Source organism: Chiloscyllium plagiosum, unplaced genomic scaffold, assembly GCF_037043375.1.
Source record: "Chiloscyllium plagiosum isolate Xiang-an unplaced genomic scaffold, Cpla_swu_hap1 HiC_scaffold_13, whole genome shotgun sequence".
Taxonomy (NCBI): domain Eukaryota; kingdom Metazoa; phylum Chordata; class Chondrichthyes; order Orectolobiformes; family Hemiscylliidae; genus Chiloscyllium; species Chiloscyllium plagiosum.
In genome coordinates, this window is record NW_028270151.1 from 63,586,146 (window position 1) to 63,658,234 (window position 72,089).

At 40.5% G+C, this 72,089-nt stretch overlaps 2 protein-coding genes and 1 non-coding gene across 4 annotated transcripts; 2 read left to right on the plus strand and 1 right to left on the minus strand.

Moving 5' to 3' along the window:
- Positions 1 to 4,922: 4,922 nt before the first annotated feature.
- Positions 4,923 to 53,410, minus strand: sgpp2 (sphingosine-1-phosphate phosphatase 2). Of its 2 annotated transcripts, none has more exons than XM_043702051.2 (5): positions 50,164 to 53,410; positions 37,052 to 37,207; positions 18,294 to 18,473; positions 11,084 to 11,173; positions 4,923 to 8,670 (listed from the first exon to the last, which is right to left on the minus strand). In XM_043702051.2, exons 1-5 carry the CDS (start codon positions 50,443 to 50,445, stop codon positions 8,125 to 8,127), a joined length of 1,254 nt encoding a protein of 417 aa, XP_043557986.2. In that variant the 5' UTR covers positions 50,446 to 53,410; the 3' UTR covers positions 4,923 to 8,124. The 2 variants fall into 2 exon arrangements, with proteins under 2 accessions (XP_043557986.2, XP_087849808.1); XM_087993682.1 differs by lacking the exon at positions 50,164 to 53,410 and adding an exon at positions 45,718 to 46,723.
- Positions 53,411 to 62,313: 8,903 nt separating this feature from the next.
- LOC122556353 (uncharacterized) lies at positions 62,314 to 67,749 on the plus strand. Its single transcript, XR_015759206.1, has 3 exons — positions 62,314 to 62,448; positions 62,794 to 63,001; positions 66,719 to 67,749. It is a non-coding gene; the product is annotated as an uncharacterized LOC122556353 (transcript).
- Positions 63,087 to 65,771, plus strand: rnf228 (ring finger protein 228). Its single transcript, XM_087993683.1, has one exon. The coding sequence runs from the start codon at positions 63,102 to 63,104 to the stop codon at positions 63,885 to 63,887; it is 786 nt and encodes a 261-aa protein (XP_087849809.1). The 5' UTR covers positions 63,087 to 63,101; the 3' UTR covers positions 63,888 to 65,771.
- Positions 67,750 to 72,089: the final 4,340 nt, after the last annotated feature.

The following is a 72,089-nucleotide window of genomic DNA, read 5'->3' on the forward strand; positions in this document are numbered from 1 at the left end:
CTGTCCAAGCCATTCACCATCCAGACTTGGAAACATATCACCGTTCCTTCAGTGTCATTGGGTCAAATTCCTGGAACTCCTTCCCTAATGGCACTGTAGGTCGACTTACACAGAATGGACTGCAGCATTTCAAGAGGCAGCTCATCATCATCTTCTCAAGGGCAGTTAAAGATGGGCACTAAATGCAAGCCCAGCCAGTAATGCCCACATCCCATGAATGAATAAAAACAATGTTATACAGGGCTTAGTGAGACAACATCTTGAATACTGTATGCCATTTTGGTTGTCTTAATTACAATGAGTGTAATGCATTGAAGGCAATTCAGAGGAGGTTTTCTAGATTGCTACCCGAAATGAGTGGGTTACCTTAAGAGGGTAGGTTGGAGACACTGGTTTTGTGCAATTGTTAACTTTGTTTCCACTGTATTTTCAAAGAATGAGGGGTGACTTGATTGAAGTTTATAAGGTCCTGAATGGTCTAGACAAGGTAGATGTGGAAAGGATGTTGTCTTTACGGGTGAGTGCAGAACTAGAATGACAAGTGCAGAAGTTGGTGCACATAAGGTTTTATAAGTGAGAGGTGGGAATCACAAACAATGTGAAGATTAACCTATTAGTGTGTAATTCACTCAATGAGACCACCTTTACTATAATTGCCTCTCCTTCGTCTCTTCCAAGGTGTGCATAGTTCAATGGTGAGGATTCAATAAATGAAGCTGTCCAGAGGGGTGCATGTGGGTGCAAATTTCCTGGGAACATTTAATCAATCCGAAGCCAAACGAGAACATCATATGCACAACACACTGATAAAGCAAACACAAACAGCAATAAGAAAAACAAAACAGTAACTCAACAAAAAATTGAAACCAACAATTTTCAGAACTAACCAAATGGCATCAACACCTTTGAAGAATTGTGTGCGATTAATGCAGTGCTGTGTTACAGCTCCCCTCTCACCATCAGCTGTCCTGCTGACACATGCACCTCACAAATTTTGATGGCTTACCGGGACTGTGAGAGACCCAGAATAATGGGGGTGTCCTGTAGATTGGCAGGAGTCTGATCTGTCACTGCAGGACTCAATAGCAGAGCTGCAGAGGTAAGACAGTGTCTATCAGGAGCAGCTAAAGAAGCGCATCCTGACAGCAACAGTTGCTGGCTGTCTGCCCATTTGAGTTTCACTTGGTCCTACTTGATTCCTGTTGGGGAACAAGCACCTAGCTTCCAATCCAGGCTCCTTATCTGCCTCCTGCCTCTGGCCCAGGTGCTCAGAGCTCAGACAATGGTGTACAGGTCGGCCTGAAAACCAAGTACTCCAACAGTGAGCTTGGGGTTTGCTCTTCTATAGCAGTTGTCAGTCTGTCAATGGAGGCAGGCATGCTTTCTGATGAGCATGTCATCACAACATTTGTGGCATTAATAATTCCACTATCTGTGACAATAAGTGCAATCCTTCTGGAATCACTGTCATACCTCTGTATGCCTCACATAGCTTGCATCATACATCCAGCATCTGTTGTCAGGTGGAAGATTCCAGAGGCTTGTCATCAGCCTGAGGCTGTGAATCTAGAACACCTCCTGCAATCCTCTAAGTGCACTAACTCAGTCTCTGGCAACTAGTTTTGTGACTGTGATGTGCTTGCATCAGTGGCTAGGTCCAGTTCAGCTGAACTACAAGCATCCATCAAGAGATTATATTCTTTCAGGAACTGATTGCTGTTCACGGTTGTGACAGTGGCCCTCTGAGGCTGACTCAACCTCAGAAGTTAACTGTGGACCTCAGAGCTGGTGGAAGAAACTTCAGCGATTTTACCTATGGGGAAAGCAAGCAAGGGTTATGAAGGTCACCATTTTAATTTGAGCTGATTAAAGTTACACATTTCCCACATAAGAACTAGAAGCAGGAATAGGTCACTCTGGCCCTCAAGTCTTCTCCTCCATTCTGTATGCTCCTGGCTGATCTGCCCCAGGCCTCAACATTTCTTTTGAGCCCGCCCCTCATAGCCTCCAACTCCTCAGGATTTCAAAAATCGATCTGCCACCTCTTCAAAATGCTTTCAGTAATCTTGCCTGCACAATTCTCAGGGATAGAGAATCCTACACACCCACTTGGAATAAAATATTCCCTTGTATCTCAGTTAGAAATAAGTGTCCCCTATTCTGCAACTATGTGCCCTAGTTTGAGATTCAATCCCAGTGGAAACATCTTCTCAACATCCAATCGCAAGACCGCCCCCATAATTTGTATGTTTCAATAAGATCAACCTCTCTTTCTCTTAACTTTGTAATGCAAAAAGGCTTGTTTAGCAATTGTTGATAAATTAATCTCTTCTTCATGAGTTAGCCTAGTTAATACCAACGACACATACACACATACTTTCTTCATTTCGCTATGACAGGTTTATAATTAATTTTTAAGGACTTGAATTTGAAGGGTTGTGGGAAAATGTATTGATTCCAAGTTCTGTGTTTAGCTGGATTTTTTTTTACAGGTCATTTTGGCCCTTGGAACTTTTCTTTTAACAAGACCTACCTTGGAAAACAAATGATTTCTGCTAATTGCTAGCCTTGAGGATCATCTCCCTCAGTTTTCATGAGTGTCAAAGAGCTAGTTTCTGTTTGAACACTGTTTTGATGTGTGGAGGTTGGTGTCCTGCCTGTTGAAGGGAAGAGGTTTCCCAGCACAGTTCTTTTTCTGAAAAATTCCTTGAACTGCATTGAGAGTGGTACCTGGAACGGTGATTGAACTATTCTCATGAGAAGCCTTTGTTGGAGTTTGCCTCAATATTTCCTGAACAACTGCATCTGAAAAGATTCAAGGGACAACAATACATGTATAGTTACCTGTCTACATATACCAGAACACCAAATTAAACCAAATCAAAAACTTACAATTATTGGCAGAGTGTGGTATTTTGCCATAGTGATTCTCAGCAGAGAAATCCACTTTCTTGCTTTCTTTTGCTTGGTATGTATGTGTCTGTGGTTAGTTAGGGAGGTAAATATACTTTCATATTTGGAGCATGTATCTTAATCAGTTGGTATCTACATTGAATAAGTTTTATTTTCTGAAAACTCAACAATTCTGTTTATTAAAGAAACCTGGTGGATGTTACTGTTTATTATAAATCAATATGGTCAAAGTATATAATTGGCCATATCAGTAACTAGGTAAAACATTCAAATTTATGTTGTGACCAGTGAAGCAGTGGACCTAGAGAGGTGGAGGCAGTGCATTCCTCTGATCTTGGTCTGAACAACTGAGAAATGGTAGCCAGGGTTGAAACTTTAATACCTTCAAAATTGAGATATACATTCCTCTACAAATGCTGCAAGCCTCCAAAGTCATCCCCACCAATGCTTTATCCCTGTCATCTGCCTCAGGTCCTTCTGATCCCTTGCCCCACCCCCTGTCAGTACTCTCAGTGAAGGCTCGGCAGGACAGAGCTGTGGGCAATTGGAATCTGATGCCCCATCACTGGCCTCCTCAGACATCCTCTACAATATATAGGGCAACTTCCTTGGTTTGGTGCCAGCTCCAGCAACTCCTCTAGTACAAGGTTAGGCACTCCCATTACATCCTGGACCTTTTATTGGCATTATGTGCCCACTTCTGCAAAGAAAAACAAACATTGTAGTGAAACTTCTATGAAAACATGGTGCTTTCATTTGTATGCTCAACACGCCCACTGTCAGCAATTAACAATCTGTAAAGACGCTTGTCAACTAACAAGAATGCACCCCCAATCAGACTTCCTCAGTCCCCATGCAGAGTGCCATGTATGCTTTATGTACATGGTCAAGACACTAGGCAATCCCACAACTGACATACATCTCACTCTTCCATGTAGATGCATCTGCATAATGGTTCGCCACTTACCCCGGCAGAACATCAGAAATCATACAATTTGTTACAGCACTGTAACCATGTCTGTCAAATGACTTTATGGCTGCTGACCTCCCATGTGACTTGAATCGAGGCTTATTTGGTCTGGCTGGTGGGGGTCTCCTCTTTCCAATAGCTGGCATGAGGAAACCCTACCCCAATTACTGAAGGAGGAATGACAAGAAGTCGTGGTCAACCTATAGATCTGCACTTGATCTGGGACCATCTACCTGCTCTTCCTTCACTCTTTGTTGCAAATTAAATGTGGAGAAAATGGAGATTCCTCTTTAGCAGAGAGTCAAAGCTTAAGGATAAAAAAAATTCTTTGAACACTTCTTATTCAGAAGCAAACAAGACATTATTGATACACAGTCACCAAAATCTTGCTTCTCCAATACTTCAATGGTTTCTGAACAGTTCTTTGCTATGCACTTATTCCTGCATGTGCAGATTACTCCTATAGCTGCCACTAACTTGTTCCAAGATGCCTTGAAATAGGTAGCCATGACTGACTTCCAGTTCACAACTGGAACCCTATCCCACTCGATATCTCTACCCAGAGACCCAATGGGCATCATTCTCTCACCTCGTTTGCCAGCTGGGTGACCAAAAATTGGCCGCAAAATTCTTCATTCTGTCCATATAAAAGATTAGGGAGATGGGGAAATGACAGACTATTCACTTCTTGGTTGGCCTCCTGTAACCCACCATAAAATATCACATACAGCCCCATGAGGTCAGCACTCCAACTAATCAAATAGCAAAGTAGTCTTATTTTTAATAAAGATCCCATTACTTACAGGCAGTTATGTAAACAACTACAGGTATTCTAATCAGAATGATAACCAAGAGTGTTTGGGGATAGACAACTGCCATTTGACCCATGTAATGATAAATTTTAGATTGACAAACAGGCAGCATGATGGTAAATTACTCCTTTATAGTTTCTCCCCAATTTTGAGTCTGTCTCAAGTTATGAGAAGTTGAAGTTATCCAGCAGACCCACTTCAAATTGTTAAAATTAATATCAATGAACACCATTAAAATGGTTTAATTGGTTCAATGTGGTTTCTACAATACAAACCTAATTTATGAAAAGATATGATCAAGTTTTAACATGCAGAAGTCGACATGGATATTCGCTATATAGCATTATAAATACACTTCAATTTAAATACATTTAATTTTCACATTACCTGTATATTCAGATTAATTGTCTAAGAAAATCACAAGCATTTCACTGATCTGTTGCGCGTAAAGATACACATGTCAGCAGTTTTCTAATATAGAATTCATAAGGTAATTCTAAATAGATTGAGAAACATTCACTATAAAATTGTTGTGGATTTCTTTCATATGTTCAGTATCTACCATTTTAAGATTTTTATGTCATGCATTTCAGCAACATGTGCAGCAAAAGTCTTTGCTGATAATTTTACACTGCAATACTTGCCATTTAAATAGGGTCTGCAATAATAACAATAATTATATGTATTATGTAGCAATTTTAATGACTAGACACTTCACAGAGACAGTATAAACCAAAATACAACTCTAAGTCACATCATTTTTTTTTGAGCAGATATTCAAAAGCTTAGTGAAAGAGGTAGCTTTTAAGGATTATCTTAAAAGAGGAAAGTGAGGTGGAGAGGCAGAGAAATGAAGCAAGGAAACCCAGACCGTAGGGCTAAGGTGGCTGAAGATAAGGCCCTACAGTGGAGCTATTAAAATTAGGAATGCTCAAGAGCCAAAATCAGAGGGGTTCAGAGACCTCAAAAGCTGTGAGGCTGGAAGGGTCAGGTCAAGCAGGGATTGGAAACCAAGGATGAGAATTTTAATATTGCGACGTTGCTTAACCAGGAACCAATGCAGGCAATGAGCACTGGGGCAATGGGTGAACAGGATTTATTTTACTTGTTAGCACACAGGCAGCAATTTTGCATTAAATCATGCTTCTAGAAGGTGGAAGATCAGCCAAGATGTATTTCAACAGTCAAATTTAGAGGTAACAAATGCATGGAGCCATCTGCAACAGAAGAGGTGAAGAGGGGGCAGGGCCTGGCACTGTTGCAGTGGTGGAAATATGCAAGCTTAGCGAAAGTACAGATATTTGGTTGAATGCTCTTCTTGATATTAAATATGATGCTGAGGTTCTGAGCGGTCTGGTTTCACTTCAGGTCGAACCAAACAAAAGAGATGGAATCATTGGCTAGGGGAGAAAAGTTTGTGACAGGAATCAAAGATAATGGCCTCTCATTTCTCAATAATTAATTGGAGGAAACCTCTGCTTGTCCAGTACTCGAGACAGTGCAGGTATAGAGAGGTAACGGAGAGGTAGCACTGAGTGGCATTAATGTACCATGTTTTCTGATAAAGTGGCTGAGGATCAGCATATAAATAAGAGAAGGGACCAAAGATACATGTGGTGTCTTGGTCAATGGAGGAATGAAGAAGAGAAGTCATTGCATGTGATTTTCTGGTTTATGATCAGATAGATAAGAATAGAGCCAGTTGAATGCAGTCCAACCCAGTTGGATGGAAATGGAAAGGATGATGTGGTTAAGCATGTTAAAAAGTTAAAGACGGACTGATACAAATGATTTGTGGTAATAGTCTTGGTTACTGTTAAGTGTGATGTAATTTGTGATCTGACCTGACCTGACCGGACTCAACAAAGTAAACATGAGTTCTGGGAAAAATGGGCATGAATATTTGAGAAGTAACATCACTTTAAAGAGGAAAGGAAACATGGAAACAATTTTACAGATTTGTTTAAATAGGTTTTTCCAGACCAAAATGTATTCATTATTGCTTCGCCTTTGTTTAGATAAGACTGACTAAAGGGATCATAAAGGGATGATTATTTCACTGACCAAAAATATTCATTTTTTCCTTATGACTAAAACACTATGGGACATTGTTTTTAATGTTGAAGGTGCTACTTTTCTGTTATAGCTAAATTATTAGTACAATCCACATCCAGAACATATTAAAAACTCAAAATAAATTATTTGTGTAAGGAAAGACCTTACTTTTATTTTTCCCATGGAATATTGGTATAACTGGGATGACCAACATTTACTGTCTACTCCAAATGTGTTTGAGAAGGTAAATCCATTTCTGGAATTTCTGGACTCTGAGTAAGTTTACTCAAAGGGCTGCAGAATAAGGAGTTCTTCGATTGGAATCCACAACAATGAAGAAACCAAAGTATGTTTCCAAGTCAGGATGTACAACTTTAATGGGAATGTCCTTTTTTTTTCTTCTAGGTTCTGGAGGTTGTGGATTTGGAAGGTTGGTACTTGCTAAAGAAACAATAGTGAGTAACAACAGTGCATCTTGTAGGTGGTGCCCACTGCAGCCACTATGTGTCATTGGTGGATACTGTGAACATTTAATGTCACTGATAATTTATCAATATTTCACATTTGGGAACAATTACCATAATCTATCTATAGCTACTGGTATGTTAAAGAACTGCAATAAAGGTGCCAATGGTACAATATCATGTGTGCATGAGTTAATCATATTGAACTTTATGTTCCAGAGGAAAGATTAACTTATTCAAATTTGAATCCAACAACTGAATAAAGCTCTATTTAAAAAGATCAAATGCTTTTCAATAAAGTTAATTACTTAGCAAAAATAAATGCCATTGGCTTTTAATTTGAAATTGAAGTAAAAAGTTTAAAAGTTGGTTTAAAAGTGTTTTTTTCTATTGCAAAGACATTGTTGACCCAATGACCTCCAAAAATGGCTCATATTCATTAACATTCTTGACTGCAGTATCTTTAAAGAGGAAATCTGTCATAAGGTTTTCCTCACTGTCCTGAAGTGCATTGGAGCAGCAGTATGTAGCACTGAATAGTGATGGAGTGTGGGCTCATTCCTGTGGTCTTGCAACTCAAACATACAACAGTTGGGAAACTAAAAGGCCAGAGAAAGGAATGCTAGAGCAATGATTTCTGGCCTCCTTTGCACATTTAAATAATTGTTTCATCACACTGTTGCTTTGAGGATAGATCACCCACACATCCTCTTGGCTAGCAATGGGGGAATTACCAGGAGACTAGAAAAGCAACTAAACTATGAAATGATTTCACATACACACAAATATTTAAATGAGAACTTGTGTCATGACTGTTCAAGAAATTTCTTTCAAGTAGGTCTTCATCAATGCATAAATGCATCTCAAACTACACAAGAAATTACACTAAAACTCCATTCATTAGTTGTTCTCAGAGTAGTTCAAGGAATTGATGCAGCAAAGGCACTACAGCTGTTGCATTGAAGCCAATGGATGAATACGTTACAAATTTATATGGTACTTCAATTTCCAGTCTTTTCCTCGCTTCCACATCATGTTTTCCAACATTAAACCATGCATATAATGCTTTGAGGGTGAGTGTTTTGACAACTTGGCGTGTAGCAACAAGAACAATAATTCCGACAAGAAAGCGTGCAATGGCTAGTGACACAATTTCCAGTGTTACAGAGGGTAGTTCAAATGGGAGAGATCCTGTAGGCTCATATGTCCGACCATACTGGTAGTTCATCCAAAAGCCAATTGTACATCCCGATGCAACACCCAGGATAATCGTGGTGTCCCCTCTAGTTGGGCTGTAATGATCTAGTGCTGGATATGTATAACTCATGAAAAAGGGTATAACTATTGCAATGACGGGCGTTAAAGGACTGGTTAACTGGAAATTGTCTATAGTGTTCCAGAAAGGATATGTAAGAACCATAAACACTGCAGTAACAAGGATTCCGCAGATCACATCCTGAAAATTGATATGAACAGAATTAGAATATACTGATATTGTTGACAGTACATTTTTATTAAAGTTACTTCAGTGGTATATTCTTGAAAAACCCAATAATAAAGTTCACAATCTTTCTTCCGAGTTGTTTGATACAGACTGCAATTAAATCTTGGCACTGAAGATTACAAACATATATTTTTCCTGAATTTTAGTCCTCCTTGTCTGTTAAAGATGCTAACATTTTTTGGGTCACAACTTCATGATTGCAATCCTGCTAAACTGCCCAATCTTCATGTGTGATCGCGGATGTCACATGTATTGTGCACTATTTGACAAGAGATGGTGTCAGAAAGTCCTGATAATGTATGGAATTTAATACCTTCCTTGAGGTAAGTTTGGAAATGGGAGTATTTATTTAGTTGGGGGATATTGGGTGGGGACAGAGCCAGCTTCCTGCCTTGATTTAGTCAGCGGCAGGAAACCTTGGACATGGTCTTCCTGCACTGATGCTAACTGAATATTTAAATAAGCAATTAATGCCCATTTAAGAGTCTCGTGTTGTTGCTGGTGATATTCAATTAGTGGCAGACAAAGCAGTCACCATGTGGAAAGCCAGAAAAGCAAACCCTGCTGAATTTGCTTTCAGAATTCCATGGTGTTCCCCATTCAAACACATTATGCCTGATCAAGCGATTCAGCATAAGGAAGTGGGTGTGGGATAGTGGGACCCACCTCTTCCCCTTTTGTCCCATTGCACTTGCCTAGCCCATAATCTCCAACCGTGATCCCTGTCCTGTCCTCATTCATCTACGGCATGGGTCCCTCATTGATACTGGACCTCTGGTGAGTGCATTTCTAGTAGCTGCCACTATTCCACTGATGGCGCTGATGCCAATGCATTGCATTTGACCTTCGACTGGTCAGCAACCCTCAGTTATCAAATTTCCACCCTAGAACGTTTGATCCAGGGAAGCCCTGAATGTCATTTAATATGACAGGTCCTGCCCAAAAAGAAGTGACATAGTGTTCTGCAACTGGCAGTCAGGCACCCGTCACCTGGATTAAATTCTACCCAATTGTGCATTTTCCAGTAATGTCAATGGATAAGTAATCGGGAGTGATAACTCAAGAAACATTTTCCCTACCTAGACTAGGGACATAGAGGTCAATTGTTATCCCATCTGAAATCAGCTAACTGAATACAGATTGGGATCCAAATTCCTTTGCTTTAGTCTCTATGACTTAGTGCTATGCCAAACACTAATTTTAGCCCAATAGGTTGCTGCATACTTAAATACATCTATTTCAGACAGTGCAATGAGATAGCTGACTCAGAATGTCTTTTTGTAGGGAATAGGATAAAAGCACATTAAAGTTACTCATGTTACACAGGATATTGAGCACAGAAACAGACTACTCGGCCCAACTAATCCATACCAGTGTCAGGGTGTTCAATTTCTGCATTTTAAAGGTTTGCCCCTCATTTTAACTGTGTTCCTCAGGTTTAACATGGGTTACCTTTTGTCTTGTATTTCTAGGATAATCTGTGAGAGACTGAGCCTAGGAATTTCAGTTTAATGATTTGAGTGGGACTGCAAGTCTGTGACTTTTGTCAGCATAGGGATGATAATGTAAGGAGTCCGCAACTTTGGTTGCTTTAATCCAACAACCTAATCCAGCTCTTATAGTCACAGCAACACCCCACAATCTAATTTACACCCACCAGTCGCCCTCTCATTGTCAGATTAACCAGAAATACCCTTCGCTCTTATGGTCAACAGCACCCATCCCTCACATGCCACCACATGCCTCCCACTGTTGAATTGTGCCTTATTTTATTTCATCAGCATTGGCCATGCTGCCTAGTGTTTATGCTTCACTTGAACTTACTCCCACCTTTCCTCATTTAAGTCTGTCATAATAAACCTCCACTTACTTCTCCTTCACAAATGTCTAGTTTCCCTTAACTTCATCAATTCAAGTTGCTTCAACCACTTCTTGTGGTAGGCTGTTCCACATTCTTTCCAATTTAACTTACCACTTGGTAATTTCTTCTGGATTGGTATTGAATTTCTTGGTGACTATCTTACATTTATGATCACTTGTTGTTCCTTCTTCCACAAGAGGAAATATTCTCTCTGTTCCCACTCTATCAAAACGTTCCATAATTTAAAGGCCTCAGCTTTCTTTCTTCAAGAGGAAAGAGACCCTGCCTGCCAATCCTTTCATGATATTGATAACAGAATGTGCCCAGACTTGAAAAGGTTCTGTTTCAAGTTTAATTACTGCATCAGTTGAGAAAAGAATTAAGTTATTTTCAATTTTTTTAGTCCTTTGACATATAATATCATCTTTTCGTCCTCTGTGATTTTGTTAGTTATTTTTCATAATACAAGAGCTACCATGGTAATAAAGGGAATTTATGTCTTACCAGCACAGTGTGCATTCCTGTGTAGAGCCTGCTGAGTGAGACGAGCGCAGATAGCACCGTAGACGCCATTAGTCCTAATGCAACTGAATACTGTAAATCAGGCAAATCAAATCTCTGTTAATGGATAGATTAATTATTCAGAACAGCATATTTTACAGAGAGGAATAATTAAAATTTAGGTGTGCTCTTCTCGTTTTACAGAAGTATTGTATTGTTAATAACTGTACGCCAGGATCAATGTATTAATAAGAAAGTCTCCAATGTTATTAAATTGCTGCAAAATAAAAATTTAAGTGTAAAAACAAATTAATAGAGGTCTTGACAATGTCTGATGAGTAAATTAATATATATGATTTCTGCTTTTAACTGTCTGGAAAGGAAATAAGAACATAGTTGTTGCAATTACATTGGGCAGACAATTGTTGATTTAAAATAAACTAAAATGTCATTTAGATAAATTGAAGTTTTTGAATACCGTCACTAGGATAAGGGTCATCAGATGGAAGAAAGCGTTGTGAAATAGGTTAATAAGAATCAGGCATACAACTGAATGGACGACACTGCAAAAATATTGCTCAATAAGTGAGTTAAGCTATATGAGTGACCCTTGCAGATTTCCTGGTAGCCAGTCCAAGAATCTCCAAGGGAACAGCTTGGGAACTTCATCTGACGAGAATGTACATGGAATAAAAATATTCATACAATTCATGTGGTCTCTGAAGTGGCTCACAGATACTATTTTTGTGCTGAGTCCCAGTATGAGATAACCAAATCAATTCCCCCCCATGACACTGCTTCTTCTGAGAAACTGTTGTCTCTTTTATTGTTATTTCCATGGACAAAGAGATCTTAAATTTTGCACAAGTATATCCGGCACAGACAATAAATAACTTATGGTGAGCATTTAATACAGATTAACCTATAACTGTGCAAACTTGGCACTTAGCTGCCATCAGGTACTGTGTAAGAAAGCAACCATTTGCAGCATTCATGTGAGTAAACAAAGTAAGTTGATTAAATTAACTGCTTATCTGTTTCTTAACTACTGATAGATATTAGATACAGATTTATTGGGCCAGGCTCAAGAAGGTTGACTTGAGTTTTAAAGTGAACTATAACAATGTTACAGTACATGGTTTCTTCATAAATTTTCAGTATTATTTCATGTGACTGGGGAGGGAGGGAAACATTATGATTGCTATATTTTGCTGCAGGCTTTATTCAGTAGGTACCATTAATAAGAATAATCAAGAGGGCTTTGACATCCATTTTAGCTCCTTATATATATTCATTAAATTAGTGCAATAAAATTAAAAAGTAACACAACTAAAGTGGCATTTCTGTTGTTAAATGCATATACTTTCTGCCTGCAAGTTGCAGTAAAGCAATATTTTAACTTCTAATGTACACACAGTGAATCGTCATTCTTTAATAAGAACTGTTTTCAAGTTATCTTTCCAAATAGAGTCATAGAGTCTCACAGCACTGAAACAGACCTTTGGTCCAACTCATCCACGCCAACCAGATATCCTAATCTGAACTAGTTCAATTTGCCAGCATTTGGCTTGGATCCCTGTAAACCCTTGCTATTCATATGCATCCAGATGCCTTTTAAATGTTGTAATTGTGCTCACCTCTACCACTTCCTCTCGCAGCTCCATACATGCACCACCCTCTATGTGAAAAAGTTAACTCTCAGGTCCTTTTTGAGTTTTTCCCCTCTAACCATAAACGTATGACTTCTAACTTTGAACTCCCCCACCGTAGGAGAAAAAACCTTGGCTATTCACCCTATACACCCCCCTGGTGACTTTATAAATCTCTATTAGGTCAAACCGCAGTCTCCGATGCTCCAGGAAAAAAGACCCGGCCTGTTCAGCCTCCCTATAGTTCAAACTATCCAATCCCGGCAACATCCTTGTAAATCTTTTCTGAATTCTTTCAAGTTCAACAATATTTTTACAATAGAAGGATGACCAGAATTGTATGCAGTATTCCAATAGTGGCCTCTCCAATGTCCTGTATAATCATAATATGACATCCCATCTCTTATACTCAATTTTCTGACCAATGAAGGCAAGCGTGCTAAACAATTTCTTCACTATCCTGGCTCCCTGCGACTCCACTTTCAAGGAACTATGCACTTGCAACCCTAGGTCTCTTTGTTCGGCAACGTTCCCCAGAGCCTTACCATTAACTGTGTAAATCCTACCCAGGCTTGCCTTACCAAATTGCAACACGTCACATTTATTGAAATTAAACTCCATCTGCCACTCTTCGGCCCATCTGACCAAGGCCCCATTGTAATCTGACATAATAATCTTCACTGTCCACTACACCTCCAATGTTGGTGTCATCTGAAAAGTTATTAACCATAACTCCTTTATTCACAAATAAGTTGTTTACATAAATGATGAAAAGCAGTGGACCCAGCACTGATCCTTCATGTTCATTACATTTTACGACCATAAAGTAAACATTGCTACAAAGCATCTTATTGCAGATACGGATGTAAACAAATTAATGAATGACCTTAGAATGTGCACGTCATTGTTTGAGCCCCATGCCAATTTTCACTAATTTCTATTTGTTGCAACTAAGACTCAAAAGACAAATGCAATCAATTCTATTTTACTTAGAAAATCTATTCACAATTGCTGCTTTTCATTTAAACACAATTTGATAATTAAGTTTGGGATATGTGTTATATATAATACAACTCAGAAATATTGTAGTTTTGAAACAATCTGGACAACATTGACGAATTCAGCTTACAATGACTGCGCTGGCTTTTCATTAAATGTAAAAGATTCGCATTTGTATATTGCTATTCATGACCAGCAGACATCTCATTTTTACCACCGAAAAAGTACTTCCAAAATGTAATCGCTATTTGTTGGAAACATTGCAGCCAACTTGCACAAAGCGAAATCCCACAAAAAAGCAATGCAAAGATGGTTTGTTTTTTTCTGAGTTAATGATGAATTTTAAAACAATGGGGAGAATTCCCCTGATCTTCTTTGAATTAGTGTTATGAGATTGGACAGTCCAGCTTAGAAAAGAGATGAGGTTTAGTTTAATATCTTGTCTCAAGACAGTACCTCTGACAGTGCAGAATACTATCAGCACTGCAATAGACTGAAGGTAAGTTTTGATTCTATGCTCAAATTCAGAAGTGAGATTTAAACCTGGAAGCTTGTGACTCAGAGGAAACAGAGCTACCCGACTAAGCAAACGCTGACAATGTTACATGATATACAAAGAATCTAATCTAAGATTCATATTTTGCCCAAAATCTAATTAGATTTAGCCTAATAGGTAATAGTCTATGGGCTGAATCTTATTTCAGTTTGGCTAAATTCAAGCAGTGTTGAAAGCTTTGTTGTCACGCCGCCTGTAACAAGTTTTCTCGCTCCACCTTACAAAACTTGCATTACTCATGCCCCTATGGTGCCTGCCACATCCAATTTCTGTTCCTTCTCACAAGAGCTCCCCACTCAACGGATACCTGCGAAAAGGAAGTCATCACCCGCATCAGCATCAAAACTCGGTATTGCTTCTGGATACGCATTGGCATTCTGAAGCTGCCCTGCCCCGTGACAGATGTGGCCAGGAGATGTTAGACAAGGGGAAGATGGCACCATAAATCTCCAGAAGCATCTGGAGGTCCTGGTAGTGCAGAAGAGGTGGTCGCACCACCAGACCCTGCCAGCAGGGTACAAAGTCACTGCCTGGGACAGTGCTGTCTCCAGCTAGTAGTCCGCAAAAATCTTTCTGCTCTTCCAGGAAAAGTGCCACATTCTTTCTCTGCTACTTCACATTCACTCTACCAATGCGTTTGCACATAGCTCCCAGCAACACTCATGTTCTAGCACTCTCATTATAGCCTGTAACAACTTCTCTCACATGGTCTCCCCTCTCAGTTTCCCACACTATAATCCTGTATGCCCTCGGCCATGTCTCTTCAATACTTCAGGACATCTCGTCACCTTTCCTCTACGTGCACCAGCACTGATAGCCATATGATCCACTGTCATCTCAGTCATCCCGGCCTTTTCTCATTGGAAAAGAAGACAACCCATAACAGGGCAGACAGACTCAGGGTGGGTAGAGGTATGCTGGACATCAGGCTCCTCACCTACTTCAAGGAGATAATTTAGGTCCTCACAGGAGAAGATTAAGATCGCTTCAGTACAGGTACTGAAACATATATGCCCTGCCAAATGTGCAAGTGCTGTTCTGAATGCCATTGTCACTCTCCCTGTCACAGTCAATCTCTGGGAGCTCTTTTAACCACTGGCTATAACACTTTCTCTTAACTTTGTAGGTTCTGAAAGCCTGACCTTAACCTCAGCATCAAATTCTCCGGCTCTGTCAGAAGGTCCACCCTCAATTTCTGAAGACAAGATTACAAAGGCTGCAAAGCAAGTGTCGGCGAAGTTGCTCCCTGCTAAGATATTGAAACTATGGTGAGCCGGCATGACAGAGCGTGAGGGGCACAATCTGGTGAAGACCCCACTGTGACAGCTCCACAGTTTCCTGAGGCAGAAACACCCCAGGCCACTGCAGTCTAGTGGTTATGTTGGCGACAAAAATAGTTTTAATCAATGTTATTTGGACATTGTTTGTGACACTTAATAGTAAACTCCAGGTGTGTTGCCAAACAAAGAGACCTTGGAGTGCAGGTTCATAGTTCCTTGAAAGTGGAGTCACAAGTCTACAGGGTGGTGTAGAAGGCATTTGGTACACTTGCCTTTGTTGGTCAGTGCATTGATTATAGGAGTTGGGAGATCATGTTGCAGCTGTACAGGACATTGATTAGGCCACTGTTGAAATACTGCATTCAATTCTGGTCTCACTGCTAGGTTGTTAAATTTGAAAGAGTTCAGAAAAGATTTACAATGATGTTGCCAGGGTTTGAGCTATGGGGAGAGGCTGAAGAGGCTGGGGCTGTTTCCTCTGGAGCGTTGGAGGCTGAGGGGTGACCTTATAGAGATTTATAAAATCATGATGGCTATGCATAGGGTGAATAGTCAAGGTCTTTTCTCCAGGGTAGCAGAGTCCAAAACTATAGGGTAGAGGTTTAAGGTGAGAGGAGAAAGATTTAAAAGGGACCTAAGGGGAAATGTTTTCACACTAAGTGTGGTAGGTGTGTGGAATGAGCAGCCAGAGGAAGTGATGGAGGTTGGTACAATTACAGCATTTAAAAGGCATCTGGATGGGTACATGAATAGGAAGGGTTTAGAGGGACATGGGCCAAGTGCTGGAAAATGACTAGATTAATTTAGGATATCTGGTCACCATGGGCAAGTTGGACGGAAGAGTCTGTTTCTGTGCTCTCCATCTCTTTGACTCTGTAATTGACTGGATTAAACAACCCATTTAGTTTTAAAACCATTACTGTCACAAACAATGTCCAAATAACATTGAGTAAAACTATTTTTGTAGCCAACATAACCACTAAACTGCAGAAATGTATCCCCAATTTAACTTTTAAAATGAGTGAAGATCCCTAGTTAAGCTTATGCTATACTTTGTCCCTTAGTGAACACTTGTTCTCCTCAAAACGTCCAAAAGAAGTTTTTGCTCCTGATGACTTGATTTATTTTTCTTTTCTAGCTGGAAAGCTTCTAAAGCCCAAAGTGATTTTCATGGTAAGGGTTATCGTGGTGATTCCTCTCTCTAGCAAAAGCTAACTTAATTCTTCTAGTTTTCATTACATTCTCACAAACCTAATATTTTCAAATTCAGATGCTCTTCCATTAGCATTTTACGTGGTAGATAATAGACTGCCCATCTTTATCTCTATGTTGTCTCTCAGAACTTTGCAGGCTGGCCTGTCTGTGAAGTGCAGGGATGTCGACAGATGAAACTCTAAGTTGATACAACAATGACTTTCCATTGCATACTCTCCCTTCAAAGGTCACCCCCATGACAATGTGAATCCAAAGGGCATTCTATCCAGGTAGAAATGCTAATTAACTATCTTCTGGACTTGCAAATTTAATTCTATCTTGAAATTAAACAGTTTAAAATATAACAGTTTGCAAAACCTTACACTCCTAACATCTTCCTGTGAAACTTGGGAGTCTAATGGTTTATCGACCAGTTATCAGCTCATGTGGTTTGGTCATTGTATCCCTTTTCTAACTTCTTCCCAGTAAGGCAACCTGCCCACCATCCCCCTGTACTCCCCCCATCCTCACCCACCCTCTTGACACTTCCAAAGCCAAGCTCCCCAAATTTAATCTTGAGCAGAATTCAGAACAGGTCATATGGCCCTGAGATGAAAGCAAAATATCTGGACATCTGAAATAAAAACAGAAAGTGCTGCAGAAACTAAATATGAGTGGCAGCATTTGAGAAGAAAGAATGAGAGCTCATGGTGTGAGTCCAGTATGATTCCTCTGCTGAACTGCTGTTGTGTTTGTAACAAAAGGGTGAAAAATTGTGTGGTGTTGAACATGGAATATGAATGCAATCCCATAAGGAGGATAAAAGAAGAATCTGTTGCAATATTAATAAGGGAAGAAAGACAACATGATAAAAGGAAGTGGATACCAGAAATACATACTTAAGTGGTTGAGTCCAAGGAAAAGGATATTGTAGGAACAGAAACAGAGGACATGAGCATACACTTAACTTTCTACTTTCCGTTTCTCAGTGAAACTTTCCTCCCACAGGGTATCAGAGGGAGATGAGAAGAGAAAATCAAGAAGATTATGTTAGTGTGACATCATCTAATACTTTTTGAAAAAATGTTCTGTCAAGCAAGTTTAGTTGGAAGCGGGATTACTACACCGATAGAAATGATTAATAAAAAACTGTGTGCAGTAGAACAATTTCTGAGCTGATCCAGATTATTTTGTCACTTATTAAAAATTCTTGAGTGCCATTTTAACTGCTCTGGAACCTGCTATTCCTGTTTTGAAATCACCTCAAACACTGTGATGTCACTTCTTTTGAGGGATCTCACCATGTCTACTCAATAATAAATCACTTGCTGTGAATTGAATGCTGCTAACTTTTGTGAAATTCAGAATATATTTCTGCAGTCTATCCATATTTCATGAGTAAATTATTAAAGTAGATAGGTATTAACAACATGGGCAGGAATCCTTTTTAATGATGAATGAAACCTGTATGAAAACTGCACATTGTGGTTTTACATTTGCGAGCTCCTGTCAAGAATAGAATGTAAAATTCCTACCTTGTATCTGTACATTGTAGCGATTAGGAATGTAAAGGAGATAGCCGTTGCTGCCATGGCATGCGTTGAGGGCATACCATACTCTGCATCAACTCTTGTTTCCAACTTTACAACTGGTGGGGATAATGGACGAGACCACTTAATGATGTCTTTGGAGGCTTGCCCCAAGTACATAACGATCTGTCAAAACAGTTACAAAATGGTTGGAGACAGTTATTCACATAGATACATTGCACAATTCCATTATTTTCTGCATGTTTCTTCCTGCCTTATTTCATTTTAGAACTCATTAATTTTTTAAGTTTGCAAAATTATTTATTAAAAGACATCTGACAGGAAGAACTTGAATTTATGTAATGCCTTTCCCAATCTTTGGACATTAGAAAATAGGAAGTGGTGTAAGACATAGAGCTCCTTGAGTTTACTCTGCCATTTAATAAGATCATGGCTAATATCTGGCCTCAAGTCTAATTTCCTAACTAATTCCCAAATCCCTTAAATCCTTTGGTGTTCAAAGCCTGTCACCCCCAGACATGAATGCACTCAATGATTAAGTATCCACAGTATTCTGGGCTGTAGAATTCAAAAGATTCACAACTATCTGAGTGAGGAAATTGCTTTTCATCTCCTTCTTAAATGACCAATCTTTTATCCTAAAACTATACTTCTTAGTTCCAAACTCACCAGCCAAAGGAAATATCCTCACAACATCTACTCTGTCAAACTGTCTCAGAGTCATGTAGAATCATAGGTGTCTATAGCACTAGAAGCTATTGGGCCCACAGTGATGGTGCTAGCCCTCTAAAGAAGCAATTCATCAAAGCTCACTGTTTTGCCTTTGCCGTGTAGCCCCCTTTTCAGATAATGGCCCAATTTTCTTTGACAAGCCTCCATAAAACCTACCGCTACCACACTTTTAGACAGTACACTCCAGATCTTAACAACTCATTACATGAAATATCTTTTCTTCTTATCATCATTGTTCCTTCTACTGATTACCTTATGCTTGTGCCCTCAGATTTTTGATCCTTTCACCAACGGGAACAGTTTCTCCTTGTCTATTCTATCAAGACTCGCCATGATCTTGAACACCTCTATTAAATTTCTCTCAACTTTCTCTCCTACAAGTAGAATAGTCCCAACTTCTCCAGTCTTTCTATATTACTGAAGTTCCTTGTTCCTTGAAACAGTTTTGTGAATTTTGTCTTCATTCTCTCTCTAATGCCTTAACATTCATCCTAAACTGTAATGTCCAGAACTGTACACAATACTCCCATTAAGGCTGGACCAGTGTTCTATTTAATCATTGTTGTCTACGTACTTAATCTTCTATTGATAAGTCCCAGTATACCATTTATTAATTGCCCTCTCAACCTCTACTAGCATCTTCAATGAAGTATGCATATGTACATTCAATCATAGTCATAGAGTCACGATCCTTCTGATTCTGCACACTTTTCAAATTATAGCCCTTATTTTGTGATATCTTTCTATGTTCTTCCGACCAAAATGAACAACGTCACAGTTTTCTTCATTTAATTTATCCTGGCACTGGTTTGCTCATTCCACCAATCTGTCTATGCCCTTGTAAAATTCAACACTGTTGTCCCCATGCTTCACCATACTTCCAAGCTTTGTATGATTCATAAGTTTTGAAATTGTGCTTTGCCTAGCAAATTCTAGATGATTGATATATATCAGGAAGATCAGGAGTCCTAATGCTGATTGCTGTGAAGAATACTGCTATAAAACATCCTCTACTCTGAAAAACAACTGTTAACAATTATTGTTTGTTTTCTGTGACCCAACCAGCTTCGTACCTGTTACAACTTGACTTTCATTCCACTAACTTTGCTGTGTGGCATTTTGTAAAATTTGTTTTGAAAGTTCACATACTCCACATCAACTGGCATATTTCAATGAGACCATTGCAGGAAGGTTTGCCTTATTCAACTCTATCTCTCCTCATATGCAACCCTCTACTCCTCAGGCATCCCAAAGCTCTTGGCATTCAGTAAAGTACTTTGAAAGTGTTGATAGAATTGTAATGTAGAAAATGTAACAGGCAGTTTGAAGAGAACATTACTCCACAGGTGATATTATAAATGTAAATGTTTTAGTTATGTTGATTGAGAGATAAATATTGGTCAGGAAACTTTATTATTTGAGTTATCTTGGTGACTCACTAGTAGAATAAGGTCCAATATCATACTGAGGTTTAAAGACTAGAAAGATTTCATATTTAATCATGCACTTAAGTTGAAATAGGTGAGGGATACTAGAATTATCCTCATTGGCTCAGGCTAGAAAGCGAAATAAAATACCATCATTGAGAAATTAAGGAACTGAAATCTAACAGTCCCCAGGGCTTAAAATTTACATCCTGGGGTTCTAAAAGAGAAAGCTGCAGAGATAGTGAATGCACTGGTTCCAATTTTCCAAAATCCCTAGTTTCTGGCCTGGTCCCAGCAGATTGGTAGTTAGCAAATGAACCACTGCTACTCAAGATAAAAAGGAGTGAGTAAACAGGGAACTAAAGGAGTTAGTGGAATATCAGTCATTAGGAAAATGCTGAAATCTATTATTAAGAAGTGTTAATAAGTAACATTTTCCCATATTATACTCCATCTGTCAGATTTTTGCCCACTCACTCCATCTATTTATGTCAGTCTACAACTTCCTTAGTCTTCTTCACCAAATACCTTTCCCATCTACCTTGATGTCATCAGCAAATTTAGCCACCTTGCCTTTGCTGCCCTAAGTCATTGATCTAAACTGCATATGTTAAGACCCAGCAGATCCCTATGGGACTCTATTTGTGACATCCTGCCAATCAAAGGCCCATTTATGAATGTTGTGTTTTCTGCCAGCCAGTCAGCCATCTAATCTTATATCCATGCTTATATGTTACTCCCTACACCATGAACTTTACTTTTCTTCAATAGCATTTGATGTGGCTTCTTATCAAATGTATCCCAGAATCAAAGTGCAGTACATCTATAGGCTCCCCTAAGCACAGCACATATTAATCTTTCAAATAACTTGAATAATATGGTTCAACCTGTGGCAGACGAAGTTAATGTGGATAATTGTGAAATTATCCAATCTGGTAGCAAAACCAGAAAGCAGATTATTATCAGAATGGTAATAGATTGGGAAAGAGGGATTTGCAATGAGACCTGGGTATTTTTGTACACCATCATTCATTGTAAGCATGTATGAACAGCAGATGGTGAAGAAGGCAGATGGTATGTTCACCATCATAACAGAAGATTGGAGTACAGGCACAGGACCGTCTCGCTGCATTTGTACAGGGCCTTGGTGAAGCCACACCAAGAGTACTGTGTACCATTTTGGTCTCCTTACCTAAGGAAGGATGTTCTGACTGTGCTTGGAATGCAATGAAAGTTTACTGGGCTGATGCTTGGCATCGTGGTACTGATATTTGAAGACAAACTGGATCAGTTAGAACCATACTCAATGGAATTCAGAAGAACAAGGGGGGATCTGATAGAAATCTACTAAATGCCAATAGGACGAGACAGGGTGAATGCAGGAAGGATATTCCTGATGACTGCAGAGTCCAGAGTCCGGGGATCACAGTCTAAGGATTTGGTGTAGGCCATTTAAGACTGAGATGAGGAGAAATTTCTTCATCCCCCAAAGAGTGGTGAGCTTATAGAATTCTCTGCCATAGAAAGCAGTTGAGGCCAAAACAGTGAATGTTTTTGAGTTAAATAAAGTTCTTGGGACTAAAAGTTTCAAAGAATATGGGAAGAAAGTCAGAATAGGGTACTGAGTTGGTTGATCAACAAAGATCATAATGGTGGAACAATCTTGAAGGGCATGATTTTGTTGCCATTTTCTAAGTTTCTACGAGCAAGCTTCCCCTTAATCATGGTGCAGAAAATACAGTAATTGTATTGATAGCGGACATGTACATGAGAAAACAAATTACTTGACTCCCCAAAGACTATCCACTATATACAAGTTACAAGTCAGGGGTGTGATGGAATAATCCCCACTTTTCTGGATGGATGCAGCTCCATCAATACTCAAGCAGCTTGACATCATCTAGGACAAAATAGCCCACAGACATCCAATCCCTCCACCATTGACACACAATAGCAGCAGTGTGTACTGTCTACAAGATGCATTGCAGAAATTCACCAAAGGTCCTGAGACAGAACCTTCCAAATCCATGACCACTTCCATCTAAAGGACATGGGTAGCAGATACATGGGAGAACCACAACCTGCAAGTCCCCCTTCAAATCACTCACCATCTTGACTTGGAAATATATTGCTATTCCTTCCATGTTGCTGGGTGAAAATCTTGGAATTCCCTCACTAAGGGCATTGTGGATCTACTTACAGCACAGGGACTGCAACGGTTCATGGTGGAAGCTCACCACCACCTTCTCAAGGGCAACTAGGTATGGGCAATGTATGCTGGCCCAGCCAGCAATGCCCAAGTCTCACAAGTGAGTACATTTTTTAAAAATTTGAATTTAGAAAAAGTTCAAATTCAACATAAAATGGATTAAATAATTTTGCATGCAAAGGCAATTCTGCCTTTCAGATTATCAACACAAATGCATTTCTCCCTTACTTCATATGTTGGATAAAGAGAAATCTAATCACAGTGATAACTACTTTTCAAATCAACATTGTAGTGTCTCTCTTTGCCACTTATCGGTACATTTAGTTTCACCCAAAGGGACATGCATTGGATAGGTTCTCTCTGCCCATTATTCCACAGGTTTTGACCTCCCCATTTGCACCTTCAGCTCTTAATTATTTGTGCAATATTTATTTGCAGGTATTGAAGTCTGCAATGCTAAATAATTGACATAATAATGGTTCTCCTAATGTACAAGTAGAAGCTCAAATGACAATCTAGTTTACAGGAAATAATCTTAGGAAAGTGCAGTTTGTAAACTCAGGTCATTGATCTCTGTCTTCCACACCTGAGCTCCCATTACTCAGAATGTCACTTAAAAAAACAGAACTGAGAGATGAACTCAGGTCAACAGCACATTGACCTCCTCCATGAATATTATTACAATAGACAATAACATACTGAAAATATTTTTTTCTGGTGGACCTCCAAATCAGTTATATTTCATGTGCAAAGGTTATTAAATCAGCATCAAGTGAATTCTTATGCACGCGAAAATGAAAAAAGTCACAGACATGATGTTTCCTTGTTCAACTCCTCTAAAGATTTTTGTTCAAGGTTTCCAATCTTTGGATTGTAGGATGAATTAAAGCACTCACAAATCAATAATAATGTACATTTGTAAAGCACCTTAATGCAACAAATCATCCTAAGGTGCTTCATGTTTTAAAAAGGTCAGTCTGAAAGTGTTAAAATTGAGGACTGTCCTAAACTCCTGTCACTAAGATGATGTGATTCGGACCTGATGGGAAACAGCTTAGGATTGCAAAGGGGTTAGTCCACCTACCAGACCCTCCCCAGTCTCTGAACAAAAATGTCTATCACATTAGCCTAACTTGTACTAAATTGCTCATGTTCAATAAACTATATCTTGTTTAAGACAAGAGCTGGTTCTCATCTGAGTAGCATGTGGTTTTCCTCTACCACACCAGACCAAGCAGACCCTTTGGATTCATGCCTGAAAAAAAGAGGGTGTTGGCAGCAAAGGGACCCTATGTTGAACAATTGTGTGCATAGCCTGGTGTCTACAGCAGACAAACAAAGTATCACTCTGAGACACAAAAGGAATATATTAAGTCCTTGACCAAAACCTTCATCAACGAAGCAGGTTTTAAGCAGTCTCTTAACAGAGGCAAGCAAGGAAAATAAACCAAAAAGTGCAGAATGTGAATTCTAGAACATGAGGGATCGAAGCAACTGAAGGCATGACTGCCAAAGTCGGAGCAACTATAATTGGAAATATGCAAGAGATCAGAATTAGAGGTGCACAGATACCACAGAGAGTTTATGATTTAAAGCAGATTACAGCAACATGGAAAAGCACAGCCACAGAGGGAATGAAAAATAAGGAGGAGTTTAAAAGTCAAGTTATTAGTTGACTGGGAGCCAAGTTAGTCAGTAAGGACAAGGGAGATCAGGGATCAGATCACGTTGTGAGCTAAGATGCAGGCAACTTAGAATTTAAATGGTCTCAAATTTACGGGTCTAGAGTGGGAGAAATGAGGCAATGAGTAGCGTGGTCAAGTGTAGAAGTAACAGAGTTGTGAACAGAACACAGTGAGAAAAAGCTAGGTCAGCAAATGACAAGAAAGATTCATGGAAGAAGGAAAATAATAATATCAAATTGCTTCCAGTTATGTAATACAAGCTTAAGTAAGTAAAGGCTATTAAAATTATGCAGAAAACGTTCAGGGATAACATTTAATTATTGTGAATGAAAACCCAAAGTTTCTCCATTTTGCTGATTTAATATTAACTTTTTGAGAGATGTTGATCTACCACTATAAAAGTCAAAGCAAAAGATTTGTGGATATTCTGAGCAAAATTATTGAAAGCAAATTGTCTGTCTAGTTGTAATGCTTGAATTGAAAGATAAGAAACAGTATTGTGCTTGAAATAGTTGAGGAGCAAAAATGATGTTATTCAAAGGGTTAAGTCCTTAATGCCTGTGTGACTTTGAGCAAATACTGTCTAGAGCTTAGGACTTGGCTAGAAAAACCAGATGGAACCAGCAAATATGCAGCTAAGGGAGTATTGACTTTTGCCTTCTAACTAAATATCATGTGACTGGCCATGGCAACAATACTGCTAATTCCATAAAAATATCGAGTAAATAGTACCCAGCCTTCTGTACATTGGCAGGCTGCAGTTTGTGATTTTCTTCACTGCTCCTATTGAAAAATATACGTCTACTTAAATAGATTTTGTGCTGCCATTTTAAAAATTTTCCACAACAGAAAATCAGCTGCATCATCAAGTTTAATAGCCCACTGGCTTTAAACAAAATGTTTCATTTTAGTCATTAAATTTCATCTATAATTTATGTTGCTGCTTTAAAATATTTGTATTAAATGTTTATTAAATTGCATCCACAATATTAGTGATTGTACTAAAAGAAGTGGGAGTGTAGACTTTGACATAAGATCTTGTTTTTCTGATTATCTTTTATTTATTGCTTTGGGTGAATAAAAGTGTTCAGCTGCCCTTAGGGGCTGTAATGGTTCCTGTTATGTACTTAGATCATTATAGTACCTTTTTTAGGGGACAGTGACCTGTGTAAGACTTTTGTATGGTTTTATGTATTGTTGTTGCTTTCAAGAGATTTGGGGCACCTTGTGTTTGCATCCCTACTTCTCTGGTGTAATTGTTGATGTGTATTGAATTTTGTGTAACCTTGAATAAAAGGAATAAAAGTGTTTAGCTTTGAATGGAAGTGGAACCCCAGTGGCTACAAAAACAAATTACATCATAACTAGGACATGCATTTGTAACTTATTAAAAAAACTCCTTGGAAAATCAACTTCATTCTCTATTGATGAAACATTGCCAGAGAGTCTCTCCGAGTAAACTAACAACCAACACAGACACACTACCGCAAGGATAAATGCTTAAAACAAAATAATGATGGAATATACAAATACAAAATTGTTATAGCATTTACAGTATGAAATTAGCGTTGAGCCCATGCTGGTGCTGGTTAAATGGAGCTTCCTTAATCTAATTTAGTTGCATAATATTTTATATATCCTCTCTTTCAAATATATATCACATGTTCTCTTCAAAATAACTTTGCATCTCTATATAAGTTAAACAGTTGACTTGCAATCAAAAGAACACATTCTAATTTATCCCACAGTATTCCTCATGATCAAACATATGAGTAACCAACACTAGCATGATCCCATCCTATCTACTTCTGACAATCAACTGGTTTCAAAATGGATGCACATTCTCTGGATATATTACAAGATGCCAACGTACCGACTTCAGGCATCTGCAAGTACTACTCTATTGCCAGTAACCAGAAGTTGGATTGGATGAGTCAGTCTCAAAAGTCATCCCTACTTTCAGTGAAGTAGATTAGTTTAGAGATCTTAATTCCATAGAAATACTGGGCTAACATCATGTATCCATATGTGCATTATCTTTTTCTCTAACTCCATCAAGTGACGTGGAATCAAAGGAGTTATGAGCTGGAAGCAATGTTCATATTTGCTCCTGAGATCACTGTTGTTTGTGTAAAATGCAGAGCTAATTCATGTAAACTCAAGTTCTCACTAGCCTCTGCTACTGGAATATCTACTGATTAAACATGGTTCAGTTAACCTTTGAAGTTTAGGTTTAACTTGCAACAAGGGATCTAACAAGCAAAGTTTCCAGATGTTAAATAGTACTCACTGTCACAAAGTTTGCATTATAACTGAGTATAAATGCCAATGCATTTTTGTATTTTTGACTAGATATTTTCTCATGTTCAGATGCACCAACTCTGTCACGAATGGCCCTCATTCTCTGCAATCTACAGTGCACCTGAACCTGTCCAATATCTAGCCAAATGCTAGTCAGAGCCAGTGTCATATATCTCTGAGCATCAGCAACAGAAATGTTTTGTTCCCTCTAGAATGCAGACTGAACATTCACTTCTAATAGGCCCTCGGGCTTTGAAATAACAAATGGTTTTCTTTACTGAAAACTGGTGAATGAACAGTACATTCTCTTTAAAAATATACCATATACTTCACTACCTTCCTCAATATGTAAAATAACAAATAGCAAATAACACTTTTGACTGAGATTTTCCATGTCTTTGACTCAGTGTCAATGTTTGGGGAGTTTCATGGGACTTGTTTTGCAAACCCTGGTCACCTTTCTCACACAATTCTCTGCTGGTCACCTCAATTATTGTGCACTCTGCCTTTATTCCATAATATTGTGCTCATGTAGTCTTGTGGTCAGCAGTGACAGAAGTGTTTACTAATACTTGGATCTTTCAGTGTTCAAGCCACAGGAGCCTTATTTAAACCCCAGCTGTGCATCATTTACAACACACACAGTTTGTTACGAAGTAGTTATCTATGTCAGGGCTGTGCCCAGGGTCCACAGCAATGCATAACAATGCCACAAGAATGCTAATGACCTTCTGTGTTTCACAAGGATGAGTCCTTCCATCTTCTCTCTTGTATCTCATACTTTGACTCTGCTGCTGCACCCACATCTCACCAAGCCCCATAGTCTCGCTATTGCATGCAGAATGTTTCTCAACGCTATCACCCATACTATCCCCCAAACAACTAACCATTCCTGCTCTGTGTGCTTCCTATTTATTCTGTTGGGTGTCCTCACCATGGATCCTGACAGGATGGACCAGCCTTCCAGCTACCAATGTCCTTCTTGACTAGACTAAAGTTTAGATTTTTAGAAACTGCTGGAAAAACTCAGCGGGTTTGGCAGCATCTGTGGGGAGAAATCGGAGTTAACCTTTGCAGCGATCCTTCTTCAGAATTGATGATAGCTCGGAAAAGGTTGGCATTTATGCAAAAGATGATCAAGGGGGAGAGGAGAGAGAGGAGTAAATGATAGGTGGTGATAGAGCCCAAAGAGAGATAAAAACAGTTGGTCAGAAAATTGAGTGGGTAACGGTCAACTGTGGAGAATCAAAAGCTGCTAATGGGACTATTAGTAGCTGACAAAGGATTGTGTGTGGTAGCAGTCCATTTATAGCAAGGCCTGATATGTGGGTATTGAGTAATGGCATGGACAGGGTTCTCAGGCCCCTAAAATTGTTGAGCTCAAAATTTATAACAGAAGGTTGTAGGGTTACCAAGCATAAAATGAGCTGCTGTTCTTCCAATTGGTGCTGAGCTTCACTGGAGTACTCTAGCAAGCTTGAGACAAAGATGTTGGTCAGGGAACAGGGTGGGGTGTTAAAGTGGCAGGCAGCTGGAAGCTCAGGGTCATTTTTGTGGGTGGAACATAGGTGTTCCTGTATATGCTTCATTTCCCCAGTGTAGAGGAGACCACATTATGAGAGCAAATACAGTGAACTAAATTGAGTGAAGTGTAGGGGGAAGTTGTGTTAGGGCTCTTGAATACTGAGGGGGGAGGAAGTAAACAGGCAGATTTCATCCCTTCTGTGATTGTGAAGGATGAGTCTATGGGGTGTTTGGAGTGAAAGAGTAGTGGACCAGGAAGTCCCAAAGAGAACAGTCCTTATGGAAGGCTGACAAGGGAGGAGAGAGGAGTATATGTCCGGTGGTGGTGCCTCACTGAAGATGGCGGAAATGGCAGCTAATGATCCTATGGATATTGATGCTGGCAGGACGGTAAGTGAGGACAAGGGAGACCCTATCACTGTTGTGGGAGAGAAGAGAGGGGTGAGGTGTGGGAGATAGATCAGAACTGGCTGGGGGCCCTGTCAACCATGATGCTGGGGAATCTTATTGAGAAAGAAGGTGGACATTTCGGAGACCCCCTTGTCAAAGACATCATCAAAACAGATATAATGGAGACAGAAGAACTACCAGCCATGTCTCTCTAATGAGTCGGCAGCCTATATTCATTAGAACAATGGACAACCTTTCGTGGACAATGACAAGGCAATCTGTAATTGACTGTGATATCTCCAACTAAATAATTCATACCTGAGATATCCCATTGAGATTCCCTGAGCAACTTGCTTTATCAATACACTGCTGTCAATGTTTTTGGTCTCTGAGTTGAAGTTTTTTGTGAAATATCCTCTGTCACCCTAATTCCCTACAGGTTATTTCTTGTAACACAACACAAGGCTTAAAATTCAACACAGACATAATCAAATTTTCATCATAGCTGTTTTATTCTAACTAATTTACTTGAGTATTTTCACTAATTGCCTTTTAATTTAATTTAAATAACATTCTAATCGAAGGTAGCTTTAGCTTCGGTATAGCATTTACAATGATATGCAGCTTTTTTATTGTCAGGTTTTTTTTCTTTTTTTGTCTCTTCAACAGTTAATGCATAATCTAAAACAAAAAAAATGCATATCTTGGCAGTTTCATGATTCTTTTTACAAAGTGTTAACAATATTTTTACAAGGAACTTCGCAGTGTGTGTGAAAAAAAAATGACTCTAAGCCTTAAAACATGATGATCCAGCCAGCTCAGCAGCTTCTTACAGCCAAGGGAATCAGCCAGATATGGTAGGTTGTACAAGAAATTCTAGGATGTTCATGTTCTGTGTCTGAATGACCTTATTAATTGTCCAGTCATTGGCCCAAGTTGTATGAGTTCACTTCTGATATTAGAGGAGAAAGTGAGGACTGCAGATGCTGGAGATCAGAGCTAAAAATGTGTTGCTGGAAAAGCACAGCAGGTCAGGCAGCATCCAAGGAGCAGGAGAATCAACGTTTCGGGCATGAAGAAAGTGTATCCAGCAGGCTAAGATAAAAGGTAGGGAGGAGGGACTTGGGGGAGGGGCGTTGGAATTGCGATAGGTGGAGGGAGGTCAAGGTGAGGGTGATAGGCCGGAGTGGGGTGGGGGCGGAGAGGTCAGGAAGAAGATTGCAGGTTAGGAAGGCGGTGCTGAGTTCGAGAGATTTGACTGAGACAAGGTGGGGGGAGGGGAAATGAGGAAACTGGAGAAATCTGAGTTCATCCCTTGTGGCTGGAGGGTTCCCAGGCAGAAGATGAGGCGCTCTTCCTCCAACCGTCGTGTTGCCATGGTCTGGCGATGGAGGAGTCCAAGGACCTGCAATGTCCTTGGTGGAGTGGGAGGGGGAGTTAAAGTGTTGGACTACGGGGTAGTTGGGTTGGTTGGTCCAGGTGTCCCAGAGGTGTTCTCTCAAATGTTCTGCAAGTAGGTGGCCTGTCTCCCCAATATAGAGGAGGCCACATCGGGTGCAGCGGATGCAATAGACGATGTGTGTGGAGGTGCAGGTGAATTTGTGGTGGATATGGAAGTGTCCCTTGGGGCCTTGGAGGGAAGTAAGGGGGGAGGTGTGGGCGCAAGTTTTGCATTTCTTGCGGTTGCAGGGGAAGGTGCCGGGAGTGGAGGTTGGGTTGGTGGGGGGTGTGGACCTGACGAGGGAGTCACAGAGGGAGTGGTCTTTTCGGAACGCTGATAGGGGAGGGGAGGGAAATATATCCCTGGTGGTGGGGTCCGTTTGGAGGTGGCGGAAATGACGGCGGATGATACGTTGTGCATGGAGGTTGGTGGGGTGGTAGGTGAGGACCAGTGGGGTTCTGTCCTGGTGGCAGTTGGAGGGGCGGGGCTCAAGTGCGGAGGAGCGGGAAGTGGAAGAGATGTGGTGGAGGGCATCGTCGACTACGTCTGGCGGGAAATTGCGGTCCTTGAAGAAGGAGGCCATCTGGGTTGTACGGTTTTGGAACTGGTCCTCCTGGGACCAGATGCGGCAGAGACGAAGGAATTGGGAATATGGGATGGCGTTTTTACAGGGGGCAGGGTGGTAGGAGGTGTAGTCTAGGTAGCTGTGGGAGTCGGTCGGTTTATAGTAAATGTCCGTGTCGATTCGGTCACCCGAGATAGAAATGGAAAGGTCTAGGAAGGGGAGGGAGGAGTCTGAGATGGTCCAGGTGAATTTGAGTTTGGGGTGGAAGGTGTTGGTAAAGTGGATGAACTGTTCAACCTCCTCGTGGGAGCACGAGGCAGCGCCGATACAGTCATCGATGTAGCGGAGGAAAAGGTGGGGGTGGTGCCAGTGTAGCTGCGGAAGATGGACTGTTCCACATATCCTACAAAGAGGCAGGCATAGCTGGGGCCCATGCGGGTGCCCATGGCTACTCCTTTGGTTTGGAGGAAGAGCACCTCATCTTCTGCCTGGGAACCCTCCAACCACAAGGGATGAACTCAGATTTCTCCAGTTTCCTCATTTCCCCTCCCCCCAACTTGTCTCAGTCAAATCCCTCGAACTCAGCACCGCCTTCCTAACCTGCAATCTTCTTCCTGACCTCTCCGCCCCACCCCACTCCGGCCTATCACCCTCACCTTGATCTCCCTCCACCTATTGCAATTCCAAAACCCCTCCCCCAAGTCCCTCCTCCCTACCTTTTATCTTAGCCTGCTGGACACACTTTCCTCATTCCTGAAGAAGGGCTTATGCCCGAAACGTCGATTCTCCTGTTCCTTGGATGCTGCCTGACTTGCTGCGCTTTTCCAGCAACACATTTTCAGCACTTCTGATATTAATCGACTTTGTGGCACCTTGTACAGATTATAAGTGTTAAGATGTAACAAACCATTAGTAAAAGCCACAAGTATTTTACTCGGACATAGTTTTGCGCTTAATATTACATGAAAGATATTGAGGGAAAACTGAAAGTAAAGTGCAAATTCATGAGGAATAGGTCTGGTAAGAGGAATTACAAGAAAACAATTGAAAACTTGGTGCAGTAGTGCATTGGAGCTTTTTAGATCTTTTGTTCACTGGGAGGATGCCCTCATCTCCTCGAATTTTACACAAGGTGTAACAACTTTTCACATTTACCCTGTCAAGTCCCCTAAGATTCTTACGTATTCCAATAAGGTTGCTTCTTATTCTTCTATATTCCAATGAGTACAAGACTCAATCTACTCAAACTTTCCTTATTAAACCTGGTATCAACCTCATCTGGACAGCCTTCAATGCCAGTAGATAAGAGCCCAAAACTATTGACAGTATGTGAGCTGTGGTCTGATTAGTGCCTTGTATAGTTTTACCAAAACCTCCCTAGTTTTATACTCCACTGCCTTTGAAATAAAGGCCAACATTCTATTTATCTTTACTCTTATCCGCTGAACTTGAATGCTAGCTTTTGCGATTCCTTGACAAGAATGCCAAAATCTCTCTGTTCCATAGCTTTCTGCAGTTTAAATAAGATTGAACTCCTCTAATCTTCCTTCCAAATGCAGATAGAAACACCTTGTAAAAATTAGATTGCATCATTTTCAGATGTTTTGTGAAAACCAAGATAGTTTTATGCAGCACTAAGTTACTTCGTAAATGTCATTTAAAATATGACATTATGGTCATCATAAGGCTGAGTCACTAATTTTTAGGATGTGTGTCCAGAATTGAGTGTTCTGAACAAATGTGAAGCCAGAGTGAAGCATTCCTGTGGTGACTTTTACTGTGAAACATAAAGAACCACGTTTATTATAGGTGATTCTAATTGCTAGGAAATTATATGCAAGCATTTCTGTGCAATGGGAGTAACACAATGGATTTCTGTGATTGGTTTGGAATTACACTGATATCAGATATTAGCTTACAGAAGCTCCAAACTTACATTTAATTGAATCCAACCCCATAACATTTGAAAAATATTAAACAAAGATAGTAACATAAAAGATCTAAAGAGTAAACCATCCTCAGTACTAGAGTACATATCCTATATCTTTCTTACACCATTTCATCTGGTTCTGAGAACAGAGGGAAAAGTAAACACTGTAAATGTTCACAGGTGAGGTCTTGCATTTGACTTGAAACTGTGGCAAGTTCAAGGGCTCAGCACAGTTAAAATGCCAAAGGAGAGTGCATACTCTGATTTGACAGACATTAAAAATCAGAAAATGTGAAAAAAGTCTCTTTTTCCATTTTTGTTTATTCCCTACAGTATGGGAATGGTTAATAAATCATTAGTGTGCTTCCACTGTGGAATCAAAGGTAAACAAATGGGTCAAATAGCAAGCTCCTTTGGCTAACAGCCTGCAGTTCCATGGTAAAGAAGCTAATTAATAATACTTTATGACAATTTGAAGGAAGAATAGTGATCTTTCTATTCTCAAAGTACTAAGGCAGGTTTCAGTAAAACTACTTGAGTAGGCTTTTTTTTTAGAATTCAGCTGTGTACTTCCCTGCTGCAGCTATTGTTTTACTTGTGGAGATCAAAGGCTGGTGTCAGCACATCTGTCCAATTTTTTTTCACAATGGAAGGTAAAAGATTTTATTAGCCTCAAGGCAGTCTCCTAATGCACTACAGAGCGCTGTAAGGTAATTTGGGCAGGTTCCTCCAGTCACATTCATTTAGAGTCAAGATGCACTCCATTTGGTTTGGAAGTGCTACTTCTTTTGATAAATTTTGCATTTAAACATAAACTCAGTTCCAGATGTTTAAATGGGGTTAAGCCTTACCTTGCTCATATTTTATCTTTTATATTCCATTTTCCACATATTGACAGCTGTATACTTGGATCTGTGATCTCTAAACATTGAATACCTGGCAGGGACAATGTTATCATTAGTCCATCAATAGCAGGTGCCAAGTGAAGGAGGTAATGTGTTTCCCCATTTAAAAATGAATTTTAAAAATAGCAGGAGAATCGCACTGAGCTGGTCATCCAAACCAGTGGCCCAATTGCAACAGCTTTGAGATCTTTTGCAAAACGGCCTTACGTCTGGAGAAGATTTTCAACTGACAGAGTTTGAATTGAGTATTACATGGTGGGCCTGGGAAAGGAGCAGGGGCTGCTGTGGGAGGGGTGAAGGAAGGGGGGAGGCAGAAGAGTGAGAGAGACATAGAAGTATTAAAAATAATTTAACCTGTTCATCATGTACTCACAGTGAATAGCCTTCTATTCAAAATGACAAAAGCATCTGCCTAGTCATTTCAGACAGCATGATTTGTTAAAAGTTTTGATTTTTTTTCGAGTAGTCAACACTGGAAAACCAAAACTATTTGATGAAAGTATATTTTAAGAACTGATCCCCTTGATGTAAGTAGTAATGTAGAGGTATCGTGAGCTCAATTAAATGAGTCATCCATGTCGTGACTTCATCTCCAAACTGCACCAATAGTTTCATTCACTGCTAAATTCATTAAAAATCATCACTCGCCTACCAACATCTTTATCAATTTGCACTGTTACAAGCATCACGCCCACAACTCACAACTCTCTCTTTCTCTCTCTACACACACACATTTTTTTAATAATTCATTCATGGGCATTGTTAACTCTGCCAGTATATATCACCCATCCCTAATTGTTATGGAGAAGGGGATGGCAAGAGGCCATCTTAAATTGCTGCAGTACTTGGGGTGTAAATCCCCCAACAGTACTGTTAGGAAGGGAGTTCCACAGTTTTGACTCCTTGACAATGACAGTGCATTATGTAACTGATACACACTGTTGCCACGATGTGTTGTGGTGATGACATTGAATGTTTAAAGGTGGTGGATGGGATGCCAATCAATGGATTGCTTTATCCTGGGTAGTGTTGAGCTTCTCGAATATTGTTGAAGCTGGAATCATTTTGGCGAATGGAGATTAGTCCGATGCAGTCCTCACTTGTTTGATGAAGAGTCATCGGTTTCAAAACGTTAACTCTGCTTTCTGTTTTAGTTGAAACTTTATTGCTGGAACAGCACAGCAGGTCAGGCAGCATCCAGGGAACAGGAGATTCGACGTTTCGGGCACAGGCCCTAGTTGCACTCCTTACTTGTGCCTTGTATATGCTGGACAGGATCTGGAAAGATAGTAGGTGAGTTACTTACCTTAAATTCCCTCGGCTCTGACTTTCTCTTGTCACCACATTATTTATGATAATTGGTCCAATTCAGTTTTAGTCAACTGTAATTCCTAAGGTGTGGATAGTGAATGTTTCAGTGATGGTAATGAGATTGAATGTCATGGTACAATGGTTGGATTCTCTCTTGTGGACATTGGTCATTACCTGGCACTTGTATGTCATGAATGTTACTTGCCACTTATCAGCTCAGGCCTACATATTGTCCAGGTGTTGATGCATTTGGATATGGACTGCCTCACTATCTGAAGAGAGGCACATGACGTTGAACGTTGTGCAACTATCAGCGGAAATCTCTATTTCTAACGTTATGATGGAGGGAATGTTATTGATGAAGCAGATAAAGATAGTTGAGTCCAGGACATTTCCTGAAGTACTCCGGGACTGAAATCATTGACCTCGAACAACCACAGCAATATTCCTTTGTGCTTGGTATGACTCCAATCAGCAGAGAGCTTTTTGTTTCCTCCTGACTCCAGCCTTGCTAGGGCCTGTTGATTCACAGTTAGTCAAATGATGCCTTGGTATGAAGGGCAGTCACTCTCATGTTACTTCTGGAGTTCAGCTCTTTTGTACAAGTTTAGATCAAAGCTGTAATGAGGTCAAAGTTTCAGTGGCCCTGCTGGGAACCAAACAAAGCATCAGCGAACAAGTCATCTTTTGCAGCTGTCACTAGATAGCACTATAAATGGCCCCTTCCAGCCCTTTACTGATGATTAAGAGTATTGTAGATTGGTAGGGTGTTAATTGACTGAGTTGGATTTGTTTTTTAGTTTTTTTACCAGAAGCTATTCAACAGGACAGCCAATTCATGCAAAAAAACTGCACAACATTTTATAACATAGTTTCATTATTCTTGTTTTGGTGCCTAAGAGGGGAAAGTAAGTTTATTGGCATATTTTACCTGCATGAAGGAGACAGTGCTGGATATCATAGAAAGGGACATCAGTGATGTCATCCACCAGTGGGTCTGATCAATTGATGATGAGCACATCCACACACCTAATATCTCTGGGCACCATAATTTCTCTTTCCTCCCTGAAAAAAAAACAGCACTTGTCCTTTTCCCTTATCAAAGATCCAGGGCAAGAGCTGGAACCTGCTCAGTCAGAAGCAGAAAGAAGACAATGAACTTGAAGAGGCATCATCAGTCAATCTTACACTTGTGCACGGATACATATTTAGGAGATAAGAGAGATCAGAGTCTTCATGTGACAAGGTATTGAGCACAAGTCAACAATAGCCACGGTGATGGGGAAAGGAAAGACCACAAGATATCGGAGTGCAAGTAAGCGATTTTGCCCATTGAGTCTGCTCCATCTTTCAAAGAGGTTATCGCTGATTTGATAATGCTTAATTCCTTTCTGCTGCCTTTCCCCCATAACTGTTGATTCCCTCCTTCCCATTTCAGCCTTGAGTATACTAAATGATCCACTCTCAACATCCCTCTGGGGTAGACTTAGGAAAATGCAATCAAACACCTCTCTCATTCTTCTACTGAATTCTTTGAAACCCTGAACTCCAGCACTCTATTGTAAGTCACACTTTAATGCAGAAGCCTGCTTCCTGGAAGACCTTCTACCCTGACAACCAAATTGACATCTAATTTGTCTTCTCTTTACCTGCAGGCAATAGGTGTGTGCAAGCCAAGTTCTTCATCAGAATGATGCAGTAAACACTTCCCATCAGAAGTATGTGCTTCTTTTCAGATACCATTTCCTGGCATTCGGAGATGAATTAACTTCTAAAAAGCAGTTTCTACAGTGCCCATCCCTCCCATGAAATTTTGTGTTAATTCCCTATATGTAATGCCACATGAGACTGACTAATAACAGAAAATTAAGTTGTTAGATAAGCAGGATGGAATCTATCAGTTTAAAATTGGAGGCGAATTACCAAGCATGTCAGGATATAATTTGCACTAATTGTGTTAACTATGCTTCACTTGAAGGCTACCTTTAGTCTTAACTCCGCGTGAAAAGTCAAATTTAGAGTGAAAATTAAGTGACCTACCTGGAAATCATGCACAAGAGAAAATGTAGAGGTTTCAGAGGTAGGCCTCTCTGTAAGTTAGTGCTAATTAGATCACTCTTTTCTGACCAGGCATGTACAATGCACTCTATGTGAAACAGAAATAGTTTCATATACACTATAGCAACATCATTTCTAAAAAAATCAGCAAAGTTATAATCTAAAACCAACAATTCAATACCAACTGTTGTGCTAAGAGTTATTGAATTGCAATGTTTTGTCTCTGATGGTTAAATTAAAATAAATTTATAAAAGATGCACTTACAGCCCACACACCGACCAGCCTCCTTGAAACAAATGGATCAAAATTCCAGTAGGTAAATGGAAGGAATGTGATGTAAAAAATTTCCTGACCGAGTGCAGCAGCAAATCGGAACAAGTAGTAGAGAAAGAAATTCTTCACCACATATCCTGGCTTTTCCTGCAGAAATATACAACTAGATGAATTATTGATCTTCACTTCTTTTTAGAGCTGATTGAATTTTTCCAATTTGACATTCAATGTATGCCCCTTATCCCTACGTTTATGCAAACAAGTAACATTATTTAGATCCAGGAGCAGAGGGCAAAAGCTCAGAATAAGGGATCACATGTTTAAGACAGAGAAAAGGAGGAATTTCTTCTCCCAATGGGCAGTGAATCTGTGGAGTTCTTTTCCTCAGAGTGCAAGGTCTTTAAGTATAGTCAGGGGTGAGATAGACAGATTTTTAATCAGTAAGGGAATCAGAGGGGCGGCACAATGGCTCAGTGGTTAGCACTGCTACCTCACAGTGCTAGGGACCCGGGTTTGATTCCAGCTTCGGGCGATTGTCTGTGTGGAGTTTGCATATTCTCCCCATGTCTACGTGAGATTCATCTGGGTGCTTCAGTTTTCTCCCATAATCCAAGGATGTGCAGATTAGGTGAATTGGCCATGCTAAATTGCCCATAGAATTCAGGGATGTGTAGGTTCGGTGCATTAGTCAGAGGTAAATGTAGGGGAATGGGCTTGTGCGGGACGTCCTTCGGAGGATCAGTATAGGCTTGTTAGGCCAAAGGGCCTGTTTCCACACTGTAGGGATTCTATAATAATAATTCAAAGGTTATGGGGAACAGACAGTAAAATGGAGATGAGGATTATCAGGTGAGCGATGATCCCACTGAATGGCAGAGCATACTCAACGGGCTGAATGACTTACTTCTGCTTCTACATCTTATGGGCATATTACATGGTATTGCAAGCATTAAAACAGATATTTTGACCCTCCAGGTTTGTGCCACTGGTTATGCCTCACTCCAACCTCACCCCACTCTTTATCATCTTATATTGCTGTGCTCTTGTGCTCCCTTCCCACATTTATATTTATCTAGCTTCTCCTTAAATATATCCATGGACCTTTTTGTCAGGCATGAGTTCCATATTTTAACTAACCTTTGGGCAAAGACATTGTTTTGAATTTCCTAGGTATAGAATACATTAGTGACTGTCTTACATTTGTAGCCCCAAGTCAGGTCTCCCCTGCAAGTGAAAACTCCATCTCTACACCCAGCCTATCAAAACATGCATAATCTTAAAATTTGAAGATATCTATCAGGTCACCTCTCAGTCTTCTCTTTCCTAAAGAATACAACCCCAGTCAGTTCAATCCTTACTGAGAGGTACAACCTCGCAGTAACATCTCAGAATTTTTGTTTTGTGATTTCTCCAGTGCCCTAAGAGCTTCATATAATATGAAGACCACAACACTTCCTACAACTTGAAGTTAGGGACAACCAAGGTTCTGTACACATTTCACTTAAATTCTATTTTTCAATTCTAGGCAACTAGTAATTAAAAACATGATTTTGCGTTTATTAATGACCTTATTACTGATGCCGCGTATCAGTATTCCCATATCTTTCTGTTCCTTTAGTTCTTTTAGACAGCTATTCCCACAACCTTTTGTGGCCTAATCATACTTCCTACTACTGTGTATCTCGTTAGCCATATTGATGTTAACTTGTCAATTCTGTAAGCTTATTAATGATTGAGGTAACTCTGACACAGTCTTCCTCTGCATTAACCATACTTCTCGAATTGCATAATTTGCAAATTTTACTATTTGTTCATAACATGGTTCCAGCACAGAAGGAGGTTTGCAAGAGCAATCACCTAATGTCATTTTCTACCTATTCTCCTTAGTCCTACAAATTTTAAAATTGTACTTCCAATTTTGGAGTCCAAAACATTTATTTAATTTGTGAACAGTCATTGTCCCAGCACAAACTCTTCATAAAAAAAAACTGTGCCTTATCCATTGCTCTCATCGACTTTGCATATACAGTTTAATTTTAACATATAAAATACCCTAATCTCCCTGATTTCATCAAAGCTCCACATACCCATGCACAAATGCAAAGAATGATACTGTCTTGATTAATATCGATAAAGATGTTTAGGTTGAGAAGCATGATTTATTTAAATATACAGCAAATGGATTAATGTGCATTACCCCTCACATATATTGAATGTTTCCAGCAAGTTATGCCTGCTTTATTTTGCAAAGTTTAGCTTATGCAGAGGAGGCAATACTTGCGTCTATTTACATATTTTGCACTTGCTTTATTAAGAGTCTCGGTCATTATCTCCTTAAACATATATAATTTTGGATGTCTCTAAAAAGGAAAAAAACTTCCTCCAACATCTGAAGTAAATCACTTGTGAAGTCAAAGCACAAGTTACTATTGTGACACAATAGGTGAGGTCTGGCAGCTAAAAGCAGCATATTTATATAACCTATAGACATGCCTCATTTTAACATGCATTATTTTAATACAAGTATTTGAACCCTGAACATGTACAGGTGCACAATAGGCTTGCAGGTCAAATGGCTAATGATGAGGTAATAATTCTCATGTGTTTCTTACCAGATGATCTTTCTATGCCTAGGAAATGTGATTTCCCAACCTTAAACTATTTGTAATCCTTTATTTAAAAAGTGTCCTCTTATCATGATCTTATTCTAGAATGTCAGCTTCTGTTCAGTTGAAATACACTTCCTTCTCAGTCAGAAGATCAGAGTTTTAAACTCTCCTCCAGCATGTCAAAGAAGGGATGGCTGTACTGTTGGAAGGTGTTTTAATGAGATGGTAAATGGAGGGGCCTATTTGTCCACTGAGGCAAGAGTAAAAGATCTTAACGCACAAGTTCTCGTACACTCTTCTGTCAGGCAACACCATTTAAACAGGTATTCAGGTCATTTACCTCATTCGTATTTTGGAACCTTGCTGTACCAGATTCATTGCTGGATTTGCTTAAGCGTTAGTACTTTAAAAGTAATTAACAAAAACAGAAATCATTGGAGAAACTCAGCAGGTCTGGCATCATCTGTGGAGAGAAAACAGATTTAATGTTTTGGGTCCAGTGACCTTCAGAACTTTAAAGAAACTTATCAGCTGTGTAGCTTTGCGACATGAAAAACGTTATGTAGACCGTAGCTCTTTCTTTGTTTTTGCAGTTGCAGGTGGTGGGTGAGATGGGGTGGATGGATACGGTGTACATATTTACCAAAAATATTCTCACATCTTTTAAAATTTCAGCTTTAATGTAATATATTGATGCATCACTGGGCTAGTGCACTTATTGTGTCTTTAAACAAGAATGCCAGATCTGAGATTGTACCTCTCATTTTAGAATGGCCGATTCATGGTGACTGAATCACTCAAATTTTGTTAGGTGGTTTTGTTGGGGATTACCTTTCATCACCCAGTCTATTTTTTCTCAAAATGAAATCAGTGAACGTGACGGTGAATCACATGTGAAATGTTTCAAATTTTATCTGGGACATTAGAAGGTGTTGAATAAGATGGGATTTCTTGTCATCCACCTCTGTGCAGAAGAGTTAAGAAGTGGAATGAATCACAGAATCGCCAAATTAATGTAATGCTGAAGAAGGCCATGTGATTCATTCTGTCTGTACTGGCTTTCCAAATTAGTATTTTGATTTAGTGTCATTCTCTTTTCTGTGTGAATCAAGTTGAATCAGCTGCCAATCAATTAGAGTCATAGAGGTGTAGAGATTTACAGCATGGAAACAGACCCTTCCATCCAACCCGTCCATGTCAACCCAGATATCCTAAACTAATCTCATCCCATTTGCCAGCACCTGGCCCAAATCCCTCAAAACCCTTTCTATTCATATTCCCATCCAGATATCTTTTAAATGTCATAATTGTACCAGCCTCCACCATTCCCTCTGGCAGCTCACTCCATAGAAACACCATCCTCTGTGTGAAAAAGACTCCTTTTATATCTTTCCCTTTCACCTTAAACTTATGCTCTCGAGTTCTGGACTTCCCACCTCAGGGAAAAGATCTTGACTACTCACCCTATCCATGCCCCTCATGATTTTATATAACTCTACAGGTCACCCCTCAGCCTCCAAGGTTACAGGGAAAATTGCTTCAGCCTGTTCAGCCTCTCGCTAATAATTCAAACCCTCCAACCTTGGCAACATCCTTGTAAATATTCTCTGAACCTTTTTAAGTTACACAACATCCTTCCTATAACAGGGAGACCAGAATTGAACACAGTATTCCAAAAGTGGTCTGACCAACGTCCTGTATAGCTGCAACATGACGTCCCAACTCCTATACTCAATGCACTGACCAAGGCAAGCGTACCAAATGCCTTCTTCACTACTCTGATTACCTGCGACACTACTTCAAGGTCTCTTTGTTCGCCAACACTCCTCAGGACCTTAACATTAAGTGTATAAGTCCTGCCCTGATTTGCCCTACCAAACTGTTGTACCTCACTTTTATCTAGACTAACCCCATTGGCCCATCAGTTCATCTGATCAAGGTCCTGCTGTACTCTGAGCTACCCTTCTTTGCTGTCCACCACACCACTAATTTTGGTGTCAATTGCATATTTACTAACCATACCACCTATATTCACATCCAAGTCATTTACATAAATGACAAAAAGCAGCGGACCCAGCACCGATCCTTGTGGCACATTACTGTTCATAGGCCTCCAGTCTGAAAAGCAACTCTCTACCACCATCCTCTGACTCCTACCTTCAAACCAATTTTGTAACCAAATTACATCCAAGTTATAGACCAATTCCTTGCCAACATTTGTGTTGAGGGAAATGATGTGAGGAATAAGAAATTTAAAGGAGGAATAACACAACTAAGTATCTGGAAGTACTAGATTCAATGTTCCTCATTTTGGAGTGATTTGGCATCAGAGTCCCAAAGATGCTTTTCAGTAGATATCACTCAGGACTTCACTAGAGGGTAGGACACTGGCTCAGTGGTTAGCCCTACTGCCTCACAGTGCCAGGGACCTGGGTTCGATGTGGAGTCTGCACATTCTCCCTATTTGCATGTGAGTTTCTACTAGGAGCTCTGGTTTCCTTCCACAGTTGAAAGGAGTGTAGGTTGGGTGGATTAGCCATGATAAATTCAGGGTTATGTTTAATGTGGGGGGGGGGGGGGTATCTGGGGGGGATGCCTTTTAGAGGGTTGGTGCAGATTCAATGGGCTGATGGGCTCTTTCTGAACTACGAGCCCCTTACAAAGAAATCTTACACTGTCCAGTCAGTTTCTAAATTTTCAAACTGATTGTTAAACATTCATTATGAAATAAACAAGAAGCTCCTTCAATTAAATATTGGAAAAACTGAAGGGATTGCATAAAATTAATTCCCTAGTTACTGACTCCATCCTTCTCCTTGAGGCTGAGGCTGAGCTAAACTGCTTATAACCTTGTTTTATGTTTAATTTTCAGATGCGCTTCAGACCACATCACCATACTATCACTGGCCACCTAGTTTCATCTTGGTAACACCACCTAACTCTGCCTCAATCTAGAGGTGGCAATGATCTAGTGGTATTATCTATTAATCCAAAGACCCAGGTAATGGTCTATGAAGCCAGTTTTAACCCCATCATGGCAGGTGTTGGATTCAATAATAATTGGAAATAAGAGTCTATGTAAAAATCTCCATTAAACAATTACCATGAAAACCTATCTGGTTCACTATACACCTTTAGGGAAAGAAATCTCATCCTTATGTGATTTGGCCTACATCTGATTCCAAACCCTCAGAAATGTGGTTGACTCTTATCAATTCTGTGGGCAGCCAGAGATACCCACATTTGTGAATGAATAAGAAATAAAATTAACCTGCTCTTCAAATCCTGATTCATGCCTTTACTACCTCTAAACTTGATGATTCCAACGCAAACATGAAGTTAATAAAAACTCAGCTAACTGTACCCTTAATCATACCAAACTCCATCACACATCATCCCTGTTTGTAGTCAATTTTGATTTTTTAAAAACTTGGTTCACGTTATGTAGGCATTGTAAGAATTTATTGCCCATTCATAATTGCTGTTGAGAAGATGGAACACAGCTACCATCTTGAAATGCTGCAGTCCATTCTAGGTAGGTCTACCCACAGTGGTGTTAGGGTGGGTGTTCTAGAATCAGGAATGTTGGGGAGGGGCTGGGAGAGTGCTGACAGATAAATAGGAGGGGTGTGGGGCTTGGGGGAAAGAAGCTGGGTGCAGGTGGGGAGCGATGGTGATTGATTGGAGCAGAGAGTGGAGCGGATGGGTGGAAAGGAAGGTGGACAGATACGACAGGTCAAGAGGGTGGTGCCGAGTTGGAGGGTTGGATCTGGAATGAGGTGGGGGAGGGGTGATGACGAAACTGTGAAATCGACGTTGATGCTGTATGGTAGGAGGGTCCCAAGGCAGAAGATGAGACGTTCTTCCTCCAGGCATTGGATGGCTTGGATTTAGTGGTGGAGGAGCCCCTTGGTGGAGTGGGAGGGGGAGTTGAAGTAGTTGGCCACAGGGCAGTGGGGTTGTTTGGTGCATGTGTCCCAGAGATGTTCTCTGAAACCTTCTGCAAGTTGGCGCCCTTTCTCCCCAGCGTAGAGGAAACCACATTGAGACCAATGGATGCAGTAGCTGAGGTGGGTGAAGGTGCAGGGAATTCTCTGCTGGATGTGGAAGGATCCTTTGGGGCCTTGGATGGAGGTGAGAAGGCAGGTGTGGGTGCAGGGTTTACACCTCTTGCGGCGGCAAGGGGAGGTGCTGGGAATGGAAGGTGGGTTGGTGGGGGGAGCATGGACCTAACAAGGGACTCACGAAGGGAATGGTCTCCACAGAACACAGATAGGGATGGGGATGGAAGTATATCTCTGGTGGTGGCGTCTGACTGTGGATGGTGGAAATGGTGGAGAATGATGCGCTGTATCTGGAGATTGGTGGAGTGGTAGATGAGGACCAGGGTGTTCTATATCCTTGTTGCGGTTGGAGGTGTGGGAAGTTGAGGAGATGTGCTGGAGGGCATTGTTGACCATGTGGGAAGGGAAATTCTGGTTCTTGAAGTAGGAGGCCATCTGGGATGTCCTGAAGTGGAATTGCTCTTCCTGGGAGCAGATGCAGTGGAGGCAGAGGAATTGGGATTAAGGGATAGAGTTTTTACAGGAGGGAGCAATGGGAGGAGGTATAGTCCAAGTAGCTGTGGGAGTTGGTGGGTTTGAAGTAGATGTCTGTGTTCAGTCCGTTGCCAGGAATGGAGATAGAGAGGTCCAGGAAGGAGAGGAATGTGTCTGGGATGGTCCAGGTGGACTTGAGGTCAAGTTGGAAAGTGTTTATGAAGTTGGTGAACTATTTGACCTCCATATAGGAGCACAAGGTGGTGCCGATACAGTCATCAATGTAGAGGAGGAAAACGTGGGGAGTTGTGCCAGTGTAACTGTGGAAGATGGACTGTTCCACATATCCGACAAAGAGGCAGGCATAGCTGTGACCCATGTAGGTGCCCATGACTACCCCCTCAGTCTGAAGGAAGAGGGAGGATTCAAAGGAGATGTTGTTGAGGGTGAGGACCAGTTCAACCAATCAAATAAGTGTGTCATTGGAGGAGTATTGGGCGAATGGGAGAGGAAGAAACAGAAGGCATGGAGGCCTTTGTCATAGCGGAAGGATATGTACAGGGACTGGATGTTCATGGTGAAAATGAGGCATTTGGGGCCATGGAAATGAAAGTCATGGAGAAGGTGGAGGACATGGGTGGTGGCCCGAATGTATTTTAGGATTTCCTGGACCAAACGGGACAGTACAGTATCAAAATATCCGCCAACTCATGGAATGTTTCAGAGAACATCTCTGGGACAGATGCACCAAACAACCCCTTTGCTCTGTGGCTGACCATTTCAACTCTCCCTCCCACTCTGCCAAGAACATGCACGTCCTGGGCCTCCTCCACCACCAAATCCAAGCCACCCGACACCTGGAGGAAGAAAGCCTCATCTTCTACCTTGCGACCCTACAACCACACGGATCAATGTTCAATTTCACCTCATCTGCCCTCCCCACACCTCATCCCAGATCCAACCCACCAACATGGCATCGCCCCCTTGAAATGCCATACCCGTCCATCTTCCTTCCCACTTGTCCGCTTCACCCTCCACTCCGTTCTAGCACCATCACCCCCCACCTGCATCCACCTATCGCCTTCCGAGCATCTTTCCCCCCAGCACCACACCCCTCCTATTTATCTCTCAGCCCTCTTTCCCACACCCCCCACATTCCTGATGAAGGGCTTATGCCTGAAATGTCGACTCTCCTACTCTGTGGTAACTGCCTGACCTGCTGTGCTTTTCCAATGCCACACTTTTCGACTCTGATCTCCAGCATCTGCAGTCCTCACTTACACTTTAATGCAGGGTGGTCTGTCCACAGACTTTGTGGAACCAAAAGGTGAGCTAGTCCCATAGAATTCTTAGCTTCAGATCTGTCAATGTAGCCATAGTATTCATGTGGCTGGTCCAATTTGATTTCTGATCAATTGTCACCCCCCAGGATGACGAGAGTGTGAGTTTTAGCAATAGTAATGCCACTGAATGACAAGATTCTTGCTTGTTGGAGGTGGTGAAATGTTACCTTGACATAAGAAGCAATTACTCTCAACTCCCTCTGGAAGTCAGCTCTTTTGTCCATGTTTGAAACAAGCAGGTAATGAGACTATGGTGATCTTGGGAGAGGGCCCCAAACTGATTGTCAGTGCACACGTTCTTGTTGATTAAGTGCCATGGAATAGCACGTTTGATGATCCCTTCCATTACATCGTTGATGATTTGAGACTAGATTGATTGGGCAGTGTGGGCAGGAATGAGTTTGTCCTGCTTTTTGTGCATGCTCTTCATGGAAAATATTTCATATTATTGGGTGGATGCCAGTATTATGGCTGCACTAAACAGAGAGGCTTGAGGCCCAGTTTATTTTAGAGCAGACTACTTCAATACAACTCTAGAATGGTGTCAGGGCCTTTGCAGTATCCAGCACTTTTAGCCATTTCACATGGAATGAGTTGAGTTTGCTGAGAAGTGGTATCTGGGATGTTGGAGACTTCAGGAGGAGGGTGAGATGGATCATCCACTTGGCACTTATGACTGAAGATGCTGGCAAATTTCTTTTGCATTGGTGTTCTGGGCTCCCCCATCATTAAGGATGGGATTATTTGTAGAGCCTCATCCTCTTGTTAGTAGTTTAATTTCTCACCATCATTTATAGCTGGATGTAATAGGAGTCAAAAGTTTAGATCTGATCCGTTAGTTTTGAGATGCTTAGTTCTGTTTAGCACATGCAATTTCTGTTGTTTGGCATGCAAGTTGTCTGGTGTTGTAGCTCACTGGGTTGATAGCCAGGTTAATTCTTGCATGTCCACCTGCAGTTTTCATTGAACCAGAGTAAATTCCCTGGTTTGATGGTAATGATAGAGTGAGGGGATATGCAGGGCCATGAGGTTACAGGTTGTGGTTGAATGCAATTCTTGTGGTTAATGTGGTTAAGTGCTGTGCACTTCATGGATGCCCACTTTCAGTTTCTAGATCACTTCATGGTCAGTCAGTGACTGTGTTTCCAAACACGATGGAGAGTATCCTCAATGTGAAGATGGGACATCATCTCCACAAGGACTGTGCGGTGCTCACTCCTATTAACAATGTCATGGACAGATGCATCTGTGACAGATAGATTGGAGAAAATAAGGTCAAGCAGGATATTCTATTTTGTTGGTTACCTTACTATTTGTTGTTGTCAGGTTAATGCAGTTTCATCCAGATTTTGTAGAGGTGTGATATAATTGAATGAGGAGAAAGTGAGGTCTGCAGATGCTGGAGATCAGAGTTGAAAATGTGTTGCTGGAACAACGCAGCAGGTCAGGCAGCATCCAGGGAACAGGAGAATCGACATTTCGTGCATAAGCCCTTCTTCAGGAATTCTCCTGTTCCCTGGATGCTGCCTGACCTGCTGCGCTGTTTCAGCAACACATTTTCAGCTCTGATATAATTGAATGGCTTGCTAGGCCATAGCAGAGAGCATTTGAGAGTCAATCACATTGCTATGGAGTGACATGTAGGGCAAATTCAGATAATGACAGCAGATCTCCTTCCTAATGACATTACTGAACCAATTGGATTTTTTTGAAAATCAACAATGGTGTAAACCAGCTTTTAATTTCTAATGTAGTAATTTAAATTCCAGTAGCTGTAGTGGATTTTGAACCATGCCCCTGACATAACCACTGCACCCATTTGAATTATACATGTCCATGGTGCAACTTGCTCCATGGCATTGTTCTTTTCATCTCTGTAACATCTCCAGCTTTATCATCCCCAGGTATCTACACTCCTCTAATTCTGACGTCATAATCATCTTCAGTTTAAATTGCTCAATTGGTGGGTGTCCACAACTGCCAAGCCCCAGCTTCTAGAATTCTCTTCCCACATGTCTACACATTACCTTTCTCCTTTAAGACATCATTTAAAACTAATCACCAGCTGCCTGATGTGGCCCGGTGTCAAATATTGCTTCATAACACTCCTGTGAAACATATTTGGAGGTTTCATTTTGCTAAAGGCACAATATAAATCCAGGGTGTTGCTGCTGTTGTTTTTGTTACCATGTGCTCAATGACTGACATGTTCTGGTTCAGATTATCACTGCCTCTGGAATTTGTTTAATGTATAGTCTGAGACTTTATGTAGAAAAGCAAAGTAGAATTTGTTGTGTAATGTCATATTCATTGTCCTGATTATGTGCAATCTTCAGATCCTATCCTCTTTCTGATTGAAATGATTCTGGAAGGGTTAGTATGCTTGGCAGAGAACGGGCTTCTACAAGAGTCCTATTCCATTTGTACCTATTCTCTGATCCTTCCATCTGTCCCTCACCAAAATAATGGTGGTAAGCTGTGAGAACCCTGTCAGGGTTTTGGGTTTGCATGTGTTCTTTTCAGTAAAGCTACCCACATTTTTACAGTTGGCCAATATAGTTATGGATTAATATATACTACAGAACGCTTTCAAGGTGAGAGGTGAAAAGTTTAAGGGGAATATATGCAGCAAGTACTTTACACAGAGGGTGGTGGTGTCTGGAACGCGTTGCCAACAGAGGTGGTAGAGGTAGGCATTGTAGATTCATTTAAGATGCATCTGGACAGATGCATGAGTAGGTGGGGAGCAGAGGGATACAGATGCTTAGGAATTGGGTGACAGGTTTCTAGACAATAGATTTGGATCGGCTCAGATTTAGAGGTCCGAAGGACCTGTTCCTGGGCTGTAAATTTTCTTTGTTCTTTGTTCTACAGTGGTCTGATAATCATTGGACTATTGCCTATCTGTAAAATAATACAGCATTTTTGGAATCTCTGGTTCTAGCTGTTTATTCAAAAATACATAGAAAATACCTATTTAGCCTATCATTTGATTGTGACGTTATTTCCTAAAATATGTTTCAATCCCACTGAACCACTTAAAAAGTAGTCTGTGGCTCCATTCCATTCATTTCTTCTGAAGGAAACCATTGCCACTGCTGCAAATCTCCTTTCTTATTGTCTGTGGATGTCAGCTTAGATTGATTTCAGATTTCAAATATATTGATTTCAAAACCTTCCTTAACTCACAAGCAAGGACGTTGTGATAACTTTGTACAATCCTAATTGGCTCTCAATGCAGTGTGTGTCCAGTATGTGTACCACACTTTGGGAAAGATATGAAGACTCCAGAGAAGGTGCAGAAAAGGATCACGGGAATAGTTTTAGCAATTGGCAACTTCAATTATGTCAGTTGAGTGGAGAAGCTGGGGTTGTTCTCATTGGAGACTAGTAGGTTGAGAGAGGTTTGATAGAAAGGTTTAGACAGAGCAGATAGAGAGAGACTGTTTCCAATGACAGACACCGGTATTATATTTCATTTCATACTACTCCTGTGAAGGGCTTTAGCATATTTCATTATAGTAAAGGCCCTAAATATAAAATGTTGTCGGAGACTTGATTCAACTGTGGTTTTTAAAAGGGAATTTTATGCATCTCAGGAGTGGGAAAAAAAAGGTTACAGGGAAAGAACAGGGGATTGAAACAATGTTCTTGCTTACAGGAAGTATGGACAAACTTGGCCAAATGGTCTCCTTCAGTGTTTACCCATTCCATGATTTTCTAACAGATGGATTGACGGGGTGGCACGGTGGCTCAGTGGTTAGCACTGCTGTCTCACAGTGCCAGGGACCCAGATTCAATTCCTGCCTAGAGCAACTGTCTGTGTGGAGTTTGCACACCTCCCCCTCCCCCCCCCCCATCCCGTGTCTGCGTGGGTTTCCTCTGGGTGCTCTGGTTTCCTCCCACAATCTAAAGATGTGCAGGTTAGGTGAATTGGCCATGCTAAATGGCCTGCAGTTAGGTGCATTAGTCAGAGGTAAATGTAGGGGAATGGGTCTGGGTGGGTTGCTCTTTGGAGGGTCGGTGTGGACTTGTTGGGCCGAAGGGCCTGTTTCCACACTGTAGGGCATCTTATTGATAGTCAATGGCCAGGCAATCTAACCCCATGTTGCAGCCCACTATCCACAATGTGACACTGGGCAAATGCAGATATTCTTGTATTCTGCAAACTGACATTTAATCAAGTTTTATTTGAACTTTTTAATACTTGTAATTAGTAAACTCCCAATTGGCAATTTACCTTCAGTGGCAGCGCCCAGTGTGAATAACCTGAAGAGCTGATTTGCCTCGCGGGAGGCAGTACTGTAGTTGTTTATCTCGCTATTAACAGTCGCCTTATTTGTTTTATTCGACTCCTCCCCATATGGCAGCTTTACTTCCTCTGCTATTAAGCTGGCTAACTGGAAAGAGCAGTTCTACCGGCTTAAGAATCTCCTATCAATGGAATGAAACGCCTTCTGGTTAAACAGTAGTTATCGGGCAAAGTCCAGAGCGAACATTTTAAAGCGGTTAGACAAAGGTGGAGGCGGGTGGGGAGACTCATTCAAAACGAATCTATTAAAGGAGTGAAGCAAAGAGAAATGAATGCAATCACAATTTGGCGCTTTTCTCACCTTCACTACACATCCGCTCACCCCATGACTGTCCTTGCTTTCCTGTCCATGACGGTATTGATATGACCCATTGATCTGGTGCCCCTGGTTACCATTCGTACATTCACTGGTCCTGATGACACTCCCTTTCTCCCCGGGTCCCTGATTCCCAGTTGCGTTGCCATGAGAGTTGCTACAGTTGCCGGGAAGGCAGTCTTCAACTCGCAGAAATAACCCGCAGCATCTCTGAAAACTGGCGACGAGGTGGGGATCCTGTAGGAACTGGAGGAAGGAAGTCTTCATCGTTTTTTGTTGTTGGTGTTGGTGTTGGAAAAATCTCCAAAGTACGGTCTGGGAGATCAGTCGATAAATGTGGATCTGACCCTCGGGAAGATAGCTCTCACCTCACACACGCTACGCTGTACCTGGGAGTCTGACACAACAGGTTATTTTTAAACGAGGAAGTGAGAAGTGTCTTTTAATTGGATTAACTGCAGTCCTAGCGCCAGCAGGTTCAGGCAGCAATTTAGGTTGTCTCCGCCGACTAGGTGGCATCATTTTACCTGCTTTCAGGCAGTTTGCGGTGGAGTGGTAATGAATATATACGTAGGATATATGTCTCCTGAATGTGGAACCTGTTACTTCATTCGGTATAAAAGCTTTTAAGGGTAATCTAGCTAAGGACATGAAATCGAAAGGAATAGAAGGTTGTGCTGATAGGACGAAATGAAAGACGTGGGAATAACCACAGGGATAACGACCTGTTTCAGTCCTCTTCTCTGTAATTCCATTGTGACCTGCAGGGTAATAAAACCGAAGACTACTTCAGCTGAAATTGTATTAGCACAAGAGCAATTCAGTTCAAAACATGTTGTTTACCAGGGAGCTTGACATCTCTTATCAACTACCATGATGCCTGTTAGCAATACTGCTTTTTCACCCCAGAGACAAAGTTAAATGTCTTCATGACAAGTGTGTGTATATATCTGGATGGGTATATGAATAGGAAGGGTTTGGAGGGATATGGGCCGGTTGCTGGCAGGTGGGACTAGATTGGGTTGGCATATCTGGTCAGCATGGATGGGTTGGACCGAAGGGTCTGTTTCCGTGCTGCACATCTCTATGACTCTATGACGCTATGTTTTTAAAATTTCATTCAAGTTGTACTCAATCAAACCTGATAGGCAGACATAGTCCTCTCTAAAATGGTTTCACTATAAAAGTTGCGTTTATCAATAGGCAGTAGCAAATATGCATTATTGTTGCAACAATAGATGTGGATATTCACTCTGCTGAAGTTGTTGCTACATGAAAGATGTGCTATACATCTCGGTGACTCTATATAATAAACAAGAGGTGCAGTGTATCTGAAAATAAAGATATTTCATACAGTTCCCTTTGTTACCATATGTTAACACATTAAACATAGGAGGAAGGTTACCTGTGTGTATGTTTTTCTAGCAAAATAGAGAAGTATTCCAAATGATTGCTTTGTGCTTTTGCTAGGAATCAGAAGAAATCTTTTCACTATGGTTAGAATCACCCATGGAAAAAAATGTAATATTTACAACTTAATGTAGCAACATGTCCCAAGGCCTCCCAAACAAAATTTAATACTGAGCCACATAAAGTCGTGTTGGCTGCGATTTAGTTCTTGCATTAAGTGTCATCATCACATACGCACACCCATCTCTTCCCTGGTTATGAACTGATGGGATCCCCATGTGGCTTCTATGTGCCCTTAAATGCCCTTAACTTAGGCCCTTAACTAGTCAATGTCAAGTCTCTCATGGGATCAAGGACACTGGAAGACAGAAACTCCTGTAAGAGCCATAGAAGATCCATGCAAGTCCTGTTAAAACTCTGAGCCATTATTACTTTCTTGGCAGCTCAGGGACCCCTGCATTGTGATTTAGTAATAAGCTGGTTTGGCATTCTACCACCAACGTGCAGACTTCCCAAATTCCACATCATTATTCTTGATCTGAGTGTCTTACCACATCCATTTAAAGGGTAAGGAAGAAACACCTGCATTACTGTGGGTGTGGAGTCACACATTGACCACTAAGGATGGAGGATTTCCTTCCTGAAGGACATTAGGTGAACCAAATTATAGTTGATGGTTACGATCGCTGTGAATAGGTTTCAATTTCTGTTTTTTGGTTGAATTTAAAATCCACCAATTGCTGTGCTGCTGTTTGAATCCTTGTTCCCAAAACATTAGCTTTGGTTCTTGGATTGCTAGTCCAGTGACAGTACCACTATTCCTTTCACTCAATTTAAGAAACATCATAAACAGAAAAAGAGGCAGATAGATGAAAGAAGGGAATTGCAGAGGTGAGGGTCCCAACAATGAAAATTTGCTGTACACAAAATGTGAGGATTGGAGGTCTGCAGAATTATGGACTTGGAGTTGATACAGTGATGGGGAAGGGCAAGGCTATAAATGGATTTTAGATAGATTCCCTAGAGTGTGGAAACAGGCCCTTCGGCTCGACAAGTCCACACCGACCCTCTGAAGAGCAACCCACCCAGACCCATTCCCCTACATTCACCCCTGACTAATGTACCTAACACTACAGGCAATTTAGCATGGCCAATTCACCTAACCTGCACATCTTTGGACTGTGGGAGGAAACCGGAGCACCCGGAAGAAACCCACGCAGACATGGGGAGAACTCCACACAGAGGATTTGAAACCTTTCTCTACTGTTGAGGCAATGTTCACATTGCAGGGAAGGAGGTAATAGTCTTGTTGACAAGGGAATGGAGTTTTTAGCTGGAACCAAAAGCCATGGCTTTGGCTTTCTGACTATTTAGTTGGAAGAACTGGTCGCTCATCTAAAACTAAATATCAACAAGCTGTTTGATGATTTAGAAATGCTGCTGGGATTGAATGAGTTGATGGTGAGTTGGAGTTGGGTATGTTTTTGAACGGCCTCTCCAAAGGACAGTGTGTGGATGGGAAATACAAGGGGCTAAGGATAGATCACTGGGGAAAACCAGAGGCCATTTTACAGGAGTGGGAACAGAAACCCCTGTAGGTATTACTGGATAAAGAAGAATGCAAGTGCAGTCTAATGTGGCCAGACAGGCATTGGACGAAGATGGTGAATCCTCTCAAAGGCTCCAAACACGTCAAGAAGAATGAGAAGGATAGGTTAGCCTGTCACAGCATGACTTTGAGAAGAGCCATTTTGTTACAGTGCCAGATGTGGAAACTTGAGTGTAGGGATTTAAACATACAATCCCTGGAACATTAGAAATGGATTTGGGATACAACAATATATTCAAGGAATTTGAAGAGGAGAAAGAAAGTAAATTTGGCAGGAGTTTGCAGGAATGGAAATGTCAAGCAGTGGTTTAGTTGCAGAGGGATGAGGGTGTTAGATTTTAAGGAACATAGACAATACCTGAGGAATGTGAATTGTTCACATTAGCAGCTGATATTGGCATTATAAGGATGAAGAAAGATAGATAGAAATAGATAGAAATTTATTGTTATTTGTATTTGTGAAAAAAAAGTAAATTGTGTATAAGTCGCCACAAAACAATGCCATTTAATTACATAAATTATGTCTTTAAAATAGAGACAAAGTTCAGCCAAACATCATCTTTTGCTCATTCCACAACTTCTTGGGTTCATGAACTGGTCACTGCTGAAGACTGGGACCTGCCCAATTAGGGAGTCTCACAAAACTGCCAAGAACCAGGGGCCTGTCAAAACTATCGAGGACCAGGCCCTGTTGAAACTGCTGCACCTCAGCCTCTGAAAGAAGAAAAGATGAATTTTACACAAGTGGTGAAATAAATAAATAATAAGAAGAAATAATTTTAAAAAGGATGCATCTAGTCAGCTGATGGGCCAGCAGCTCAAATACTACCACTCCTGCTACCTCCACTAAGTTGAGAATTGTATATTTAGCAATCAATAGGAATATGTTTGACAGAGCAGATGTGGATCTTGGAGATAAGGTGCGCTCAGAGATAACATGAGGGGAAAGAAGAGAGAAATTAGACAAATCTGTAAGTTTAGTGTTTGGACAGGGTCTTCCCCAGTAAAAATTTGGCTATGTGGATTAACTTAAGGAAGGGAAGGGGCAGTTGTTTGAATGGTCTCAACCTTTGTGACAAAGAAGGTCCTGAGATGGATTGCAGCAGCTTTCAGAACTTTAGTACATAAATACCTGCTTCATTGCCGTGAATACTCAGAAGGTCTGGCAGCATTGGTGGAGAAAAAAACAGAGAAAATGCTTTGTATCAACTATAGCTATTCTTCAGTGCATCTCTTTCTCCTGTTGTTATGCTAAAATGACAAAAGTTACATTTAACATTGCCCTTCTAACATTCAAACATCGTTTCAATACACCTGATTTAAATACATATACAGATAGATGTTCCATTCATCACCCATGGCTTATGTTAGGAAATCAGAAACTGAGAAAAATGGGCAAGGATAGAACAGAGCATAGTTCCGTCCATTTTATTCTTTATCTGTCCCAGTTCCATCAAATAAGTTGGCACTGGAGGGCGAGTGCGGTTCACATTGCTTCATATTCCTTGCACACAACAACCTGCAAAAATGTTTCACAATGTCAATAAAATACAAGACAAATTTGGTTCAATTTCCCAGTGTGTTCTGGTATAATCTAGCCTTGGCTATCCTGTTTATATTATACCCAGAAAGTGTTAAGAAACATGAGAACATAAAACCAGAAGTATTTTTCAACTGATAGGTTCATATTTTGGTTGATGTTTTAAGTTAATTATGTTTTAATTTTCATTGTCTTATGTTATGACATTTTCCCACACTTCTTCCTCTAATAGTTCACTACATGATGCAAACCTCATATTCCATGCTTCAATAAAGGTTCCAATAAAGGAAAACTCCGATTTTCAGTTCATTTCATGCATTGTTATTAAGACAGGCACAATATCAATCTTTGACATCTTAATGCACTCTTCACTTTTATTATGAGATTAGATTGATCTCTTACAAGGTACTCAGAATTCAAAAATCTAAAATCTGGAGCTGCTTCTTTTGTACAATTTCCAACAGGCCTGGATTTGAGACAAAGGGAATTGGTGTTTGTTTAGGGATATTATCAAACAAGGAACCGCAAGATGATCACTCTGCCCAGACAATAGCACAAGCAGGAGGCCTGGAGTATTCTCATTGTCCTAATACCTCTAGAATACTTTTGGCAGGTTGCCAGTTATGAGTGCATGAATAGAAGGACAGATAGAATTTCCAACAGTTCTACTGCTGGACTTTAATGAGAATTAGGTCTTGAATGGAAAGATGCCTCTGGGGCAAGAGGGGATGGAGTGGGATCGGGGAACTGAGCCAGAAACAGTTAGTGTGAATACTTTTGTGTGGCCAGAATGCTCTTCCTGGTCCCACAAAACTAAAGGCCAAGGATTTTTGATCCCCAATTTCAGAGCAACTTGTGGGTGCCCTTCCTGAAGAGCTGGTTCAGGCGCTCAGAACTCAGTTCCATTGGTAGAACACACATTCCATCCAGTGAAGTATCAAAATTGATGGGGCCCTACAGATGGCGCAGGATCCCCATGTGTGTACTTAAATAGGCCCAACAATGTTTTGGTCTGTAACTCAGCTGATCCACAATCACAGCAGGGCGAAGCAGTAAACATTTATCCCAAAGAGGGAAGAGTCTACACCATGGTAACCTGAGCTGGATACAACTTTCTAGCTGCGGTCTCACTAGTTCATTTTGATTGCACAGATAAAATTGTAAAATCCCAGCCACCACAAGAATACTCAATGCACTCTGTATTGGCTTAATTTTTAAGATTTAATATTTTGTATCTTTGCAAAAAAGCTACACTGAAACTAGCATAAACCCAAACCTATTTTCTTTCCTTAATTAAATTGTTTAGGTTATAAGCTAACCAATATAAATAAGACAAAAAGTTCTCAAGATTTACACTCCATGGATTTGACCATGTAACCAAACACTTCTTTGGAAATTATTGTTTGCTATTGAGATATTTATAAGCAAAGCGGTTTATTTTCTCTTTGGAATGAAATTGTAAATGCAAGAGAATACATTTGCAATTTTGTTTAAATAACTGATAGAGAATACCTCCCTCTTCACATTTGGTGAACTAGCACATCTATTTTTGTTTTGTTTCACCAGTGTGCAAACTTTTATCTAAACTTGTATAATTAATATTTCAGTCAAGTCACATACACTGCTTTCCACTTGTTATTATTGGATTTCATTTGCTGTTCACGTTGTGTACTAATTTACTTCAAAGTAATTTGAAAGATATCCAAGTCTTAACACAAACAACCCTATCCGTAAGATGTGATACTGTGTACCAGCCTCAATACTTTGTTTATTACACTCATCAAAATAATATTAAACATTGGAAACAACTGTCTATGCCAGTCGAGATTATTCCCAGGGACCTAACTAGTATTTAGGGAGAAAGTGAGGTCTGCAGATGCTGGAGATCAGAGATGGAAATGTGTTGCTGGAAAAGCGCAGCAGGTCAGGCAGCATCTAGGGAACAGGAGAATCGACGTTTCGGGCATTAGCCCTTCTTCAGGAATGAGGAAAGTTGGTCCAGCAGGCTAAGATAAAAGATAGGGAGGAGGGACTTGGGGGAGGGGCGTCGGAAATGTGATAGGTGGAAAGAGGTCAAGGTGAGGGTGATAGGTCAGACTGGGGTGGGGGCGGAGAGGTCGGGAAGAAGATTGTAGGTTAGGAAGGCGGTGCTGAATTTGATGGATTTGACTGAAACAGGCTGGGGGGAGGGGAAATGAGGAAACTGGTGAAATCCGAGTTCATCCCTTGTGGTTGGAGGGTTCCTAGGCGGAAGATGAGGCGTTCTTCCTCCAACCGTCGTTTCGCTGTGGTCTGACGATGGAGGAGTCCAAAGATATGCAAGGATATGCAGGTCCAAGGATATGCAGGTCTTTGGACTCCTCCATCGTCAGACCACAGCGAAACGACGGTTGGAGGAAGAACGCCTCATCTTCCGGCTAGGAACCCTCCAACCATAAGGGATGAACTCGGATTTCACCAGTTTCCTCATTTCCCCTCCCCCCAGCCTGTCTCAGTCAAATCCATCAAATTCAGCACCGCCTTCCTAACCTACAATCTTCTTCCCGACCTCTCCGCCCCCACCCCAGTCTGACCTATCACCCTCACCTTGACCTCTTTCCACCTATCACATTTCCGACGCCCCTCCCCCAAGTCCCTCCTCCCTATCTTTTATTTTAGCCTGCTGGACCAACTTTCCTCATTCCTGAAGAAGGGCTAATGCCCGAAACGTCGATTCTCCTGTTCCCTAGATGCTGCCTGACCTGCTGCGCTTTTCCAGCAACACATTTCCATCCCTAACTAGTATTTAGCCCACAATCGATATCAGAAAACCAGATTATCTGGTCATTATCACTCTATCACCTTATTTATTGAGTGCAAATTGGCTACCCCATTTCCCATGTAACAACAGGGCACCTCCAAAGTACTTCCTTTGTGCTAAGGTCTATATCACATACAAATTCCTATTGTAATAGGAATGTGCCTGCATTAAAATCCATCAGCAATTTTTGCCAATCTAATTAGTTCAAACATTTTGACTGTAGTCCTTTACTTTTTATTTTCATACTCATCTTGATACGTCATAGCATTTGTTGTCTTTATATTGTAAAGTCATCACAGTCTTACTAGATCATGGGGCTGCTCTCTCACCATTCCTCAGGTAAGGGAAGAAGTTGAGGACAATCTTTCATTGTAACCTCAACCAGTGCAGGAATTGAATTCACTCTGTGGCGACATTCTGTATCACAGACCAATGGTCCAGCCAACAGAGCTAACCACTTTGTTTCAGATTGAAAAATGTGTGGAGGAGCTTAAGGGAGAAAGGAAAATATTTTCTTATGGCACAAACAACATTATAATTTTACTTCAAATCAAGAGACAGACTTGTGTCATTCACAGACTGCATTATCATTGAATGTTATATTCTGGACACTCAGTTTCTATGTACAGAAAGCTCATGTGGATGCCAGGCATTCAATACAATGTAAATCCTACTGGTTACGTGAAAGTACAGGATTGAAAGTAAAATCAAAATTAGGAAAGCAAAGTTGGGGATGGACATGAATAAATATTGACAAGTAAAATCAAGACAACTCCAAGGTATTTTATAAATACATAAACAGAAGGAGGATAAAAGGTAGGGATAAAAAGAGAAAAAAAAACATTTTTTCAGAGAAGCAGAAGGTGTAGATAGGTTCGTCATAAGAATACCTAATGTCTGTCTTCACAAAAGAGATGGATGATGCAGATATCACAGATAAGGAGGAGGAGTGTAAAGTACTGGATGACATAACATAGTGAGAGAAGAAATATTAGGCATTTAGAATCTCATTGAAAATAAACAAATTTACAGGCCCAGATGAAATGTATCCCAGGTTGTGAAGAAATACAACAATGGCTCTGACTGTCTTTTCAAATCCTCTCTGGCTACAAGTGAAGTGTCAGAGGACCACACGTTTGTTTAAAAAAGGTGGAAAAGATAGCCTAACAAAATATGGGTCAGTCAGCTAATCTCAGCAGTGGGCAATTTATTGGAAAAAAAATGAGACACGGTAGAATTTGTCATTTAGAGATATGGTTTAATTAGGAACAGTGAATGTGTTAAGGGAATGTCATTGCTGTGAATGTCACATCAATGCCATGAACTTGACTGAATATTTTGAGGGGACAACAAGAAGGGTCATTGTGGCTTACTTATTTGATCTGGCTTACATGGACTTTCGCAAGAACTTTGACTAAGTTCCACATAGCAGACTGGTCACTTAACAAAAATTAACATTTCTTTGAATCCAAGGGAAAGCAGCAAGTCAAATCCAAAATTATCTCATTGGGGGAAAAGCAAAGTGTTGTAATTGACTAATGATTTTGTGACTGAAAGTTTAATTCCAATCGGGTTTTGAAATGCTCTGTACTGGATCAGTTGCTGTTTAATGACTTAGAATTACATGAATCAAAATTGGTCATGGATTGATAGGGAGGGAAAAAAAAATCTGTGGACTACAGGAATTTTCAATTTTTGCTGGCGGGGAGAGCTTCGCAATAAAGTGACAAATTGAATTCAATCTTGGGGTAATTCATTTGGAAAATAAAAACAAGGCAAAGGAATACACGTTAGCTGATAAGGTACAGTGTATTAAATACACCACAGAAAATGGAGAGTTGTGTTTTTAAATCACTGTTGATGTGTTGTGAAAGTTATTGGTGCATCAAATTGTCAAAAACTTACTTACTTTTCTCAAAGGTAAGAATTTGAAAGCTAACAGTGAAATAAAAATATGCTTAACAACATATATACATAAGACATTCTACTACAGCAAGTAATTTTTCCAATTTATTATTCTTCCCTGAAGCAACACTGCCAAAACACTACTTTATCTTTTTACTGCTTGTATGATCTTACTATACACAAAGTGACTAACCTGAGAATCTAGCACAGGCATTCTAGAATGATAGAATGGTCACAGCCTAGAAGGAGATTGGAAAAAGGAATCTTTTTATTGTAAAACAGTAACAAAATCATGAAAACACTAGGAATATGAATATATAGGTCATTGAAAACTAGTGTGCCCTGGGTAACAATGAAAATAAAAATTAAAATAAAACAGAAAAAAGTAAGGTGTATGTCAAGTATCAAGAATAATATTCAATTAATAATCTGACACATTATGGAAAGTGCAGGAGAGAATTGAAAATGTTCATGAGAGCCAAAGAGAGGCTATGAGAAAAGGTTATCAGCTAACAATTGGACCCTAACTATTTCATTAACATATAAGTTATAAGCTGTTAGCAATGAAAAATAAAAGCTAGATTTATTAAAGCCCTAAAGGATAACTTACATGCAGAGACAGGGTTATTGCTAAAATATTAAAGCATTTGTATCAGTATTCCATGTGGGAAGCAGGTGCTATAAAGGATAGAATAAAAAGGATGTACAGTAATATAGAAGAGGAAGATATTATTAGATAGATGATATAACAAAATAATTTGCTTTAATAAAATTTGCTAAGTCTCCTAGTACAAATGGAATGCATCCTGGATTGTTGAAAGAAGCAAAGATAGAACTAACAAGGGCATTAGTCTCAAACTTTTAATCCGTGTATTGGAATAGTTTTAGAACACTAGGAGGTTGCTAATGCAGTACCACAGTTCAAAAAAAAGGAAAGGTGTAAACCAGGTTATCACAATGTTGCTGGTGGGAAGGTATTTGGTACCATTATAACGGAAAATAAACTTTGAAAGGCATTGAGTTAATTAAGAAGAGCCATCGTGGTTTTGCTGAAGACAGATTGCCTCTAATCAGCTTGATTGAATTATTTGACAGGTAACAAAGATGTTGATCAGGTTGTACGTGATTTTACCTTTCTTAAGTCTGAAGACTGAAAACTACGATTGACGCAATCTCAAACTAAACTTAAGATCTTTGCTGAGAAGTTTAAGTAACCCTTCCATTTAATCACCATGGCACCCAACCCAGCTAGTTTACTCTGAGATGACTGTAGAGTGCTTGAGTGTGATTTTTTGACTGAAATCTTCTTGCTTGGTTCTCAGAGACTCTTCAATTCTGTTCAGCCATGCCACTGCAACTGATAAGTATCAAGTTAATTAGCATGTATTGCACCATCTAGTTACCACAAAAGAAACACTGCTCTGAATTTGTAGCCAGTCCATAAATCCTTTCCTCTCAACTAAGTTGAATTGATGTGTTTTTAATATGCAGACTTTTGGAAGACATTCAACAAAATGCCACCAGGAGGCTTATTAGATCGATGGAATTAAGGCGAAAGTGACAGTGTGGATATGAATTGGACCAGTGACAAGAAGCAAAAGGTGGTTGTAGATGCACATTTTTGAGACAGAACTGGTCTGCAGTGTATTCCCCTGCTTTAAGTCCCTTATTCTTTGTAAATCTTACAAATATCCAGGTACAAGAACATTGAAAACTTTACAGATGATGTAAAACTTGAGAATCTGATAGCCAAATTCAATACAAAGAAATGTAAAATGGTGTGCTTTGGGTTGACTGACATGGAAAGGCAATATACTAAAAGAGACACATTTTTGAAAAGTGAATAGCAAAGAGAACTTGAGGTCCACGTACATATATTCTAAAAGGTGAAACAGCAGGTTGATGATTTGAGTTTATGAAGAGATTAATAGAGATAAAATAACTATCTTGATAGAAAAGCATAAGACCACTCATTAGGGCTCAGCAATTCTGGGCATCATAGTTCAATAAAGCTATAAATGGATTACAGTGCACAGAGGTTTGCCATGTTTTATGACTCTCCAGAATGGAGATGTGGAGAAGACTGAATTCATATTTGACTTGAAATATTAACTCTCCACAAATGCTTCCCGACCTGCAGAATATTTTCATCATTTCCTGTTTTTATTTCAGATTCTCAACATCCACAGTATTTTGCCATCAATGCCATTAGGTACCTGGAATGAATGTCTTCAGTACTGAAGAGTTGAAAAATTTAAGATTGTTCTCTTTGGAGCATAGAAAGTTAAGATTTGGTTTAATTGCAAATTCCAAGATGGGAAACGTAAGTGATTATGCAGGTACCAAGAAAAAAAAATCAAGGTCACAGATTCAAAATAATTGGCAGCTATCTAAAGGCAGGTGAGAAGTGATTCAATAAATTACTGGGATTTGGAACATTCTGCTTGAAAATGTGGTCCAACCTGATTTCATCAATAATTTTAAAAGAGTGATGGAATAAGACTTGAGAAACGGTTGCAGATATTAAAATGTGGGAGACAACTGCTCTGAGCCAGCATAGGCACAATGGGCGGAATGGCTTCCTTCTGTTCTCTTAAGTTCTATGATTCCATTTCAATTAATTTGCAGCATAAAAAAAATCAATGTGAAATGCTTTGAGATTTCTGTGCCAAGTTCTGCTGTAGCGTTGGGAAATCTTGTGCGTTTACATGTCTAAGTTCTGTTCTTACATTTGTCCTTAGCCCAATGATTTGGAAAATACGTTTAACATTAGGGACCAATGATGAGGAAATTTACTATTTCCGAAGGTGACGGCGGCTGATAAGTTACCATGTTTCGTTATGATAGATGGCGATAACACGAAATCGGTCTATTATATTTAGCTAGCTCGTCATGGTGTAAAAAAAAATCAACTCTTGGTTATTGGAGATTAATCAATTCCACGTTTAACCAGCTGGAGTACAAGGAATACCCTTTGCGTCAAAATCGACCAGTATCCATTCAGCTGTAAGTATATCACCTTATCTCTTCAAATGACATCTGAGATATGTTTCACGATACTGCAGATATTCGGATATTAGAAGTTTTGTAGTTATTTTGTTGTCATTGAAAGAGAGAACCTTAAATTGAACGGTTTAGATAATTTGTCTATTCGGGTCAATATCCAGCACCGGATTCATTTGAATTAAAACTGAATGAATTATTTTTAAAGGGGAGGGGGTGGTTATAATTACGACATTTGTTTCCCTCTCCTTCTACTTCGCGCTGTGATGCACGGTCGCCCTTGAACAAGACCGAAAGCAGAAATAACAAAGAAAGGTTAACTGGGGTTTTTTTTGCACTCCCTTTTAGCAACCGGTCTTAGGCTGAATGATTCAGAAATCTCGTATTGGAGCCGCCAGATTACATCATCACTGCTCCGTCTTCGCGTCAAAGCCGAGTGGCTGGTTTTATTATTAAAAGGGACAGAGGAAAAAATGCAAGGCTGTTGGAGCTGCATTGTTTTAGATTAACAGCAGAGATAGAGAGAGAGAGAGAAGAGGGAAGAAATAACGGCAATGTGAGTGATTTGGTGCTTTATTTAAACCAGCAAGAGCTTATTTTGTGTTTTTTTGGGGCAAAAGAAATCCCACCCCCCACCCCGGTTATTTGAAGATGTCATGGCAGAAGCGGATGCAACAACCCCTTACGAGGAATACGAGTGCAAAATCTGCTACAATTACTTCGACCTGGGGCGCAGGGCGCCGAAGATCCTGGAGTGTTTGCACACATTTTGCGAGGAGTGTCTGACTACCCTGCACGTCAGGGAGGACCGGCCATGGCGAATCGCCTGCCCCATCTGCCGGCACAGGACAGCGGTGCCCGATTACCGGATACACAACCTGCCCAATAACACCAAGGTCACTGAGGCTTTCCCCCTGTACGTGGGAGCGGACCCTCTGCCCCAGGACGCCTTGCCACCGACGCCCCAATTGCAGAGGTTGAACCAGCAGCCTCACTCCCAGCAGCAGCAGCACCAGGCTCCACAGCAGCAGCAACAACAACAGCCCCGCTCCAGCGCTTCCCTTCCGCCCGAGCTCGCCACCCCTTCGGCGGCCACGGCCACTCGCCAGTCCCGGGGACCCTCGGCTCCTTACGAGAGCTGCCAGAACTGCAAGCGGGCCGCCCTGACCGCCGGCTGCGTCTGTGTGGTCTTCTCGTTTCTCTCCATGGTGGTGCTGCTCTTCACCGGCCTGATCTTTGTCAATCACTACAACAGCTCGCCGTCTCCGGTCGGCCCCATCTGCCTGTCGGTGGCCAGCATCTTAGCCTTGTTCTCAGTGGTCGTCACGTGGGTGATCTGCTGGCTCAAATACCGCCCCGACAGCAATGGCCAAGTGAGCAACAACAGGGCAGCGACCACTGCCTCCTCTTCATCCAGGAGAACCACTGAGCAACTGGGATGAAATGCGGATTATCGTACTGCCAAATGAACCCCAAGTGGGGAACCACAAACAATCCCTAAACCCTCTTTCCTGTGCGTGCTTTCATCCAATACTGTTGCATGCCGAGACGAAAGGAAATGATGCAGTTCACCAATTCCTTCACTCCAGTCCTTTCCCTTTCCATATCACAGGACGAACTTCCTTCGACTCATGTGTAGCTTGTGGGCGCAATAACTAGTAAATGTGTATCCCAAAAGCTTTCCATGCCTTTACTCATAACAGATATTGTGTGCATCGTATTGTGTTGAAGTGTACATGTTCAAATTGCACCATAAGTGAACTATGCATCGTTAAATTTTGATAATGAATATATGTACAGTTAAAACAAAACTGATAGATGTGGTTGTTTAAAGTCACGAAACTGTGGGTTTTGGTTTCCTGACTGGCAAGTCGGAAGGATGTTAGGGAGACTTGGCGAGATAAAAGGCTTTGGAATTTGATTGCTAACAGTCTAATCAGCCACTGATTTCCCTTGTAGACAATGGCTCTTTTTCTAGAAAGATTACAGACTAACCAAGGACAATGGTGGTCGGGAAGGCCCTTTTAAACCCGAGAAGAAGTATTTTATAAATAGACATACTGCAGTTCAGTCCAATCAAGTCAAACAGGGATTGTTGACAAATGTGAGAAGTGGTTACACAAAACATTAAAGGTCACTGATTCAGACAAAAGCATCCACATATCAGAATCAATCCATTTATGTGCATTAGTCACTAGTATTTGATTATTTCATTAATATAATTCACATAAGCACGATTGTCTCACAGACAGTCATAAATATGTTACAAAAACATCTTCCGGAGAAGCGTTGGGTAAGACAACAAAATGAATACAGTTTTGATTTTAAAAAAGGAAATAGTGAACATAACATGAAAGCTGGAGTTAAAGCAAAGTATTAAGGATACTGGAAACCTGAGGTGCAAAGTGCTGGAGAAATTCAACAGGTTTGGTGGCATCTGTGGAGACAAGAGACAGAGTTAAGGTTTCAGGTCCAATATGACACCCCTTCGGTTCCGGAGCACTTTCTATGGTAGAAGTTTGAGTTATGTTCAGGTTGGTGTGAAAACATCCAGGTGGATTTAAATCAATAGATAACATTAAAAAGCAAGTACGATAATCGGAAGGTACAAATATCTGTCGAGTACCTGACAAATCTGCTGCAAGTAACTCTGACGTGGCAGGATTACCTTAATTTCACGGAATCTTTGGAAACTTTAAAGGGTAGCACGTGACCAAGCAAAGGAGTTCTGGCTGAATGTTTGCATTTAGGATCTGTAATTTTCATTTTCTGTAATGTGGTGCGATCATTTTCATAAGTGGCCATCACCATCATTACTCCAGTCTGAAATTTTAGTTCGAACTAAACTGGGAAAGGAAGTCCAAATGCAAGTGTTAATAGTGAAGAAATTACTTTCAGCTTATCCCCCATCGAAAAGTGTACAAGTTTAAAAACTCAAAGAGCTGCCTAAATGTACATCTACCAGTGATTGGGCCATTGGCTGAGGATCGTTATCAGACCGACTCACCATTTCTGCACTGTAACCTGAGAAGTGACTGTCTCATAAATTCATTATTATTCAGGACCTTTTGACAATCCTTAAGAAATAACCCATATTGGGGGACTAAGGCGAAACCAACATGTTTTCCACATCGATATTTCTGGCATAAAGATTGGTTTCGCCAATGGCTCCGGGAATTTATTCAGAGGTTGAAATATATTTACACTTGAGTCAGTTGAGTTTAATCAGGACAGGAGATCGTCTTAGCACTCCGGGGTTCAGGGCAGAAAAGAGATTCAATGATCTTAGTTGTATTTACCAGCAACAACCCCTCCACCTCACCCCCCCCCCCCCCCCCGCCGAATTAGTAAGTGTGAGACAGAGATTCCATGGTGGAATCTATCAAAAATAATAGAATGGCCATTTGGACCCAGTAGTCCAGGGAACTTATCAACCCGTGGTACTAGCTGGGTTGGGGTAGGAATAAGGAGAAATATAAAAAAGTGTCTATCTCTATCCAAAGATGTACAGGTTAGGCGGATTGGCCGTGTCAGGAATAGTGTAGGGAAGTGGTTCTGGGTGGAATTGAGGGTCGGTGTTGACTCGATGGGCCGAATAGCCTACCTCCACACTGTAGGGATTCTATATCACATCAGTTTCTTAGATATTCTTGGAACATCTTGAAATGTCTTGAGATGATACTCTGCAGTGGGAAACCAGCACGTTTACCGCAGTGGTTTCAAACTCCCCTTTGCTAGTTTAACGAATAAATAACAGTTTTAAATTTAAAAAAAGTCTTTCCCATAAAGTTGTGGAAAGAAGATTCCCAGGAGGACGTCAAACATTTACAGGCGGGTTTCCAAGTTTCAAACCAGCGGCGTTTTGTTTAACATTCTGAGCAAATAAGCCTTATGCAATATAGAGACAATGACATTCATAAGTTAGCTGTCGAAAACTGACAGTTTTTTTTGCAGAATCTTGTAACTTTGTATTTCTATGTGCTTCCTTGTGAATGAGTATCAGTGACATCAAGGGGAACTGAGTTGAAGTTGACTGGATAGAAGCGAAATTTATGCAAAGCATTATTCTCAGTTTTTATAGTTCTTCCCCTCTTATTTCGTCGGTCTTCGAAATAATAGCAATGCTCATTCTAAATGTGGATGATATGAATAAAATGATATTTGCCATACTTTGATGTTAGCCAAACCCCACACTCCGATATAGAGTGAGTAAAAGTGTTAAAAAGTTTGCACTGCCGCTGTGTTATACTGTAACATTTTTTTTTACCCGCAGGTTGAACTTCAATACGGTTTAGAATTGTTCCGGTAAAGAAACCCGTTTGAATTTTGTTCGGAAAAGGGGACGATTTCGTTCAAAAATATCGCGGAGACTCGTTTGTATTTGAATCCAAGTACAAGTGAACGCTTTCTGATTTGTAAATGGCTTAGAAGTTTTTGTATCGGGCAGTGTTTGGTGTAGTGCTACACTGGTTTAGTTCAGTATGACAACTGTTTTCAGTCTGAGTCTAGAAGTGGGTGTAACTGAAATATTATTGTATCAAATGAGTAATGATTGCACATATTAGATATTTTCAGTTTCTAAGTATAAATGTCAAATTTGTGTAACGTACTAACCAGAAACATCATACAATTCAACATCCAGATTGAATCTAGGCTGGCCTAGATGGCTTTTTTTAAAAAGAAAATGTTCCTCTCTCTTCTATTTGCTAATTGTATGAGGGTTTCTTTGCTCATGCTACTTTTTTTTTCAGTTAGCCAGAGTAACTGGAAATTGTAGGGAGTAGCAAGGTTCACGGAAATTGTATTGCTTGGATATTTTCAACCACACTGAACATTAAAATCTCAAAATAATAATCAAGAATGGCCAACAGTGATGTTAATTGTGTCTCTCAGTTTTGGGTTCCATTTTGGTATGTAAAGCGGATGCTGGATTAAGACTAAATAAAAACAAAATTGCCGATCTGAAAGAAAAAAAAGCAAGTGTTAAAGTAACTCACCAGATCTGACCGAAACAGAGCTAACGTTTCGAGTCCAATTTGATTCTTCTTCTGAACCGGGTTAACACATTCACATTAGCTGTACTTCGTTAAAGCAGACAGAGTTGGGATGTTCAAATGTCCAGCCTGGAAATAAATTGATGCAAGAAAATGCGAACGAATATGCAATGTCATTAAACCATTGTACAGGTGTATTTGTTTTGACTTTCCTGTCCATGGCCAAGCTGCTCTGAACCTTCGAAAATTGCGTATGAATAATGCAATTGAAATTATTTAAATGAAAAATTCAATTAAAAAGCAACATTTCTTAAAATGTTTATTCTACATATTTGATATAAAGCATAATAATACCGTGTGATCAATCATTTTAATCGAATTCAGATGTATACTGCTTGGTTAGTGGTCAATGGAGGCAATGGAAACTGATGGGGTTAGGGTGTCGTATTTCGTGGAATAATAGAATCCTTACAGTGTGGAAACAGGCCATTTGGCTCAACAAGTCCATACTGACTCTCGAAGTAACCCACCCAGACCCATTCCTCTACCTTATTAATCTACATTTGCCCTAACTAATGCACTTAACCTACACATCCCTGAACAATATGGGCAATTTAGCATGGCCAATCCACCTAACCTGCGCATCTTTCATGTAGCAACAGTTTCAGCAGAATGAATATCCACATCTATTGGTTACAATAATAATGCATATTTGCTACTGCCTATTGATAAACTTTTATAGTGAAACCATTTTAGAGAGGACTATGTCTGCCTATCAGGCTTGATTGAGTAAGACTTGAATGAAATTTAAAAAACAATCTGTCCAAATTTAAAATTGCTCCTCTGTATTCTCAGCACCCAGGAAGGAATGTGAGAGGGGAAAGATTTAAATGGGACCTCAGAGACAACCTTTTCATGCAGAGGGTGATGTGTGTATGGGATGAGCTGCCAGCGGAAGTGATGGAGGCTGGTATAATTTAAAAGGCATTTGGATGGGTATATGAATAAGGAGGGTTTATAGTGATATGATCCAAGTGCTGGCAAATGGGACGAGATTAGGTTAGGATATCTGGTCGGCATGGACAAGTTGCACTGAAGGGCTTGTTTGTGCTGTACATCTCTATGACTCTATAATTTGCATTTTGGAAAAAAAATTGCATATTTAGCCTACACATATTCCAAATTCAAGATTGTTCTAGCTAGATCAGAATGAAAATGGAGAAAATACAATTCATAGTGAACTGATTTAGTACTTTGCTGAAGTTTATTTGGAGCACCGCATACTCTGAATTCTCTCAAAACATCTGATGGTATCATTGTGATGTAAGAACTGGATTAAGTCATGGAAACAAGGAACTGAGTCAATTCAATTACTAAACTTGTATCAGCACAAAGTTGGCTGTAGGCTAATTTGCAGGGTCATACTGAATGGGCATTGGTCTTGAAAGGGAAGTTGGGATATGTAGTCAAATTAGATTGTTGTCTCTAGCCGATAACCTTTGATTCCTTTGTTCATCAAAAAATCCATCTAACCTAACTCTGAACAAACTAAAAGACTAACTTCTGGGGAGTCATGATTTGGAGTTGCCGGTGTTGGACTGGGGTGTACAAAATCAAACATCACATAACACCAGGTTATAGTCCAACTGGTTTAATTGGAAGCACTAGCTTTCACATGCTGCTCCTTCATCAGCTGGTTGTGGAGTGTAAGATTGTAAGACACAGAATTTATAGCAAATGTTTGCAGTGTGATGCACCTGAAATTATATATTGAAAAAAACCTGGATTGTTTGTTCAGTATCTCATCTTTTAGAATGACCATGTTGGTTTCAGTTCTTTCATATGTAAATCCCAGATTTTTTTAACAAGTTACATTCTCAAGTGAACTTTAACAATAGGTGGAAGTGGGTACTGCAGATGGAGATTTGAGTCAAGATTACAATGGTGCTGGCAAAGCACAGCAGGTCAGGCAGCATCTGAGGAGCAGGAAAATCGACATTTCAGGCAAATGCCCTTCATCTCTCTCTTCTTCTCAATGCAGCCCCCCGGTCATCTCCTCTGCCCTGAAGCTCTTTAACGTAGGTGTCATGTCGTCTCAGATTATGCAGTGAAGGCGTGAGGTGCCCTGTGTATGGCTTCTGTGCCCTAATGTTCAGACTGATTCTATTTCGAAAAAAGGATTTGCAGAATCTTACATAAATTACATTTTATTTTGCTCAAAAACTGCATGAATCCATGTAAGATTCTGCAAATCCTTTTTTAGAAACAGAATCAGTCTGAACACTGGGGCACAGGCAGCCTCACACAGGGCACCTTCAATACATTATCTGAGACAACATGGCACGCATTGTTAAAGTTCGCTTGAGAATGTGACTTTTTTAAAAAAGTTCTGGGTTTACATATGAAAAAACTGAAATCAACATGGTCATTCTAAAAGATGAAAGACTTAACAAGCAATCCAGCTCTTTTTCAATATGTAATTTCAGTTGCATCACACTGTAAACTTTTGCAATAAATTTCAATTTACAGGTGGACCAGGAAAGTCAGATTGGTAGTGGACCACAAGAAAAAGAATTTGTGGAATGTCCACAAGACAGTTTTCTCAAGCAGCTTGTGGTGGAACCCACTAGGGAAGAGACAATTCTGGATTTAGTGTTTTGTGATAAGGCACTCTTGATTAGGGAGCTTAATGTGAATGAATCCTTAGGACAAAGTTAAAAATCACACAACACCAGATTATAGTCCAATAGGTTTATTTAGAAGCACTAGCTTTCAGAGTACCATTCCTTCATCAGGTGATTGTGGAGGATAAGATCATACTCACAGAATTTATAGCCAAAAGAATCCAGTGTCGTGGAGATGTGATACAGTAAACAATGGCACTACACAACCATCACTAGACAGGAGTGTTTCCTCCCAGTCGGGGAACACTTCAGTGGTCTGGGGCATTTGGCCTCAAATCTTCGGATAACCATCCTCCAAGGCAGACTTTGGGACAACCACAACACAGAGTGGCTGAGCAGAAGCTGCTAGCAAAGTTCGGTACCCATGGGAATGGCCTCAACCAGGACCTTGAGTTCATGTCATACAACAGGTCACCCCACTGCACGATACTCTGTCTCTCTCTCTCTCTCTCTCTCTCTCTCTCTCTCACATACCTACATACTCACACCCCCACATAGACCCTCCCTGCCTCACACACAAGCTCTCTCTCACATGCACACACATACACCCACCCCGACTCACACCAACACATGCACCCTCTCACACATACCCCATCACACTCACATGCACACTTAACCAAGCTTACACATATATACACACGCTCTATCATGTGCACTCACACTCACATGCACACACATATAAGCTTATGGGGTGAATTTGTTTTTGCAGAATTACATTTATTTTGCTCACTTGAATCCATGTAAAACTATACAGACGGTTGTTAGTCTGACATAGCACTGGGACACAGACAGATTTCACACCTAATGTTTAAAAAGCTGAGCTAATTTGAGAATGTAATTTAAAAGAAGTTCTGGGATTTACATGTCAAAGAACAGAAACTAGCATATCCCATTATAAAAGATAAAAGTTTTAATCGAAGATTGTTTAGTGTATCACATCTCCATGACACTGGACTCCTTTGGCTATAATTTCTGTGAGCATGATCTTAACCTCCACAACCACCTGATGAAGGAGCAGCACTCTGAAAGCTAGTGGGCATCTCCAAGTCATGGGAACCCTTAGGAGGCAGTGACCATAATATGATAGAATCTATTCTGTAATTTGAGAGTAATGTGAAATCAGATTTAGGGTCCTTATGTGGTGCGGTGGTGGAGTCCTTACCCCACAACTAGGAGGCCCAGGTTCAAGTCCCACCTGCTCCAGAACTCTGTAATAATATTGTTTTAGGGTGGCTCAGTGGTTAGCACAACTGCCCCTCAGCACCAGGGTCCCAGGTACGATTCCTGTCTCGGGTGACTGTCTGCGTGGATTTCCTCTGGATGCTCCGGCTTCCTCCCACAATCCAAAGTTGTGCAGGTCAGGTGAATTGGCCATACTAAATTGCCCGTAGTGTTAGGTACATTGGTCAGAAGGAAATGGGTCTGGGTGGGTTACTCTTCAGAGAGTCGGTGTGGACTGGTTGGGCCGAAGGGCCAGTTTCCACACTGCAGGGAATCTAATCTAATGTAGGTGTAACTGTATTACAGTTAAATAAAGGCAACTACAGAAGCACGAGGGAGGAGCTGACCAAAATTGATTGGCAGAAGAGACAGTGGAACAGCAGTGGCAGGTGTTTCTGGGAGTAATTTGGGAGATTTATCCCGAGTGAAAATAAGCTTACCAAAAGGAGAATGAGCCAATGATGGCTGATCAGGGAAGTCAGGAACAGCATAAAAGCAAAAGAAAATGCATATAATATGGCGAATGGCATTGGGAAGCCTTCAAAGACTAACAGAGGACAAGAAGAAAGATTTAAGGAAGGAGAAGATTAAATATGAGGTTAAGCGAGCCAGTAATATTAGAGAAGATCGCAAGAGTTTCTTTAGATATATAAAAGGTAAAAGAGAGGCAAAAGTGAACATTGGACTATTAGAGTCATACAGTCATAGAGATGTACAGCATAGAAACAGACCCTTCGGTCCAACC

Coding starts and splice junctions, on each gene's coding strand:
- rnf228 (XM_087993683.1), top strand. CDS start 63,102: ATGGCAGAAGCGGATGCAACAACCCCTTACGAGGAATACGAGTGCAAA.
- sgpp2 (XM_043702051.2), bottom strand. CDS start 50,445: ATGAAGACTTCCTTCCTCCAGTTCCTACAGGATCCCCACCTCGTCGCC. Junction 18,474..37,051: donor GGCTGGTCGGTGTGTGGGCT/GTAAGTGCATCT, acceptor CTGTTTTGACAG/ATCGTTATGTACTTGGGGCA. Junction 8,671..11,083: donor CAGGAATGCACACTGTGCTG/GTAAGACATAAA, acceptor ATCAATTTTCAG/GATGTGATCTGCGGAATCCT.